This window comes from Carassius auratus, chromosome 38, assembly GCF_003368295.1.
Source record: "Carassius auratus strain Wakin chromosome 38, ASM336829v1, whole genome shotgun sequence".
Classification (NCBI taxonomy): domain Eukaryota; kingdom Metazoa; phylum Chordata; class Actinopteri; order Cypriniformes; family Cyprinidae; genus Carassius; species Carassius auratus.
In genome coordinates, this window is record NC_039280.1 from 22,420,749 (window position 1) to 22,492,837 (window position 72,089).

The window sequence follows — 72,089 nt, forward strand, 5'->3', positions numbered from 1 at the left end:
GCAACTTCTATAGTACGTTTTTTTTTTTTTTTTAGGTCCTTCATCTATATATCTTGACCTTTTAAAGGTTTGTCAAAAGTATGCCGGGTAATGGTGTTTTTGTGGGGTTTTTTTTTTTTTTTTCAAAAACTGCTTGTTCTAAGGATGCATTTGGCTCAAAACCAAAACGGCTTTTTTTTTTTTTTTTTTTACTGCATTTTTAATGAAGCTTTATTTGAAAAGCAAAGTTAAAACCACTTAAACTGGACCAAAAATATTTTCAAGGTGTGCTCATTCAAAGTTTCAGTCCTCATTGTGCTGGTTTAATAGGTCTCGTGTTACAAGTTCAATGACTTGGGTAAGGTTGCTTTCTGGCCAATCGGTGATCAGCAGGGTTTGTCACCTTTTTGGAAGGGTATGGCTCGCTTGGAAAATCAGCCACTGTGATACCCTTTATCTTACTATAGGATAGACTGGGGCACAGATCTGATTTGTCTAATGCCTATAATGAATGACCAAATCTAATTGGTTGTTGCAGTCCCAGGAATTTTTCTTGTTTCCAGTGCCTTTTGGTCTACGGGGCTCTGGAAGTGGCCAGGGAAGTGGCCAGGGAAGCGGTGAGGGAAGTGGCCAGGGAAGTGGAAGCGGAAGTGGAAGCGGGGGTGCTGGAGGTGATGGCAGCTCCCCTTTTGACATTACCATCAGGACTTACTTTCCAGAAACCTGGATCTGGCAGCTTTCTCAAGTGGGGTAAATCTTGTTTCAGCAAATTAACTCCTAAGGCCCCATCCACACGAACTGGTATTTTCAAAACTGCCTTTTTTTTTCACAAATGCAGTATCCAGTCACTGAAATGTAACCTTAAACTACTGTTTCAGAAACTCCAGTTTCACTGGTTACACAACACTGCAACTGGAAACTTTTGGCTTGTGACATTGGAGTGCTCCGTTATTTCCTGGCAACATGAGGCAGTCTTGAATTGACCAATGTGCCTTTATGGCTAGGTTTATATTGGCACCTGTTGGTTTGGCATGCTCCTGGCAGTGCCTTTCAGTGTTTTTGCATTTTCATGTGGACAAGGTGTGGAGGATTTATTTTTTTTAAACAGAGCATAAACCCATGTAATAGAAGTACCTATGTATATGTGGACTAGGTCTAAAGCAGATGTCAAACTGTTCCTGTAGGGCCACAGCCCCATGATCTAAAGTCCCTTTGGCTCAATTTATTTCCCTCTTCTGCCCCCTCATTTGTTTCTTCTGATCTGCTTTTTCAGAAACTCTGGTTCCACACAAGTTGCTCTGAAGGTTCCTGATACTATCACCACCTGGGAGACTGAGGTGTTCTGCCTGTCCTCCAGAGGTTTCGGTTTGGCTCCTCCAGTTCAGCTGACTGTCTTTCAGCCCTTCTTCCTGGAGCTCTCCCTGCCTTACTCCATCATCCGTGGAGAGTCTTTTGAGCTGAAGGCTACGGTGTTCAACTATCTGTCCAAGTGCATCATGGTCTGAATCAATTTATTAGTTTAATGGGTGTTTGTGGGGGGGATTTTTATTTTTTCTGTTAGATGCGCAAGCTGATCGTGTCACCTTGCGTTCACCGCATGTATGTAGCCGATTTTAACGCTGTTAGAATTGGCAATGTAGAATACAGGGACGCCTTTTTTTTTTTTTTTTTTTTTTTTTTTTTTTTTTTTTCTCTCTCTCTCAAATGAAGCAATATGTACAATGATTTCAATGAGTCTTAGTTTGTACCTTATCAGCTGACAATACTACATCTAAACTTCAGTGGACCACTGTCCCTGACCAGCCTAAACCAGCCAAGTTGCTAGTGCCAAAACTCCATCCCAGAAAATGAAGCAGGTCTATCACACCCTAAATGGATCTGTAGAGGAAAATACTGTTGTCTATACTTAATGTGCACTTATGTGACTCACTTGCCAGTTCACTCCCTTCAGGTTACAGTGATGCCAGCTTCTTCCTTGGACTTCAGTCTTCAACCTCTTAATGAGCCATACTCATCCTGTCTCTGTGCCAATGGGAGAAAAACCTTTAAATGGATCCTCTCTGCTTCTGTTCTAGGTCTGTTTCGCACATTCTCTTCCTAAACGGAAGTGTTTATGCATGTTTTACTAACTGGTCTGTACAATAGGATCTGTAAATGTGACTGTCAGTGCTCAAGCAGAACAATCCCAGGTTCAATGTGGCACTGAAGTTGTGACTGTGCCAGAAAGAGGACGCATTGACTCGGTTACTCGAAGTCTTTTTGTTCTGGTAAGTTAATCCGCTTTCTGGAGTTTGATCACAGAGCTCATGCGGTTTCACTGATGTGGTGTTCAACTGCTTTTTATAGCCTGAGGGAGTTGAAAGGATCTTCACCCAGAGTTGGTTATTGTGTCCAAAGGGTTTGTTTGAACTCAGACGTTCTAAATGCATTCGCCCTGACCAGTAAACCGTAACCTAGCACTCTGTGCTGATCTATTCTGTTTGGTCCACAGGAAGTGCCCTTTCAGAAGATTCATCTCTGACGTTTCCAACAAATGTGATACAGGGATCAACCAAATGCTCAGTTTCAGTCCTTGGTAGAGGGTTTAATTAAGGGGAAATGGACATTTTGAGGTGTTTAGCAAAATGTTGGTTTCTGATGGCTTTTGGTTTGACCCAGTTTTCTTCCTCTCTTAGGGGATATTATGGGTCGTGCACTAAAGAATCTTAATGGGTTGCTACAGATGCCATCTGGCTGTGGAGAACAGAATATGATTGTTCTTGCCCCCAATATTTACATCCTACAATACCTTGAAGCCACTGCACAGCTCACACCAACCATCCGACAGAGTGCCATTGGTTACCTTCAGAGCGGTACAGATAACCAAATCCTAAAAGTACTACTCATTGGCCTGACTCTTGATCAAATGTGTTTATTTTTATTTTTCTCAGGATACCAGGGACAACTGAATTACAGGCACAGTGATGGTTCATACAGCACTTTTGGTTACGATGCATCCAATACATGGTAGGTTTTCTTGCTTATCTTTTTGAGCGTCATTTGAATTGGGTTGTAATGTGACTTTTCATGTCTAGGTTGACCGCGTTCGTCATGAGGTCTTTTGGCCTAGCAAGGCATTTCATCTTCATTGATCCCAATGTCCTCCAGAGCGCACAGGATTGGTTGATTAGCAAGCAGGGTTCAGATGGCTGTTTCATGCAAGAGGGGACACTTTACCACTATGACATGAAGGTGCCCATTTCTTTAAATGTGCCCTAACTGGTGTAAGACTGATCCTAACAGTTATGCTGCTCCATTGTAGGGTGGTGTTGGTGATAACGTGACCATGACCGGCTACGTTGTTGCATCACTGATTGAAATGGGTGTTCTTGTCACGGTAAAAACATGCCTACCAGTAGTTCTAAAGCTTGCAGATGACCTTCCAGTTCCTCAGTAGTCTAAAAGTATGCTTTGCTTTCAGGATCCCATCATTACCAATGCTCTATCTTGCTTGAGGCCTGTTGTTGGGAACCTGGGAAACATTTATGCCACTGCTCTGCTTGCTTACGCCTTCAGTCTGGCTGGAGAGACGAGCACTCGAACACAGCTTTTAAGTTCCTTGGACAATGCTTCCATTTCTGAGGGTGAGCTTCACTAGTCTATTTAAGATGTTCTTTGGGGTCTTTGGCACCAACTTTGTCCTCTGTCTTGTCCCCAAGGCAATAAGCTTCACTGGTCTCAGACTTCATCTGGAGATACTCTGGCAGTGGAAATCAGCTCCTATGTGCTGCTGGCCATTCTCTCTGTACAGCCCCTCACGACCGCTGATTTGGGCTATGCTAATCGCATTGTCAACTGGCTTGTGACCCAGCAGAATCCTTATGGAGGCTTTTCCTCCACCCAGGTGACGGACTACCACACATGAGCCCAAACATCCTATCTGAGTGGAGTTTTTAATCTGGAGCTTTATTTTTAGGACACTGTGGTGGCTCTTCATGCTTTGTCTCTGCTTGCCAAACAAGTGTTCAGCTTGGAAGGCTCCAGCACTGTTACCGTACAGTCATTGTCTGTAGCAGGAGAGGTTCATAACTTCAACGTGAATGGGGACAACAGGCTGCTGTATCAGGAGAAGCCACTGAAGAACGTTCCTGGCAGATATAGTGTTGGTGCGCAGGGGTCCACCTGTGTGTCTGTGCAGGTCTGTACCTTCTTCTGCTTAACTTCTACCTCCATGCTTGTCCCAGTTCTCCTTATGTTTGGTACTCTCAGGTTGCATGTTTCTACAACATTCCGACACCAATTAAAGTTTCCAGAACACTTAGTGTTGCAGCGGAGGTGGCAAGAGACTGCAAAGTGCAAGGAGCCGATCTCATGTTGACAATTACTGTGACGTAAGAACAGCTTTTGACTTTTTCCTGTCAGACTCTTAATGCATCTTTACACAGCTGAACTAAGGCTGCTCTGTGCCTGTTCAATTCTGTAACCTTCACATTAAAGCCTGTCTGAATGTAGTTCTGTCCAACCTCTACCCCTAATATCAAAGCTTTCAATAGTGGTATAATGGCATTTATGCAGACATGACTAAGCAACATTAGGCCATTTTTGTAGATGCACTCTATCGCTAAACTGATCTCTACTTCATTTAGGTACAATGGTGCAAAGCCAACTACTAACATGGTTATTGTGGACCTTAAACTCCTGTCAGGTTTCACAGCAGATACGTCACTGGTTCGTATGTTTTGAGGTGACTTAAAGTCCTAAGATGCTTTAAGCTGCTTAAGATGTTAATGGACTTTTCCCTCTCAGCTTGGATCTCCACCAAATTCATTTGCTCCACTAGTGCAGCGTGTTGATGCTGGAGATGACCATGTGCTTGTGTATCTGAAAGAGGTGAGCTGTGTACTGTTTGTTCTTGCGGTCTCCATGTGTGCCGTGTATTTGCTTATGTACTTTTGCTTTATCCTTTCTGATTTTCAGGTTCCCAAGGGTGTCCCCATGACCTACAGGGTACAGCTGAAACAGGTTCTTGCAGTTCAGAATCTCAAGCCTGCGGTTGTTGAGGTTTATGACTACTATCAACCAAGTATGCATTCAGTGGCTCATGCTTTTGGCTGAATTCCCTGTTGAACATGTGCCAAACTGACTTCCTGTTTCACTTTCAGGTGATGTGTTTGAGACCACATATATGCCTCCCTGTTCATGATCTTGCTCTTGTCTATTGGAAGCATGAATTAAACAACTAAAACTTAGTCATTGTCTCTTGTTGAACATCTGGCATGTTTTGAAGCAGCATCTCAACCTTGCACAGTTTCTTCTAGCCCTGTGGTCAATGCAGTGGCCTGGCCAAGGTGCCAGCAGGAGCACTTGTCTATTTTTCCAGTTGACAAAGCTTAATATATGGTTTCCTTTGGCCACAAGTAATCACTTGACCGTAAATAGTATTGCATATGCTTGCCCTAACAAAACTGTGCTTTAGTAAAACCAAAACAATTGGTGAGCTCACTCCACGGTGTCCGTGAACAACTACTTCAACGTGCCCCCTAAAATGAAATCAAAATTTCTGCATGCTTTACAGATATGGGATATAGCTATAGAAAACTTGACATGTCTATTCTTAAATGAAGTAACTTACAAAAACCACATTCTGTAGAAAGGAGTAATCTGCATGAAACCAATATGTCCAGTATCCCAGTCTAAACCACTCTAATTACATCATGCACATATGTGCCAATAGCCCTATTACAAATCTCCACTTGAAGCATGACATTTTTAAACTCTTACGTCACCATAAACAAAACAATCTGTTTGTCTTGGATACTTTTGTTTCTGGAAGATGCTGAGAGGAAAACGGGGTTTGTAGAGTCATGGGGGGGGGGAGGGGGGGGACATGGAAAAGTCTTGGAATTCTAAAATGACAATTTCCAGGCTTGGAAAAATTTTGGAAAGACTAACGGAAAAGTAATGGAAAATTTTTCACAATCTCTGTATATTTGATTTATAGTGGATCAATATTGGTTAAGATTTACAATGGCTAACATTTGCACGATCATCACGTAACGTTCTCTGTGTGGGGTAACACCCATTTCAGCTAACATTAATATTGTGTAGCAATGCCTAGGCAGCACTGTCTAGCCAAGCCAAAGGTGCTAAGCACCAGTCTGCAGCTGCATGCTCGACAGCTTCCAACCCAATTGCTGGCTTTTTCACCCATGCGACTGACATGACACCTGCTCCCAGCTGCAGTGCTTCCCTCTTATCCAATGTAAAACAAGGGACCATTTTGAGTGCTGTATCCAGAAAGGAAACCCTAACTGCAGAGGTACTGTGGGAGTTTTAAAGGTGGCTAATTCACATTACTCCCACAGGCAGGGGATTCGCACCCGTGGGGGATGTGGGTGTTTTTAACAACCACACTTTTCCCGGTGAGAGGGTTCAACACCAGCACGTTTTCTGCAATTTTGCACAAACACCTTACTACATTCGCTCCTCCGTTTCTCTCAAACATGACACCAGCTTTGAGTGTGACCGGCTGATGATTGGCTGTTCTGTCTTAAGTCCCGCCTCTCTTGGAGTGTTATCGGTCAGCTCGTGCTGAGGAGGCGGGAAGTTATGGTTATTTACGTCTCCCTTTTCCAGGTTCTTTGGGTGTTTTATGCTTTCGAGGTTTTTAAATAAGCTTGATATGTGTTTGGGAAGATGTTCTGTTATCGTTTTGTTGACATGAGTTGACATTGAGTTTTCAATATTATATATATATATTTTTTTTTTTTAGACTAATGCTAATTGTTATTATTGGGACATTGTTCAGCAGCTAGCTAAATTTGGTTATGTGGCATGCAATGTATAACATAACTGTGAAGAAGGGAATTGACGAGGAGGGGGGGACAAACTGCCATTGTTAAGCAGTTTATTAATGGGTTCATTGCCAGTGCAACTGATTTTGATATTTTGAGCATTGTTTGTTGATTAGCTGAATACTTTTGTGGATACCTGTTGTGTTTGTAACGTTATCTATTGAGGAGAAAAAAGTGAGAAATCGTGACATTGTTTGGATACCTGTTGAAGAACTATGAAAGAAAGTGTATATTTTAATGTTTAAAAACAGTAAATTGTTACATTTTATTTATACCACCAGAGAAAATGCTTTAGGTGGGTTTTTTTTTCAGCCAAACGCTGCAAGCTGGAAATCTGGCACTGTGCCGGAGAACTTTAAGCCCTGCATTTTGTACCCCTGTCACTGTATTCATTGTTTTTATTGTTTATAAACAAACCACATCCACATTTCCCGCACTTTTGAAAAGCTTGCTATGCCCCTGGCCACAAGTCTTGTGAAGACAAGCCAGTTTTTTTTTCAGACTAAGCTCCCAGACATCAACGCAGTTAAGAATTGTTCCGTTAGAAAACAGTAAGTATCTGGCAGCACAGTTCCCAGCAAGTTACTGTTAAAATAACAGCGTCTTGCTGTTCTTGAAATTTACAGTTTGTTGCTGTATTTCCAAAAACAGTATAAAGCAGTTTTATACATTAACAGTAAATTACTGTCAAAAACATTAACTTTTTTTTCACTTCTAACTGTAAACTACAAATGTTATATTGAGAAATGGACTTCTAATAAAAAAGGTGGAATTATTTTTCTGGATATTTCTCTGATTTCATGAATTACCCCTTTGAAGTCTTGCTATAAAACCATGTTTTAATACAATGTACAAACACTTTTGAAACATTAAAAATTCAACACAATGCAGTGTAACTTCAAATTTGTTTTATTAAAACTTAAAATTGAAAAACAAAAGCCACTGTAAATCACAAAAAATTCTCAAAATTAGTGGCTGATGCAAGTGGATTGACTAAAACTTAAGCCACTGAATAAACAAAACCTTTACATAACTTAGAAAAAACAATGAGTGTCTCAGCGAACTGCTGAGTGAATAAGATTTACTAAATTGTTAGCGAATAAGAGTTACTGAATGAAGAAAGAATTCAATGACGAATTAACTCAATTTAGGTATTCAAGAATGAACACCTGAAAAAATTGTGTTACTAACACAATAAAAGCATGTTTTTGTCATGTGTGAAGTGTGTGTGTGTATGTGGATGAGTGAGTTCACTTATATGTAGTCCCACTCAAAGTCCATTAGTTTCTTAAGTAGACTGGCAACCCAAGTGTTTTTTAATTTTTTTTTTTTTTTTTTTTTGTGGCCCACCTTTCCTGTCCGCTTTGATAGGACCTGTCCACCCTTGGTGCCTTTTTTAGGATTTATTCCAGTGAAGTACCTGCAAAACAAATGCATGCAGTCAGAATTAGTGTGGGTAAAATTTTACATATTGAAAATGCGAATAGAAATTATAATATGAATCTAAGAGTCTAACCTCTGAATGAATTCCAACGTGGATGCAGCCTCTGCTTGGTACTCCACATTGAAATTGTAGAAAGTCGAAAACACAGCAGCAAGTCCAGACAGACAACTTGGCTGGATGCCCTTACAGATTATTTGCCCCTCTGTCACGGTTGGTAAACCGTGATCTCTGAACTAATCAATCCATTTATGAATGCAGCTTCCTGGTTTTTCACCTAAAACATTCCAAAGAAAAAACTATGTCAGACAGTCACATAACACTAATTTTCTACTGCCAGATTTCAAATAAATGCAAGGGAAACTGAAATAATTTGACCTAGTCACAGAGCCCTGTTCTTTTAACATAAAATGCATTTCAAAATGCTGATTGTGGACTGGTCTGGACAGACACTGAAGTCAACATGTGCATTATACTGTCTATTGTGAAATAGTTGCTGCAATTTTAATGATTTATTTACCTCAATATTTTTGCTCAATACAGTTGAAGGGTTAAAAAAAGATGTTATTAAATTAATTAGCCACCCTCACTTTCAAAGTTTCATTTTCAAAACACAATTTTTTTTTTTTTTATATATTGTCATCACTTCTGTTCCACCATTGAAAGTCCAGTCAAATCCAGGAAAAAGGGAAACTCAAACATGCTAGCCTGACAGACCAGAACAAACCTCACATCAAGCAAGCATGTTTTATTGTATGTCTTATTTGCTCTATGCTTGCTCAAAGATGAATGTTTATACATGAACAAACTAATACAATTCATACATTTACAAAAACTTTATGAAACTTTTTGAAGCATCTTTTTCTTTTTCTTTTTTTTTTTTTTTTTTTACTTTCAATTGATTAACAAAAATGCTAATTGTATTAATATATTCATTTCGTTTGAATAAAAGTCTTAAGGGCTTGGAATGACATGAGAGTGGGTAAAAGATGGCAGAATATTTATTTTGTGTGATCTGTCCCTTTCAGTGTTGTACAAAAGCATTTATCATGTTTTTTTGAAATACAGAAAAAAGAAAAAAAAAAAGAAAATCCTTAGTGGCTTATGTAATAAAATACTATACATTCAACTAGTTCTATACATGCCAAAGAGTATCAGTCGAAGAGTTGCAGGTAGTCCAAGTGTCCTTTCTACATCAGCTGCAGTGGAAGATGCCTAAGACACAGTAACCATGATGAGGACACAGAGACAAAATAAACTAACAATAATGACTTGTATGCATTTATTTTTTAAATCAGGAAAGAGCATGTATATTTCAGTTGGTAGGACAGTAATACCATGATAGAAAAAAAGCAACAACAATCTTACTGCTTTCTTGAATCAGCGATGGTGGGTGATGTTAATATGTTTATTTGCTGTCGCTGGAAACACAAAAGGTTGTTTCCATAAGTTGTTAAACTTCTGCTTTTTCAACCCCATTTATTCCATCTCGACGGTATATCTCCTCCATATACATGCTCTCCTCCATAGGAGATATACTGGTACTTCTGCTCTACGCTTTCTGTCTCCAATGGTGGGAGATCAGGCTGGAATCTGGTGCAGTCATATGTATCAATAGGCCCTCTCTTTAGTCAATCACAAGATGAATGGGTTTTGGCGAAAGCTGGTGGTGCCGTTCAGATTTTCAATTCGGTTTAACCATTTCCTAGTACCTGACCATTGTCACAGAGATCAGCAAAACTTTGAGGATACTGGTGGATGATATTTCGGCAGACTGTGACACATTGTCCACGTGTTGGGTTAAGCTCATATTTCCTCATCTCATCTGCCAAAACTCTTGACCATTTGTCAGCGTGCTACTGGTGAAGGTCTATTGCCATCAGCCACTGCTGAACGAATGTCCATAGGCATTGCAGTCCAAGGAATCTGAAATGTCTCTGGCCATGCTTTTTTTATTTGGGAGGATGGACCGCAGTCTTCTGAGCTGCTAGATTCTTGATTTGAGAGTCCACTTGATGCACTGGAGCAAGGGAGGACTGAAGTCAAGCTGACTGATGGTGTAGGGAAAGTAAGAATTTGTAGGTCCAAAGTGACCATCTATGTTTTTAAAATCAGAAAAGCAGAGGCAACTAACATATGAGTATAACCAAGTTTTAAATTATAATAAAAAAACATTGGTTGCCTCAAAGGCCTGTAAATAAATCAATGGCACTCAGAAAGTACATCGGGTGTTGTGGGAAGTGTTCCCGGTTCAACTAATTTAAGCAGCCTAAAAATCATTTAATTGATTTGGATATTAAAAGCATATTAGTATGTTATGTGTTGCCAGGTTAAAGAGATGGGTCTTTAATCTAGATTTAAACTGCAAGAGTGTGTCTGCCTCCCGAACAATGTTAGGTAAGTTATTCCTGAGTTTAAGGTGCCAAATAAGAAAAGGATCTGCTGCCCGCCATTGATTTTGATATTCTAGGTATTATCAAACGTTTGAGAACGTAGCGGACGTGGAGGTTTATAATGTAACAGGAGCTCATTCAAATACTGAGGTGCTAAACCATTCAGGGCTTTATAAGTAATAAGCAATATTTTTGATAGGGAGCCAGTGCAGTGTTGACAGGACCGGGCTAATATGGTCATACTTCCTGGTTCTAGTAAGAACTCTTGCTGCTGCATTTTGGACTAGCTGTAGTTTGTTTACTAAGCACATCAACAACCACCCAATAAAGCATTACAATAATCTAACCTTGAGGTCATAAATGCATGAATTAACATTTCTGCATTTGACATTGAGAGCATAGGCCATAATTTAAATATATTTTTGAGATGGAAAATGCAGTTTTACAAATGCTTGAAACGTGGCTTTCTAAGAAAAGATTGCGATCAAATAGCACACCTAGGTTCCTAACTGATGACGAAGAATTGACAGAGCGGCCGTCAAGTCTTAGACAGTGTTCTAGGTTATTACTATGGAAGTAAAATAATGACAAATGTCTTTGAAACAAAAAAGCATGCTGAATAGCACTAACTGAAAAGAATATGCATTGCATTAACAGTACTTGCATTATAATGCCTTGTATTTCCAGGGCTTGCATTTTTAGGTCCTGAAATTTAACATAGATGTTTGTTTAAGCTGTGAATATTTCAATTTAAAATATTTCACACACCTTTTCATAATTAAAAAATCAATAATTCATATTCACGTTCCAGAATTCACTTCCAAAAAATTCAATCGGTTTAATAATACTCTGTATAATATTCGACAGTCAAATTTCTGTCCATTTTATTTCACTTTCCAAATTCGCTTCCACAAATTCAGTGGTTAAAATTCGGCAGATAATTCGCCCTTTCACATCCGGGAGCTGCAGGAATAGCAGTAGAGCACAGGGGCATGATCTCCATCTCCTGTCAGTCGCTCACCAGCAGGTGGTGCAAGCGGCTTCTGATGAAGACCAAAGCAACAGGTGGATTAAGTAATACAGTTACAAAAACTTATCTGCATAAATGGAGCAGGCGCTAAGCAGAAGTTTTGATTATTGGGGCATGTGGAAAAGCTGATTGTGTGAATGTGAATGTTTATTTCGAAATCTTTGCCTTAACCATAGACTGTATAAAGGCTGTTACCCATAGCCTATTAAGCAAAATTCTCTACCCTAAAGGAGATTATAATGGGATTTTACCCAACACTGAAGTACAGAACTAACATTACATCTGAGGAAAACATATATTTCTTTCGGTTGTTTAGTTTCCATCACTTTGTGTCATGGCTTGTGTGTCGCTGTGCTGTCCCCTCACGTCACACTCCAGGATTCCCCAATTACGAGTAACGCTTCTCAATCAATTAATACTATGATATAAGACCTCAGATCTCAGATTACACTTTATTGATGATTATGTAAACTATATAGACAGTTAAGCAGATGTAAAATATGAACGAACGCTCAAGGTTTCATGCGGTTTCCTTCAGAAATCTGTTAAAGAAAAGAAAACTGATTAACGTGGCTCAGCGCACTAACAGCGATTACATTTACATTTATTCACTTAGCAGAGGCTTTTATCCGAAGCGACTTAAACTCACATCTTACTGATGAAGCAAATTATATACAGACAGATGAGGATATTTAACGCAAGGATAATTAAACTCCGTGTTAAACTTTAACGTTAAAAAATTAACATCTTTTATTGCCTCAAATATATTAAATTCGGCATCTAATTAATACAATATATTACTGTATATTATGTACATTTCAGCAGATGAGCCCAGAAATGAACCCCACAAACCAAAAAGTTTCATCAAATCATTTTTTTTTTCGTAAAAAGAAAACCAAGCGCAGTAGTTTCATGTTTGATATTTGCTGTCCATTCCATAGACAGTAAAAGAAATTGACACAGCGACCCCATTGGAACTCAATTGAGACAAGTGAAGCCCGTTTAAAGCGTTTTTTTAGCACTTCCGTTTCTGACGCGCAGACTCAAACGAAGCTTGACGACGTCAGCAACCTGTCTGAAAGATGTAGATCTTCTAGTAGCTGTGCGTGCAAACTGCCATCGTTAATCTTGCAGAGACTAAATGAATGGGAGGTCAATGGGATGCTAACACAAGTGAAATTCTGCTACAAGATGGCGGCACCCGGCTGACTTCAACTTCCGGTCGACTTCCTTGCCGCCTGGTCTATTCGCCTAAGCTGCTTTAGGGACCATCTGCAAATTTACCTCAAAATGAAACGTAGTACAATATTAAATTCAAATGAATCAGTTTACACTAAATTAATAATTTACTCAAACTGACTAAATATATGTGGCCAATAACTTATTTCTCTTTGTATGCACACTACACAAATATTGTTTAAGAAAAAATTAGTAAGTCAGTCTTGTATCTAGCAATGTACAACAACTGTTGGAACATGAAAAACCATTTCCAGGGATCTTTAATATGTAAATAATTGTATACTGTAAATATATGAAGGGAAGTATTGGCAAAATCTCACCTGTAGATAATCACTATGAGAAATACAAGATTTAGAATTTGACAGTACGTTATTTAAAAATTTTATTAAAACACATTGGACCTTTTAACCCAGTCAGTGGAATTGTCGGATGGTCCCTTGGGTCCATGCTCTCTCCATTAGTGATGGCCGATTCGTGAACGAATCGTTCAATTTTACCGTTTCTTCTTAGTGAACCGGTTGAACCAGTTCACCAAATCGAACTGAATCGTTTGAAACGGTTCACGTCTCCAATAAGCATTAATCCACAAATGACTTAAGCTGTTGACTTTTTTAACGTTTTAATCGTTTCTGTCGGACGTGTCCGATTTGAGAACAGATGAGCTGATTCTCGTTCTCGAGTCAAGAACCGGTTGCTTCGGTTTTCGGATCAACAGTACACTCAACCGAGAATCGTTTCTGTCGGACGCGTCTGAATTGAGAACCGATGAACTGATGATACTGCGCATGCGTGTAATTTTTAAGTATTTTGTTAAACATCAGAAAGTGTGATAAAATAACTTTTTTTTTATTTTTTTATTTTTTATTTATTTATTTATTTTATTTTTATTTATTTTTTTAGTTGAATGTTTCAAATCTGTATATTGTATACAATGTATAGGCCAAATTGGTTTTCAGGGAAGTTGGACAATAATTAAGACTCTAAAGACTCTTATGTTTAATAGGAATGAGGGATGATTTATGAGATATCTGTACTGTATTTATAGTTAATGAAGACACATTCACAAATTGAGTTTGTAGTAAACAGAACATGAACACGAGTAGAGCAGCTGATGAAACTGAACTGCAGCACGTGCCGGTAAGAGCGATTCTCGTTCTCGAGTCAAGAACCGGTTGCATCGGTTTTCGGATCATCAGTACACTTAACCGAGAATCGTTTCTGTCGGTCCCGTCTGAATTGAGAACCGATGAATAGATTATACTGCGCATGCGTGATTCAGCGTGAAGCCAACTGACTCACAGCATGTCTTAACCGAAGTGAATGAAATAAATTTAGTAGCAGAGCTACTGCAAGCGATTTTTAGTGCTGCAAATCCATTTATCCTTTGCTGAAATTTTCGCGTCTTCATGGAGAGAGCAGGTCATGCTTAGCAAAGGCAGACGCCTCATGAGCGCAACTGCCCAAACGCTTTGGAAAGAAGGAGAAAGTGTGTGCCTAGCGTTTCCCATGCATTTTTAAGTGCGATATGTGAAAGGCCCCTTACTCGTCATTGGGGAATCCTCGAGTGTGAATCAGCTTTTCCACATGCCCCGATAATCAAAACTTCTGCTTAGCGCCTGCTCCATTTATGCAGATAAGTTTTTGTAACTGTATAACTTAATCCACCTGTTGCTTTGGTCTTTATCAGAAGCTGCTTGCACCACCTGCTGGTGAGCAACTGACAGGAGATGGAGATCATGCCCCTGTGCTCTACTGCTATTCCTGCAGCTCCCAGATGTGAAAGGGAGAATTATCTGCCGAATTTTAACCACTGAATTTGTGGAAGCGAATTTGGAAAGTGAAATAAAATGGACCGAAATTTGCCTGTCGAATATTATACATCGTATTTTTAAACCGATTAAATATTTTGGAAGTGAATTCTCGAACGTGAATATGAATTATTGATTTTTTTAATTATGAAAAGGTGTGTGAAATATTTTATATTGAAATATTCACAGCTTAAACGAACAACTATGTTGAATTTCAGGACCTAAAAATGCAATCCTTGGAAAGACAAGGCATTAAAATGCAAGTACTGTTATTATTTTTCAGTTAGTGCTATTCAGCATGCTTTTTTGTTTCAAAGACATATGTCATTATTTTACTTCCATATATTACATGCAGAGTTTTTAGGTCCTATAATTAACACCTCAGAATTTAGCAATAAGAAATTAGTCATCATCCAGTTTTTTATATTGACTATGCATTCCATTAGTTTTTCAAATTTGTGTGTTTCACCGGGCCCCGAGGAAATATAGAGCTGAGTATCATCAGCACAACAGTTAAAGCTAACACCATGTTTCCTGATGATATTTCCCAAGGGTAACATATAAAGCGTGAAGAGTAGAGGCCCTAGTACTGCCTTGAGGTACTCCGTACTGCACTTGTGATCGATATGATACCTCTTCATTCACTGCTATGAACTGATGGCGGTCATATAAGTATGATTTAAACCATGCTAATGCACTTCTCATTAATGCCAACAAAGTGTTCAAGTCTATGCAAAAGAATGTTGTGGTCAATCATGTCAAACGCAGCACTAAGATCCAATAGAACTAATAGAGAGATACAACCACGATCAGATGATAAGAGCAGGTCATTTGTAACTCTAAGGAGAGCAGTCTCAGTACTATGATACGGTCTAAATCCTGACTGGAAATCCTCACACATACCATTTTTCCCTAAGAAGGAATATAATTGTGAGGATTCCACCTTTTCTAGTATCTAGATTTGTCTATAATTAACTAGTTATTTGGGGTCAAGTTGTGTTTTTTTGATAAGAGGCTTAACAGCCAGTTTGGAGGTTTTGGGGACATATCCTAATGACAATGAGGAATTAATAATAGTCAGAAGAGGATCTATGACTTCTGGAAGCACCTCTTTTAGGAGCTTAGATTTTTTTAGGGTCTAACATACATTTGGTTGGTTTAGAAGATTTAACAAGTTTATACAATTCTTCCTCTCCTATGGTAGAGAATGAGTGGAACTGTTCCTCAGAGGGTCTATAGTGCATTGCCTGATGCGATACTGTAGCTGACGACTAAATGGTTACAATTTTATCTCTAATAGTATCGATTAGAGTTCGACCGATTAGAGTTCTTGACTCGAGAACGAATTAATCTTTCGTTCATTATCTGGCTCAGCTCGGTGTTCATCTTCAGTTCTTTCTTCACAGCAGTTCAGACAGTGTACTGTTTGAGTAAATTAATTACTCCAGGATATTGGTTTATTTTAACTCAGAGGGAGTTTCAGCCACATTTAAAAAGTTAACAGTTTAAGTCATTTTTGGATTGATGCTTATTGAACCAGACATCACTACACTGCAGTGCAGTGAACGCGCTCACAACAGACTCAGAAGAGAAGATAATGCTGAATAAAGCTGTAGTTTTTGTTATTTTTAGACCAAAATGTATTTTTGATGCTTCAACAAATACTAACTGACGCTCTAATGTCACTTGGACTACTTTGATTATGTTTTTATTTACCTTTCTGGACATGGACAGTATACTGTACATACATTTTCAAATGTACATAAATCTAAAATCTCTTAAACTGTGTTCTCAAGATGAACCAAAGTCTTAACGGGTTTGGAATGACATGAGGATGAGTCATTAATCTGAAATATTAATCTGAAGTGAAATTTAACATAAGATTTATAAAACGACGAAAAGCAGTTATGCTTACTGTTTGAATTTACAAGAAACTTAAGTTAACGTTTAGCTCCGTCCCGTTCTGAAGGTCGTTCGTTGGTCTGGTAGTAGGTTTTTATAAAGTGTCCTCAACGTAGAAATAAATAAAGGATGGGGGTAGTTATATCTTCACTCTTTTGTAATAAACATAATTATTCTTCCGTCTTCGTAGTTGTCTGTGCCATCACGTTTTTTTTTTTTTTTTTGCCATCACGTTTATGTCACTCATGTAACATCACTTTAACGCCCCTTGTGGAAAGCACACGTTTAAAATACAATACAGCTTGTATTTATTTCAGTTTAAATCTATTTGTTAAATAATTATTGAATACGATACTATATTATTTAAATCTAATTACTATTTAAATATATTAAACTTTAATATAATCTATTTAACTGTATTTATAGATCTAATTCAGATATAAACTGCGGTCAATGCTCCAATGAAAAATACCACTCAAATGAATAATCCATATAAGATTTTATGGTAACACTTTAAAATAATGGTCCGTTGTTAATAAGTAACTACGCAAGAAGTAATAGGTAGTACTACATTAACACTTAACTTAATACTATTAACTAATATAGAAGCAAGATTAACTGAGCAGTAAGTAATAGCTCATTTAGGACATAGGTAGTTCCTTATTAGGTATTTGATAATTACTAAAGAAAAATATCGTCATTGAGAGCTACTTTGGAACTATGGCCAACTAATAGTATTAAGTTAAGTCTTGGGGAAGTCGTGGCCTAATGGTTAGAGGGTTGGACTCCCAATCGAAGGGTTATGAGTTCTAGTCTCGGGCCGGACGGAATTGTGGGTGGGGGTAGTGCATGAACAGCTCTCTCTCCACCTTCAATACCATGACTTAGGTGCCCTTGAGCAAGGCATCGAACCCCCAACTGCTCCCCGGGCGCCGCAGCATAAATGGCTGCCCACTGCTCCGGGTGTGTGCTCACGGTGTGTGTTCACTGCTCTGTGTGTGTGCATTTCGGATGGGTTAAATGCAGAGCACAAATTCTGAGTATGGGTCACCATACTTGGCTGAATGTCACTTCACTTTCACTTTTTTAATGAAGAATAACCAATTAATTACTTATCACAACAGCTACGTCTATAAAGTGAACAAATAGCTTATTTAGGGAAACGTGTGTGTGTGTGTATATATATATATATATATATATATATATATATATATATATATATATATAGCATATCCATATGATATATTTTATGAGCTCCATTAAGTTCAATGTCTCCAACTCTAATAACTTTAACGTTAGTGATATTATGCTGGGGAGGGCTTCTCTTTAGGATGTGACAATAAATAATGATGTTCTCTTGTCAAAACATATTTGCATCCTTCATGAAAACATTGACTGCATTTACAGTGTTAAGCACAAAACAACATCTTCCAGATTACAATGTCTGGTAGAATATCACTGGTTCCTCACAGAAATATATGGCTATACAGTATGTGTCAGATAATTTTATTGTAAATTACTTGTGAAATTTACAATAATGCCCAGACAGAAAGATCATCTTTAGGCTTGATACTTTATCAAGATTCATTTGAAGTTGTTAATCCCTTGGGGTCAGTAAAGAAAAAAACACAAAATACTAGCTATGTATCTCACACTGGCAGACCTATTGTCACACAACTGTTCAAGTATTGACCAGATGCAAATGGTTTTTCTTTGTAGAGAACAAGATTTCAAGTATTTTGGTCAGGAATTAGTCATGGTATGCTCGATGATGATGATGGACAACAATGCAAAGGAATCACACAACATTGGAGGTTTTCTTGAAAATTTCTGTGGCAGTAGGTACTTCTGTCGATATTGTGTAATTGAAAAAGATGTGTTTCACACAGATCCTTTATCCAAGGCTAACACTCGGACACCAGAGTCATACCAAGAGCATGTTCAGAACCTTGAGGAACATTCTGTTCATAGTAGAGGTATTAAATTTGACTCCTTATTCAACAGCCTGTCTACGTTTCATGTATGTCAACCTGGGTTGCCTCCATGTCTTTGGCATGATTTGTTTGAAGGTGTTGTTGCCTCTGATCTTGCATTGTGTATCAACCATCTCGTCACTGCTGACAGTTCACTTACACTGAATTAAATCGGATGATTGATCAGTTCTGATATTTAGGTAATGATGCAAATGACAAACCTTGTGAGGTGAGGCCAAGAAGTGATAGACTGAGTGGCCATGCTATGCAGAACTGGTGCTTACTGAGACTATTACCAGTGTTGATCAGAGAGAAGATTACATCTCCTTCTGACAATGAGATATGGCAACTGGTATTACAACTAAGAGAAATTGTGGAACTGATTTGTGCACCAGCAATTTCTGCAGACCAGATAGGCTATTTAAGGATCCTTATTGAAGAATATCTGCATTCTAAAAAACAAGCCTTTCCCCATCATCAGCTCAAACCTAAGCATCATTACATGAGCCATTATCCAGAGCTCATCATTCAGTTTGGTCCACTTATTCATTTGAGGTTCAAAAGCAAGCACTCATATTTTAAACAGTGCTCAAGAAAACTGCGTAACTTTAAAAATGTGTGCTCAAGCCTTGCAAAAAGACACCAGCTTTTACAAGCATATCTTAGTGCTGGCAATCTCTTCCCACCATCAATTGTAATAGAAAAGGCAACTGATTTTTTTCCATGTGACTACAGTGATGGCATCAGGGAATCGGTAGCAAATTATCTTTTTGGCCATGAATAAACTTTTGATTGGTCATGAAGTAACTGTAAAAGGAACCAAAAAAAAAAAAAAAAACCCCAAAAAACATGTTTGTTGTTATCAGTAACGATGAGGATGGGCTTGAAGTTGGTAAGATTAATATGATACTGGTAACACTTTAGAATAAGGTTCCATTAGTTAATGTTAGTTAATGTATTAATTAACATGAACAAACAATGAATAATACATTTATTACTTTATTTATTCATTTTCGTTAATGTTAGTTAATGAAAATACAGTTATTCATTGTTAGTTTATGGTAATTCACAGTGCATTGACTAATGTTAACAAGCACAACTTTTGATTTAAATAATGCATTAGTAAATGTTGAAATTAACAACTAAGACTTATAAATGCTGTAGAATGATTGTTCTTGCTTAGTTCATGTTAACGAAAGTAGTTAACTAACATTAACTAATGGAACCTTATTCTAAAGTGTTACCATGATACTCAATCATAAAAACTCGCTGCATCACACCAATCAAGAGCTGTTACTACTGTATTATTGCTGTATTACTATTATTACCCTCTACCTCAGTATGCAATTCATGACATGGCACTAACTGTTCTTCACCATTCTTTTCCCTCTTTGTAGTGCAATGAGCATTGTGATTGAAGATCTGAGAGGTATCATCCTCAGAAATTTGCCAATAATTTCCTAAGACACTCTACAGGCATTGATAGACAAGCTTTAAACTCTGGTCTGGAATCTACACAAGACCTGAACTATGTGAATCAAGAAGATATTGCTGACTGCCGGCCATTCAATTACGGAAGCTTCTGGAAGTATTAAAAAAGGTAATAAGGATTTAAATTTTACAGTTTTGCAATATAGAGTTAATTCTTTAGCAGTAGCTCTGACTGGCCTTTAACGGAGTAGTTCACTTTCAGAACAAATATTTACAGATAATGTACTTACTCCATTGTCTTCCAAGATGTTCATGCCTTTCTTTCTTCAGTCGCAAAGAAATTGTTTTTTTGAAGAAAACATTTCAGATATTAGCTCCATATAGTGGATTTTAATGGTGCTCGCCAATTTGAACGCCTAAAATTCAGTTTCAATATAGCTTCAAAGGGCTCTAAACGATCCCAGCCGAGGAATAAGGGTCTTATCTAGCAAAACGATGGGTTATTTTAAAAAAAATAATAATAATAAAATACTTTTTAACCTCAAATACTCGTCTTGTCCAGCTCTGCCATGCGCTTGCGTGTTTTGTGTAATCCCGGTCAATACAGTTAGGCTATGTCAAAGAACTCCCATCTCATTTTCTCCTACCACTTCAAAATAGTTCTACATCTCTGCAGAATTACTGATACCACTATTTAAAAAGTGAATGTGCAAACAAGGTCAAACACCCTTTACAAAAAAGATGTAAAAACACCGATGTAGCACAATTTTGAAGTTGGAGGAGAAAATGAGATGGCAGTTCTTCGACCTACCCTAACTGTATTGACCAGGATTACACTCCAGGATCATTTCACTATATAAAACCCTTATTCCTCGGCTGGGATCGTTTAGAGCCCTTTGAAGCTGCATTGAAACTGCATTTTGGACATTCAAACTTGATGGCACCATTGAAGTCCACTATATATATATATATATATTCTTCAAAAAAAAATTAAGAAAAAAACTTAAGAAAGAAAGGTGCTGTTGGATGACAACTGTGATGGGTATTGAAGAGAGGGGACTCAAATGCGAGGGCAAAATGACAGTCTTTAATCCAACAAAGGAAAGCCACAGGAAAATCCAACAAAGGAGTACAAAGATGAAAACTAAGGAAGACCCGAAGGCTGGGTTAAACTAACACAGGAAACCTCCGTGGCTGGAACTACCAGAAGGCTGGCGAGGTGGAGGCTTTGACTGGGCTCAGGGGAGAGCCGGGGATCGGTGCTCGCAGTGCGGGGCGGTAGCGGCGTAGAACAGCAGGTAAGGTTCTGTGGGGTATAAAGGGTGAGCACAGAGAGGTACAGGTAGCGATAGTAGACAACTAACTTCACCCCGACTAGACAGGACAGGACGGGACCATGACAAACTGCTAACAAGGACGCCAAAGGCAACGGCTTCATTCGGAAGTAACAATCTGACAATGAGACACGGGAACGAGAGGGTAGAAGTAGCCCCAATAACAAGGCAAGATGAGAACCAGGTGGAGGGGGAATTATCTTAATGAGAAGTGAAGACAGCTGTGACACATAAGCGCAGAGCGAGGGAGACAGGAGGGGAAAAACCAGCAGGGGGAGACAGAGGGAGAAGAAGAGAGAGATAGAGACAGGATCATGACAAGACCATGACAGTACCCTCTCCTCAAAGAGCGCCTCCAGGCGCTCCAGCGGGGAAATGCTGGCGAGACCGGAGGAAATCATCAATGAGCGAGGGGTCCAGGATATCCTTAGGGGAGACCCAACTCCTCTCCTCAGGACCATACCCCTGCCAATCGACTAAGTATTGGTAACCACGACCCCGACGCCGCCTATCTATGATCCTGCGGACGGTGTAGACCGGGGAGTCTTCGATACGAACGGCAGAGAAGGACGTGGGAGGGGGGGAGCGAGAGGTCGGTTTAATGCAGGAGACGTGAAACACCGGGTGAACACGACGAAGATTATGCGGCAACCGGAGTTTGACGGCGACAGGGTTAACGATCTTGATAATGCGGAACGGCCCGATGAAGCGGGGAGCCAGTTTACGGGAGTCAGACTGGAGGGGTAAATTAGATGTAGAAAGCCAAACCCTCTGACCCGCGGCATAGCGAGGACTCTTGACACGCGATTTATTGGCAGCCACGCACATGCGTCTCTTAGAACGACAAAGTGCGGATCTCACCCTCTTCCAGGTTCGTTTACAGCGACTGATAAAGGTCTGAACGGACGGGCAGTGAGAATCGGTCTCTTGGGACGAAAATAAGGGCGGTTGATAGCCGAGGCAACATTGAAAGGGAGAGATACCAGAGGCCGAGGAGGGGAGGGAATTATGAGCATACTCAGCCCAGGAAAGCTGTTCGACCCAAGATGAGGGATTGCGAAAGGCTAGACTGCGGAGCATGCGGGCAACAATCTGATTGGCTCGCTCGGCCTGGCCGTTAGTCTGTGGGTGAAAACCCGAGGAAAGGCTAGCAGTGGCCCCTATGAGACGGCAAAATTCTTTCCAGAACTGCGAGGCGAATTGCGGACCCCTATCGGACACGACATCGGTGGGCAACCCGTGATACTTAAACACATTATCAATCATAATCTGGGCCGTTTCCTTCGCAGAGGGCAGTTTGATAAGAGGAATGAAGTGCGCCGATTTTGAGAAGCGGTCGACTACCGTCAGGATGACAGTCTTGCCGGCTGAGGGCGGAAGACCGGTGATAAAGTCGAGAGCTATATGGGACCACGGGCGAGAGGGAACAGGTAGCGGTCGGAGAAGACCAGCGGGCGGAGAGTTGCCTGCTTTGGTTTGGGCACAGACAGAGCAGGCAGCGATAAAGCGGCGCGCATCACGTTCTAAAGAGGGCCACCAGAAACGCTGGCGGATAAATGCGACAGTGCCTCGAGCACCGGGATGAACCGCTAGTCTAGAAGAATGGGCCCATAGAAGAACCGCTAATCATGTGGGAATGGGGACAAAAAGGCTGCCCCTAGGGCAGTTACGGGGAGTAGCGACGTGAGAGAGAGCGCGTTTAACCTGTCTCTCGATCCCCCAGACCGTAGCCCCCACCACCCGACCGGAAGGGATAATTTCCTCTCGGGGGGTGCGGCCGATCGAGGGATCGAAGAGTCGAGACAACGCATCTGGTTTACCGTTCTTAGAGCCCGGACGGTATGATATGACAAAATCAAAACGCGTAAAGAAAAGGGCCCAGCGAGCCTGACGCGAGTTCAATCTCTTGGCGGAGCGAATGTATTCTAAATTGCGATGATCCGTTAAAACAATAAAAGGGACAGAGGATCCCTCTAACCACTGCCGCCACTCACCCAACGCCAGGCGGATGGCGAGGAGCTCTCGATTCCCGACATCATAATTACGTTCAGCGGGGGAAAGGCGGTGGGAGAAGTACGCGCAAGGGTGTATCTTATTATCCGACGCTGACCGCTGGGAAAGAACGGCTCCCACCCCCACCTCGGAGGCATCGACCTCAACGATAAACTGTCTTGAGCTATCTGGGGTGCGGAGGATGGGTGCGGACGTAAAAAAGGTCTTTAGCCGGTCAAACGCCTCCTGCGCAGAACCGGACCAACTGAAACGAGACTTAACCGAAGTGAGGGCAGTGAGTGGCGCGGCCACCTGACTGAAGTTGCGTATAAAGCGGCGATAAAAATTAGCAAAACCGAGAAAGCGCTGTAGCGAGACACGAGACTCAGGGACGGGCCAATCGAGCACGGCCTGGACCTTGGTAGGGTCCATCTTGATCCCCTCTGCCGAGATAACGGAGCCTAAAAACGTTATAGACGAAGCATGAAAGGAGCACTTCTCGGCCTTAACAAAGAGTCGATTCTCAAGCAAACGTTGGAGAACGCGGCGAACGTGCTGCACATGAACCTGGAGAGAGGGCGAAAAAATCAAAATATCATCGAGATAGACAAAAACGAATAAATTGAGCATATCCCGAAGGACGTCATTGATCAGAGCCTGAAAGACAGCGGGGGCGTTAACCAATCCGAAGGGGAGGACCCTATACTCGAAGTGGCCGAGGGGCGTGTTAAAGGCGGTCTTCCACTCGTCCCCCTCCCGAATGCGTACGAGATGGTAGGCGTTACGTAGGTCGAGCTTGGTAAAGACTTTTGCCCCCTGCAGGATATCGAAGGCTGAGGACATCAGTGGCAAGGGGTAACGGTTCTTAATCGTGATGTCGTTCAGCCCCCGATAATCAATGCATGGGCGTAAAGAACCGTCTTTCTTCTTAACAAAAAAGAATCCGGCGCCGGCAGGCGACGAGGACGGAACGATTGTGCCGGCGCTGAGAGACTCAGATAAATAATTCTCTAAAGCCTCCCGTTCGGGAGCAGAAAGAGAATAGAGCCTACCCCGAGGGGGCGTGGTCCCCGGGCGGAGATCAATAGCGCAGTCATACGGACGGTGGGGCGGAAGAGACATGGCTCGAGAACGGCTGAAAACCCCTCGCAAATCGTGATACTCCTCCGGAACCCCAGTCAGATCTCCCGTCTCCTCCTGCAACACAGAAACAGAAGACACGGGGGGAACAGCCGAGGCTAAACACTTAACATGACACGACAACTTCCAAGACAAAACAGACCCCCTAGCCCAGTCAATGTGTGGATTGTGAAGTTCTAACCAAGGGTGCCCCAGTACTAAAGGGGTAAAAGGAGACTGAAAAATTAAAAAGGAAACTGTCTCTTTATGGTTGCCAGAAATGGTTAGAGTTAATGGGATAGTCTGTTTCTGTACCCTAGGTAGGGCGCTGCCATCAAGGGCAAATAAAGAGGTGGAGTCTCTTAGCGGTGTGAGCGGAATACCTTGTTGGAGCGCCCACTTCTCATCCAAAAAGTTTCCCTCGGCCCCAGAGTCGATCAAGGCCGCACAGGAGGCTGACGACCCCGCCCACTGGAGATGCGCTGGAAGTATCGTGCAGGAAGTGGAAGGGATGGACTTAGTGGTAGCGCTCGCCAGTAACCCTCCTCCTACTGGCGAGCGTTGGCTTTTACAGGACACGAAAACACAAAGTGAGAGGCACTAGCACAGTACATGCAGAGGCGGTTAGAGATCCTCCTCTGACGCTCCTTAGGCGAAATACGCAGACCACCCAGCTGCATGGGTTCCGGTTCTGAGTGGGAGGGGCTGACTCGAGGCGGCGAGAAGAGACTCTCCTCTAGGCGATGAGCACGACGGCGCTGATCAAACCGTCTCTCCACCCGGATGGCCAGGTCGATAAGGTCGTCGAGCCGGGCGGGGATTTCACGGACGAGGACCTCGTCCCGCACCTCTGGAGACAAGCCCTCCAGGAAGCGAGCAGTCAGTGCGGGCTGGTTCCACCCACAGGTGGTAGCGAGGGTCCGGAACTCAACGGAGAAATCCGGCACGGATCGTCTTCCCTGCCGGAGTGTGGAAAGTCGACGGGACGCCTCCTCTCCGTAGGCGGAACGGTCGAAGACCCGGATCATCTCCTCCTTGAAGCGCTCAAAGGTTGAGGTGCACTCTGCCTCCGTCTCCCAGTTGGCCGTTCCCCATTCGCGAGCCCGCCCATGGAGGAGTGAAAGAACGAAAGCCACCTTGGCCCTCTCCTTAGCATATGTAACGGGCTGGAGCGAGAATACCACCTCACACTGGGTAAGGAAAGCGCGGCACTGAGTTGGCTCACCCGAATAGACCGGAGGATTGTTTATCCGAGGCTCCGTCTGACCCGGAGGAGAATAAGAGGCGGAAGGCTGGAGACGCAGGTTGTGGACCTGGCTGGACAGCTCGGACATTTGGGCAGCCAAAGAACCGACGGCGTGTCGGGTAGCGGAGATGTCTTCCTCATGCCTCCCGAGGAGGACGCCCTGGTGCTCAACGGCGGTCTGGAACGGACTGCCACTCGCTGAGTCCATCGTGGTCAGATTGTTCTGTGATGGGTATTGAAGAGAGGGGACTCAAATGCGAGGGCAAAATGACAGTCTTTAATCCAACAAAGGAAAGCCACAGGAAAATCCAACAAAGGAGTACAAAGATGAAAACTAAGGAAGACCCGAAGGCTGGGTTAAACTAACACAGGAAACCTCCGTGGCTGGAACTACCAGAAGGCTGGCGAGGTGGAGGCTTTGACTGGGCTCAGGGGAGAGCCGGGGATCGGTGCTCGCAGTGCGGGGCGGTAGCGGCGTAGAACAGCAGGTAAGGTTCTGTGGGGTATAAAGGGTGAGCACAGAGAGGTACAGGTAGCGATAGTAGACAACTAACTTCACCCCGACTAGACAGGACAGGACGGGACCATGACAAACTGCTAACAAGGACGCCAAAGGCAACGGCTTCATTCGGAAGTAACAATCTGACAATGAGACACGGGAACGAGAGGGTAGAAGTAGCCCCAATAACAAGGCAAGATGAGAACCAGGTGGAGGGGGAATTATCTTAATGAGAAGTGAAGACAGCTGTGACACATAAGCGCAGAGCGAGGGAGACAGGAGGGGAAAAACCAGCAGGGGGAGACAGAGGGAGAAGAAGAGAGAGATAGAGACAGGATCATGACAAGACCATGACAACAACAGGGTAAGTGCATTTTCTGAAAATATTTGTTCTGAAAGTGAACCACTCCTTTTAAGCTTCTAAGTACAGGAAACGTATTTCTTACTTGTTTTTCAAGTATATTTGATTATTTCCAGGATTTCCTGCATATTTTCCAGTTGTCTTTGTACTAATGGATACTGATAGTTGTAAATGTACAATGTACAAATGCCTTTGAGGCGACAAATGTTTTTTTTCTTCTTCTTTTTTATTATAATTTAAAACTTGGTTAATCTCATATGTTAGTTGCCTCTGCTTTTCTTATTTTATAGACATAGATGGTCACTTTGGACCTACAAATTCTTATTTCCCCTACACCATCAGTCAGCTTGCCTTCAGTCCTCCCTTGCTCCAGTGCATCAAGTAGACTCTCAAATCAAGAATCTAGCAGCTCAGAAGACTGCGGTCCTCCCTCCCAAATAAAAAAGCATGGCCACACAGAAAGCAACAGTATTTAAAAATACTTCGGCAAGTCAAGAGCTAAACAAAAAGTCCTGTTATGTTACAAAATACTGTACCTTTTAGATACTTTATACTAACACCACAAAATGTAAAACATATACATCTTATTGTACCTTATTTTCATCCTAAGATAATGAATGTCAAATAAGACATTGAAAAATGTCTCTTGAGCACTCAAATTTTTCTTACATTTTCATCAGTTATTTCCTTGCAGGAGAATATCCAAAAAAATTTTTTTTTTCCACTGAAAGTCAGAGTTGAGCAGTAACTAGTAATTTTATTATTGTAATAATATTAATTTTGCAGTAGCTAACTAATTACTAATAATATTTCAGTAATAATTTTACATTTACCATCCATAAAACAGATCTGTTTTTATCCTGGGTATTCTAGACCAAGATGGCGGCGTGATCACATCGCAAGGCTCAGCGTCTTACCAGATTTCGTAAATTAGTGTTAATCTACCTGGTTATTTCATTAGTGTTTGCGTGATTCAGTTATGCGAACTACAGCTATACTAAACAGTCACTTTTGGACATCAACAAACGGTGTTCCAACATAGTTTTAGATCATCCTTTCGACTTCAGCAAACTCCCGCCGGAGCTACTGAGATCACAGCGGACAAGCTGATCACTCATACCGACAGGAAGTTCTCAGCGTCGGCGTCGAGACCGTAAACAAAGACGGGGAAATCGTGGAGGGCTGCGTGCTAAGCTAAGGCGAAACCCACATCGACCAGCTCTGCCCAGCATCTTCCCTGCCAATGTACGGTCTCTGATGAACAAGATGAACGAACCAAAGATCTGGACCCTCACACAGAAATGGCTTATGGACTGTAATGTTATGTTTTTCACTGAAACATGGCTCTGCAACGATGTCCCAAGCAGCGTGGTGCATATGGATGGACGCTCTTTCTTTAGGGCTGACAGAGTAGCAGCAACCTCTGGTAAAAACAAAGGTGGTGGAGTATGCATTTATGTTAACAAATCATGGTGTAAAGACTCTGTCATTGTTGATACCTACTGTTCTACCGATCTGGAGTTTCTGATTATCAAGTGCAGGCCATTCTATCTAGCACGTGAGTTTACTTGCAATGTTGCTGCTGCAGTTTATGCACCTCCGGACGCTAATGCTAATGTGGCTATGAAAGAACTTTGTGCTGCTATTAGCAAATTACAAACCCTGCACCCGAATGGAGCCTTTATTGTTGCTGGGGACTTCAATCACTGCACTTTAAGATCTGTTCTCCCTAAATTTCATCAAAATGTCTCCTGCACTACAAGGGGACATAAAACACTGGACCACGTTTATACTAATGTGACTGATGCCTACAAATTCACACCCCTCCCCCATCTGGGTCAGTCTGACCACCTCTCTTTGTTCCTGATCCCCAAGTATACCCCGGTCATCAAATGTGTGAAACCTACAATAAGGTCTGTTAAAATCTGGCTGGAAGGTGTTGACTCCACTCTTCAACATCAATTCCAGCACACAGACTGGAGTGAGTTTGCTGCCCAGGCCACCACTAACTCTCAGATCAACATTGACAATTACACCAACTCTGTCCTGGAGCACATCAACAGAGTGACAACACACACAAAACAATACAAATTTTCCCCAATCAGAAGCCCTGGATGAACAAAGAGGTTCGCCTCCTGCTCAAAGCAAGAGATGCAGCCTTCAGGTCTGGAGACCATCTGCTTCTATTCTAGATTTTCTGACTAACAGACCTCAGTCTGTTAAGTTAGATAACCTCTCCTCCTCCACCATCACCCTGAACACTGGAGTGCCCCAAGGCTGCGTACTTAGCCCTCTCCTGTACTCCCTATTCACCCATGACTGTGTACTTGTCTCCAACACCATAATTAAATTTGCAGATGACACCACGGTGGTAGGTCTGATCAAGGATGATGATGAGTCAGCCTACAGGGATGAGGTGCAGCACCTGGCTGTGTGGTGTGCCACCAACAACCTGGAACTAAACACCCAGAAGACTAAGGAGATCATTGTGGACTTCAGGCGGACTAGGAGTCATGCACACAGACCCATCTACATCAACGGAGCTGTAGTGGAGCGTGTGTCGAGTTTCAAGTACCTTGGCATCCACATCTCAGATGACCTCACCTGTACCTAAACACCTCCACCCTGGTCAAAAAGGAACAGCAGCGCCTTTACTTCTTACGGAGCCTTAAAAAAGTTCACCTCAGTCCCAGGATCCTTGCTGAATTCTAACGCTGTACCACTGAGAGCATACTCACAAACTGCATCTCAGTATGGTACAGCAATTGCTCCGCATCTGACCGCAAAGCACTCCAGGGGGTGGTGAAAACTGCTCAAAGGATCACCGGCATCTAGTTAAATTCCATCGAGAACATTTATCAGAAGCGCTGTCTGGGTAGGGCAAGAAACATCATCAAGGATGCCTCTCACCCTAACCATGGACTTTTCACCCTCCTTCCATCCGGCAGGAGTTACAGGAGCCTACGGTCTCGAACTAATAGGCTCAGGAAGAGCTTCTTCCCCTAGGCTGTGACACTCCTAAACGCCACATCACCAATCTAACCTGCATCTACTCTTTTACTGCACTGGTCACAGTACTTTACATACATGTATTGCACTACTCATATTTTGCACAGACTGCACATGGTTATTACACTATAAACTGTCTAAAGTTGTTACTGTACAAGCACAGTAAACCATTTCTACAAAAAATATAATTGCACTACTGTTATTTTGCATATAATACATTGTTCAACAATACTTTTGCACACTCATCCAACTGTATGTATTACCACTGTTCTCACGCTCCTGCTATTCATAATGTATATATAATCCTTAATTGCTCTGTTCATAATGTCCATACAATCCCTACATTGCATTCATATTTATTTTCTGTATATACTCTGCTCAATATTGTATATAGCAACTCCACTGTACAATCTATATATCATAGCTTTACTTACTCTGCACTTTCATGTATATAAAACACTATATTCTTGCACTTCTGGTTAAATGCTAACTGCATTTCATTAGCTCTGTACTTGTACTCTGCATAATGACAATAAAGTAATAATTAATATGGGGAAGTCGTGGCCTAATGGTTAGAGTGTCGGACTCCCAATCGAAGGGTTGTGAGTTCTAGTCTCTGGCCGGACGGAATTGTGGGTGGGGGTAGTGCATGAACAGCTCTGCATGAACAGCTCTCTCTCCACCTTCAATACCACGACTGAGGTGCCCTTGAGCAAGGCACTGAACGCCCAACTGCTCCCCGGGCACCGCAGCATAAATGGCTGCCCACTGCTCCGGGTGTGTGCTCACAGTGTGTGTGTGTGTGTGTGTGTGTGTGTGTTCACTGCTCTGTGTGTGTGCATTTCGGATGGGTTAAATGCAGAGCACAAATTCTGAGTATGGGTCACCATACTTGGCTGAATGTCACTTTCACTTTTTTTTTTTAATATGTTTATTTTGAACATTTCAGTTGTAAAAAATAATAAAAAACTGCAATTTAATTATATTTTTTTTCTATGGGCTATACAAAAAAATAAAATAAAAAAGACAAAATAATAAAGCTGAATAAGCTGATCTATAGCATGTTAAATGCTGGTTGCCTGTCTATGAATTTAAACTCACAGAAGTGTTTTGACCCAAGTCCTCAGCAGCCAATGACATTGACCATTCAAACAGATTTTAACGCGTACTTCACGTGTATTTCAAGTGTATTTAACACATGAAATACATGTTAAATACGCACTGAATTTTCACGCCTAAACAACACGTATTTAACCCTTAGGGGACTAAGCCCTTTTTGGTCCGTTTTCTCTATTTTTACATTTCGGCTTATAAACCATATGTAATGAGGATGGACCACCATGTATTTGGTATCAATGGATTCAGAAGACCCTAAGCTACCATAAGCATAAGCAATATGTCTATAAAGGAAGTATGAGTGAAAAATTGTACAATAAACTAGAGAATTTCAAAGACGAAAATGAGATTTTTGTCATTTATTACTGAAAATCCTACCTCACACAACAATAGTTAAAAGTTTTTGACCCAAAAATATATTTTTCAAACTATTTGCTTGACAGAAATGGGTTAATGTTCAATCAAATGTGTAAAGAACAATTCAATAATTAACTTTATTTACAAACAGTCCTAGGCATTTTTTATTTTATTTTTGGGACTAAGCCCTTTTTGGTCTGTTTTCTCTATTTTTATATTTGGGCTTATAAATCATATGTAAAGGAGATGGAACACCCTGTGTTTGGTATCTATGGATTCAGAAGACCCTAAGCTACCATAAGCATGCATGCAATATGTTTATATAAAGGAAGTATGAGTGAAAAATTTTACAATAAACTAGAGAATTTCAAAAACGAAAATTAGATTTTTGTCATTTATTACTGAAAAACACAAAATATAGAACAGTTTTTGAACAAAGAAAATATATTTTTTCAAACTCTTTGCTTGACAGAAATGTGTTATTTTTTTATCAAATGTGTAAAGAACAATTAAATATTTTTTTTTTTTTTTTTAAACAGTCCTAGGCATGCCAGTGAGCAAAGAAAGGCCTCTCCAGGCCTTTCCAGTAATTGTTCCAGAGCTTGTTCTGCCGTAAATCTTTTACTGCTTGCCATTTTGATAAAACAATTCTGTAATAATGCTGTATCTCTCTTCAATTTATCTCTTTGTGCTCGCTAACACTCCGATCGCTTTCTGCTTTCTCCACGTGATGCTGATTCTCCGATCGCTCGAATTTAGCTTTTCGTGTTTGCTAATACTCCGATCGCTCTCTGTAACACTCCGATCGCTTTCTGCTTTCTCCACCCTGATGCTGATTCTCTGAACGCTTATTGATTACATGTCTTTTACTATAGTCCAGCCAGCTTTTACAAGGCTACAGCAGAGCTACTACAGAGTCCTCTGAATGGCTAGAAGACATAACCTTCCTCTGATTGGGTTAGAAAAAGACTCCTCCCAGCGGCAATTTTTCCATTGGCTGTTGCGTGTTGAATCTGCCTAGCACAATAGTTTTCATTGGCCTGTTTACGCAGTGGTATTGCGCAATAAGGGAAGTGTTTAATATAGAAACTGGACACCGCTGTTTTCAGCGGAATCTGAGGAAGACGGCAAAAAAAACCCGCATCTCTCTAGCATTAATAGTTTTTGAGATAACTACACATTAGTAAAAGTATGCCATTTTGGGCGGTACCGCCCAATCCGTCCCCAGAGCGTTGAATACGTGTTGTTTACGCGTGAAATACACGTATTTAAGGTGTTGTTGACGCGTTAAAATTCACGTGCTTTTGACCCTTTTGGCCTTCCATAAAGGACTGGCAAAATGCACGCATTTTCATGTGAATTACACACATTGGCACATTTTACAGTCCAAATGCTTTTGTCAAACACATGAAACCATTAAATTTAGAAAAAAATAGGTTACTTTTTCACTCATAACTTCATGAAACATGCATAGATCATGGAAAACTGCCTCTTTCACGCACACACACACACTATTGCATAATAAATGAAAGGAAAATAGAATATAAAAATATTAGAAAGGTAGTTAGATTTTTTTTTAAAGAATAGAATTAGAATAGTGACTGTTAAAGTTGAAAGGTAAAATAAAGATGGAAGAGATGGGTTTTAAGCCGATTCTTGAAGATGGCTAAGGACTCAGCTGCTCAGAGTTGGGGAGGTCATTCCACCAGGAGGGAACATTTAATTTAAAAGTCCGTAAAAGTGACTTTGTGCTTCAAAAATTATAAAGAATTATAATTATAATAAAATAATTATAAAACATAAAACTCCAAGTGCGCACATGCTGCAATATTCTCATGGTTTTGTTTTTATAATTCATGAAACATGCTCTGATTGTGGAAAATGTCATATCATTATTTACAGCAGATTCTCAAAATTTCAATGAGTCCAAAATCGAAACAATACATTACGATCTTTCATGTGTAAATAATACCTAAACCCATGAATAAGTTGGAGAGCTCTATTTAACATTTGACAGAACTTAGAATCAGACTATAGCATTTGATTCTCCTTGGTACATTCGTGGAGTTATGACTTGGTATTTTTGTGTATGGCACTCAGAAAGCAACAGTATTTAAAAATACTTCTGCGAGTCAAGAGCTAAACAAAAAGTCCTGTTTCGTTACAGAAAATACTATAACTTTTAGATACTTTATACTAACACCAACAAATGTAAAACATATACATCTTAACTTACCTTATTTACGCCCTGAGATATTGAATGTCAAATAAGACGGATATGAAAAATGTCTCTTTAGCACTCAAATTTTTCTTACATTTTTATCAGTTATTTCTCAGCAGGAGATTGTCCAAATTATTATTATTTTTTTCCACTGAAAGTCAGAGTTGAGCACTAACTAGTAATTTTCTTATTGTAATAATATTCATTTTGCTGTAACTAGCTAATTACTAGTAATATTTCAGTAATAATTTTACATTTACCATCCACAAAACAGATGTGTTGCTTAATTACTAAGCTAGTATGTCTGCTAATATGTTTATTTTGAAAATGGCATGAGTGGTAAAAAATACATTTTTTTTTTTTTTATAAAACTGCAATTTAAATATATTTTTTCTATAGGCTATACAAAAGAAAGAAAGAAAATTGTATTTCACTGTATTTAAAACGTGAAATACACGTTATATACGCGCTGATTTTTCAAGCGTGAAAAACAAGTATTTAACGCGTTGAATATGTGTTGTTTACGCGTGAAATACACGTATTTAACGTGTTGTTGACGCGTCAAAATCCACGTGTTTTTGACCCTTTTGGTCTTCCATAAAGAACTGGCGAGATGCACACATCTTCATGTGAATTACACAGATTAGACCGATGAAGCATCTCACACCAGCGACAATGACGCTGCACTCAACTCCTGCAAGTCGGTAAGTCATTCGCAACACGGCACGAGGAAACTTCACAGGGTCATGTATTGATATTCAACGTGCGGTGACAGCGCGAATCTTGCGGTGTAAAGTTTAAAATGTTTCGTTTTAATAACTGTTATCTCAAACGGTTTTAATATTTAACATGTCTGTAATTATTGATGTATATTAGTGCTATTCCACTAAATGAACAGTTTGCAGCATTGACTCCTCTAATGTAATTAAGTGAAAGGGCATCAAACCGAAGCATTGATTTTTAACTGGAAGAAAATATCAATTGGACAGTTACAGTACATTATTAGGGGTTACCTCTTCTGAATGTTTCATTAAAGCAAAAGGTGCATCATTATAAAATAATGATTGACATCCATCTTCATATATCATGTGTTACAATGCATCATACTATTTATCATTTAAATGTGATATTAAATTGTTCTGTCAGTAAATGTAAAGCATTATGTATCATGAGGCAGTATGAATATCCTCTTAATATAGCCTACTGTTATGCATGCAAGGAAAATGTTGATAGGATATAACAAGTTGTGGTGGTGCCAGGAGTGCAAAATGTTTAATAATTTAAAATACCATTTATTTTTGGTTTGAAATAAGCATCATACTCTTTTATTCTATTGTACGACCTTAAATAGTTTGAAGAGAGATAATTTTTCAAAATGGCACATTTTACAGTCCAAATGCTTTTGCTTCGCAAAGATGCATCATTTTACTACTGCTTTTTACCTTATTTTATTTTATCTATTTATATAGTTATATATTTTTATCTTTTTTTATTAACTGTTCACTGCAAAACAAGTAATCTATGATTATTCACTGGCCTTCATGTCGTTCCAAAATTTTATGACTTTCTTTCTTCAAACACGAAGATGAAACTGTGAATAATACATGCTTGATCTTTTTCCATACAATTATAATGAAAGGGAAATGATACTTTCAAGAAACTAAAAGCACCACTGAAGTTTTATAAAAGCTATTTCAGTCTTCTTAAGCCATGATAGCTTAATGTGAAAAACAAAAATCATAGTTATTAACTGATAATTTACTTAAAGCTGCCGTAGGGAACTTTTGACGCTCTAGCGGTTAATAAACAGAACTGCTTGCGTCTTGTGGAAGAACATCGTAGCCGGAACTACTTCTCTCTGTTTATGTCTATGAAGAATCACAAAGGTACTGGGTTACTCCGCCGAGGTACCCCAGAAGCAATCTAAAATAGTCTGAATATAAACACTTATTATAGGTGCACCCTAGTGATTCAGGACAAGCTAAAAACATGGTTTGGAAAATGGATTCATGGTGTACTCGCTTATTATATATACTTTTCTACATTTTGAACACTAGCAAAGTTACGGACCGCAGCTCTGATTGGTTATTTTTTAACGGGAGCGATGTATTCCTGCAAATGGCAATAGGAGCACTGGGAGGAGCCAGAGGAGCTTAATTTTTCTGTCTCATATTCTACTGTCAGGACATAATGACAGGTTTCACAATTATGTAAAAAATACATTTTTACAAAAGTTACCTACTGCAGCTTTAAGTGCTACAGTGAGTCAGTGAGTTAATGAGCTCATTCAAATGCTTCTGTGAAGAGATTTACTCTTGAATAAGACTCATTTTCAGTGACACAGGTTTTATTTTTAAAGTGAACTGCTCTTTAAACACAATGTTTCATGAATTATTTCAACACGAATATCATGTAATAATGTAAGTGTTTGTGTTTTGTGTTTCACGTGTGGCTCGTCACCTGCTGGAAATGACATCTGAAACCATTTCAAAAGACAATAACCTTCCTGTATCATGACCACTGACTGCTAGATAAAGATTTGGCGACTTACGACAGCAGAAACCCATCAGAGCTATCCGGCTCCACTCGATTCTGTGCCATGGAGGACGCAAACATCACTCACTTGGCGGCCGTGTTCGTGAACCCTCATGTCCAGGTGCCTGTTCTGGACGCTCATGACACCTACACAGACTTCTACGACATGGACTATGGCGTTCCTTCAGAGGAGATGCCGGACACCACGCAGGGCCTGGCCTACTTCGTGGCCACCATAGTCATCGGAGCCGTGCTCGTCTGCATCATGCTGGTGTGCGGCATTGGCAACTTCCTCTTCATAGCCACTCTGGCCCGATACAAGAAACTCAGGAACCTCACCAACCTGCTGATCACCAACCTAGCCATCTCCGATTTCATAGTGGCTGTGGTCTGCTGCCCTTTCTTGTTGGATTATTACGTGGTCAAGCAGCTCTCCTGGGATCATGGGAAAGTGCTGTGTGCTTCCGTCAACTACCTCAGGACTGTGTCTCTCCATGTGTCCACCAATGCCTTACTGGCCATCGCTGTAGACAGGTTGGTGTGATTTAAATGTCATTTTTTCAGTCCTGCTAGACTAGATAGTGGGAAGGAAAAGGGAAGCCCGGGGCTGGGTAATATCATTGGCTTTCCGATTCATGCATTATGCAGGGTGCTTCCTGAACAAAGCACTTCACATACTGCTCAAACAGATGATTGAGAGAAAAGATTTTCAGCTTTCCAGTTATACGGTGGGATTTAATCATCTGCTGTGCATCATGCTTGACTGCCAACAAATGAAAACAAGTGAAAAATATAGAGCTGTACTTGAGAACAAATATAAAGTCAATAAAGCTTCAACCTTAAAGAAGTCAATTAAAGCAATAAGCCTTGAGAGGCTGTTATTTATTATTTACAGTATAGTTATATTCATAATAAACAATACAAAATAAATCTTTAGCCTAACTGTTAGCTGTTTAGAGAACAATGGAACAGCCCCAAAATATAATTTCTCTCATGGTTTACTCACACTTTATTTTTCCCTAAAATCATCCTTTTTTTTTTCTTCTTCTGTTTTTGGGTCAGAAAGGAAGATTTTTCATAATACAATACTTCATAAGAACAGCATGTGTGCATATGAGATATAAAATAGTTTTGTGTCATTGGGAAACCAAAGTTGATGCTTTCATTCGCTGTATATTTTCCCTTCTGCCGAACGTTGAAATCTCATTCACACCTGCATTCATTAAATTGCACTATATGAGACATGAAGTAATATATATATAAAAATAATAATAATAATAACAACAACAGCATACAGGTTTGGAACATCATGAAAGTGAGTAAATAAGGATGAAATTTTAGTTTTTAGAAGTTTCTTTGAAGCCTGTATTTCTAATGCATTATGTGGGCAGATCTGCACAGCATCTTACAAACTGAAACAACTCTTCTCGTAAGCAGGCTTTATAATGTGGTCATAATATTTATTAGTGGTCCTTGCTTTGATTAATGTGTCATGATTATGATCTTCTTTAAAACAGCTGTTTTATATTACTAACGGGCTATGAAACATTTGTTATCAACATTTCGATTTTTAATATCCACCAAACCATAATTCATTGTTTTTGATGTGAAATGGTTACCAGTAAGTTCACAGTAAAATTTACATTACCTTCAGTTAATGAAAATAAGGAATATGGAAATAAAATGTAGTAAGAAACTGTACAGACCTTAATGTCAAGATATGAGACTTATAATACTTTTATCAATGTGATAGATGGTTGAAAATCAACATCTCTTAATTGTGATAACCACAAGTAATTTGGTCCGTCATACTATAACTCTTGTTATGATTATTCATTAAAAAGATGTTTGCATCTATTACAATGTCTTGACATTATACATTATACAACATTATACATTTTGGAATATTTCTGCTTTAAATATTTCTTTAATAATGTGAGTGAATCCTTCAGGCACTCAAGAAACGGTTTAAATTGATGTTTCTGTGTAGGCTTTCTTTATCCTTTCCATATGAAGGTATAAAATATGGCCAGAGGAAACAACAATTATGTGCTCTTTACATAAGCCTGCTAAAATAGCTTGAAATGGAATAAAATATGTGGAGACATTGACAATATTAATGATCCATTTTTATCCTGTACCCGAGGGCTACAATTTTACAAGTACATTAGGCATCCTGTACTATTTCTTCAGCAGTTAGACATCAGAAGAAGTTTTATTTTTTTAAATCTTTTGAAGTTTCCCCTGGCAAATAAGTCATTTTACACAGTTCCATTTGTTTGAACATTATTCACAGTCTTTTTTTTAATTCTGATAATGGCCATGTGAGGACCATTTATAATTAAATCTGCTTCGCCATTTGACTTGACTCTAACTGACAGTCCATAATGAAGCAAAATTCAATCATAGATGACTTACATATGAAGCTTCTGATCTGCTAATAGAAATCGTTAAATATGGCCAATGGAACACACTGAACTAGATTTGCATTTCCAGAGGGAAACGTCAGTGCTGGCAATGCAGCAGAAGAAATGTGCTGAAGTATTAGGGAACTTTAGCTTTCATAAAAGACTCAAAAACACTGTCACTGTGCAGTGCAAAGGTGACAATAATGTTCAAATATATACCTGAAGTTGGCATATTTTAATGGCATCATGGCATCTTTTTTTCCTGTAATGTATATCCAGTCAAGCTTTGAGTACTTCATCCTCAAGTATCTGTCATTATTACAGTGTACAGGCCAACTTTAATTACAATGGCTGCGTTTCTAGATAACGATCGATCTTAGTGTGTAAGAGCATTTTCTGCAAGTCATTTTACAATAATTTGTTATTGTTTCACGTGCGTTTCCCAAAAATGCACTTTAAGTGCTACTTAGGAGTCGATATCCCATTGTCAAGTGCTGAAATGTCACCTTATAGAATGGCTCGTAAACACACTTGTTTATTGAAATGTTAACCCAATGCTGTGTTCCAGGCAACTCGGGTATTATATTATATGTATTACAGGTTGACCGATATATCGGGCCGATATTTGTCATTTTTTTATATATCGGCATAGGCAGATATCTGTATTTTGTATTACACATCGGCGGGAAGCCCCGTGTTATTGGTGTGGTGGAAAGTGCTGCTGCCACATGTGAAGGAACCCGAGCCAAAACATATGGAAGATTACTACTCGAGTTTCACTCTGTAAATGGGGTGGAGAAGTTGGCAGCTTTCACAAACACTGGAGCGTGATTGAGGGCTCATTTGTATTTAGGAATGTCAATAATTGATATTTTCCATGATCGATCATTGTTTAAATTAACAATCAATTATTAACCTTAATGCTGCAAAATGCGTCTGCAGCGGTATTATTATTATGTGCAAAAACCACTTGGAAAAAAAGCTTTCTCACCCAAATTAGAGGGGTTTTAGTCTGACTAAAATGCTAGTAGCAGGACTGTAAACTAAATAGATTTGATTATGATCATTTGATAAAATGAAGAGAGCGATACGTTGGAGATCATTTTACTTTGTTGACTGTTTCCCGTCAAGGAGACCACTGAATGCGCTTCTTTAAATGGTTTCGTGGTGCTCGTTGTTGTATTTTAAAATGCAATTGCAATGTTTTCAAATGACACTATAGTATTAAAAATAAAATTATCCCAATACGTGATGTATTTAGAGGTTATTGCTCAAGTCTCATTCTGCACATATCCAAATGTTTACATTCGCAATGTATCTGAATGTTAAACTATTATTTATATATATATATATATATATATATATATATATATATATATATATATATATATTTTTTTTTTTTTTTTTTTTTTTTTTTTTTTTTATTTTATGTCAACTAGATGGAAAAGATCATCCTCTTCACATGAGCAAAAAATGTCCTTGACATAACAGCAGAGTGGACTGGTATACTACGTGCTTACTACGTGTTTACCAGTGTAACCTTGTATATGTTTGGTTGACTATACTTTATTTTAATAATGAACAGACTGCGATGTAACTTTGAAATTAGAATGCACTTTAGATGTTCTATGTGTCATTTATAGCAAACACAAATGTTGCTGGTTGCTAGTGTGTTTGCAGTGTGTTGATTTTTTTGGTTAACTTTGGATACATTTTTCATTTTAATACCGTGCAGTGCACAAAATTAAAATTCGAGAGATGGTTCAAGTCAGTGATCAATAAATTAATATAAGTTTAGAAATGTTGTGCATCCACTTATTATTATTGTGACATTTTAGCATGAAAATTGAAGGGGAAAAATTCCATAAATCGGCCATAAATATTGCCAGCACATATTGGCCATCGGCTGACCCTGACCTCTAAACATCGGCATCGCCTATAGAAAAACCCATATCGGTTGATCTCTAATATGTATAATATTATACAATATACTTTATACAAAAATATATATTATAGTATATATCTGTGTAGAGACATTATTTCCGGGTCATTGGTTTTTGTACAGGTCAGTAAGTCATTGACAGATTTTCTCCTCCTGTCATGTTACGCTGCCTGGAAGGAACACGGAGCCACGGATAAGTGAAAATAAGACTTTATTACTACAACACAGGGTATATCCAACATGGATCACTGAGGAAGACACGTGTGTGTGGTTTGTAGACCCGACAAAACTGAACAGAAGGGACATATCTTTTAAAGACAATGCAAATGAGGGACTAAGGAGACACACCTGAGAACTAATCAATCAAGGGAGACAGAAATTGGTTGTCATTGGTTGGTCGGATGGATTTCTGATATGTCAGAAATTTTGGTCGCCTCTCGTGAGGTATCGCACTGTTGAAGCAGGGCTACGAACCGATTTTCCGTGTTTCCCTCACTGCGCGTGCGCGAAACCATAAACGAAACCATGGTGTGACACATCGTGTAGCGTGGACTGAAGTGATGGAGGGAAAACATGTGGAGTTATGTCAAAGAAAAAAAAAGAGGGCAGAAAATGCCTGCTTACCTCCAGTTCACGTTGGAAAATGGATAAACCATATTGGCCACGGCCTCTGAGCCACCTGCGCGTCTAGATTTGCCTACGCCTTTTTTTTGTGTTATTTTTTTATTTTATTTTTTTTATGTTTCAGCACACAGAATTGTGCATATCACCAAAGCAGTGTGTTTATCCCGGGAATGCATGTTTATTCAGAACCCGCCACAAACATCTTGGTTCTGAGGGATCCTACGTGTTGATTCGGTTGATTCCTCACGTATAGTGTAGCAGTCAAATCGCAACTCGACGATCGTACAGTGAGCGCATAAAAATCGTGAGCTTTGGCTTTACATTGCAAGCGATCTACTCGTACAGTGTGAGTTGGTACCTTGCCGAAATCGCACAGAAATCGTACACTGTATGCCTGCCTTAAGTAACGATGCTTTCGGGAAACAGGCCGTAATATTAAGATAAGTCATATGATCATTTTTACAAACTTCTAAGGCTTAAAAAAAATTGTTTTTACAAACTTTTGGGAAATGCAGCCCATGTTAGTTGACACTGTTGTTTAGATCTGTCGAATTTACATCACCTAAGTTCACCTATTTCTCCCAAAATACATGAAAATAAGTGGCCAGAAAACAGAGTAACCTTCGATTACCTGATAGGAATAAAACACGTCTTCAAATTTTAATTATTGATGCTTTCCATAGAAATCAGTGTGTACAAACTATAAATTATTATATATATTTTTTTGCTAATACTTAATTGAATGTCTTTTTAAATGTCTTAAATCTTAAAATGAATTAAATAAAGTGGTTGAACCTGGGCAGGCAGGGGGCCTGACTTACTAGTTAATTAGCATAGCCTAGGTTGGGTATCTTATTTTTTTAGGGAAGTTCACATTTGATTAAATTCGTAAATAGCCTTGACATCATAATATATTGTAATATTTTACTTTGTTTCCTGTGTTAAAAATAACTTTCCTGTGTATATATTTTTGTAATACAAATAAGTTTTTGTTTCATTAACATGGTGCTGATACACCTTAACATTTTTTTGCCTTAGCCTACTTTCGGGAACTTGCTACAGTATATTCCAATATCATTATGCCTCAGTTAGCTAGTTATAGGTTAAGAGTTGTTGTTTCGGATGTGTGTTCAATAATTTATGTTGTTAAAATTACATTCTGTTTTGTAAATGCATTGTCATCTGGTTTATTTAGCTACTTTTTAATACACCACATTAGTACGCCACTTAGTACTTTAGGACTTTAAATCTTAAAGTGCAAAGTAATACCTGACAACTGTTTTGGGTAGAGCCCGACCGATATATCGGCCGGCTGATGTTATCTGGCGATATGAGCTTATTGCATTCAAATCAGCATCGCGTTTATAACGGCCGATGAAACATGAGAAACAGAGTCTCATGCTTCACTCATGTTATGAGTGTTGCATAGATTGCCCACCAGAGGGAGGTCTGTAACTTCACAGTATGACAACAGCGCCAGAAATCCACTGCAGGAGAAAGCGATCAGCCAAGCCACGGAGATGTACCGTTTTGACAGTGAGTCTGTAGTTCATCATGTGAAATGATTTAGTTCATACACTGTATATAAAAACAGTGTGGTAGTTCTAGCTGACAGTTCTATCATCATCACTTCTAAATATTCTGTAACATCACTTACAGCCGCTAATGCATTGATATATTAGATTAGCCACAAAGCTAATACCATGTTTATCAGTGGAAGAGCGCAAACGTTAATAAGAGGTCAAACTATAACGTTAGCGTTTAACTTATTCTAAATATATCTGCAGTGTTTCCCACATAATGACCGCATAACTGTGGCAGGGGGGCGCGTGTAGTCAATGACTAGAAGTTATGTACAGCGTGCCTCGAAAAAACAACAACTGTTATGTTATTCTTGGGCTGAAACGATTCCTCGAGTAACTCTATTACAAAAAATGACAGAGCAAATTCCTCTGCCTCGAAGACTCTTTTAATTTATTTTAAATCTCACATCATGTTCTTTGGCAATGATTTTTTTTTTAATGTGCATAGCCTATCACTAAAAACATTTTTATTTTAAGTTTTAATCACACAACATTTATTCCATGTTTTATTTATTTTTTTATAGTAAATCCCCTTTGTTTACCAAAAAGTTAAGTAAAATTTTAAATAATTAAAAGATAAATTAAATTAATGTTTTATGTGTTTAATGTGCATCTCAGAAAATGCTTTATATAAACCCCAACTGAATGGCACTTAAATGCACTTAATTCATCTGTCAACTTTATTGTCATCATTTACAGTACAAGTACAGACTGAGAAACAATGGGTAATAATTATGTTTATTTTTCATGTATGCATTGCATTCTATGCATTAAAAAAAAGATTCTAAAAAAGGAAACTTAGTTGTTAATTTTAAGAGACCCAGGAGTCGTATTTTCTCCTGCATAATTAATATTGCACTTTAATTAAGCAAAAACACATTTTATCCGATTACTCGATTAATCGATGGAATTTTTGGTAGAATACTCGATTACTAAAATATTCGATAGCTACAGCCCTATGTTATTCTAACGCTAATAGCTTCCTTTTTAGCAGGCCCCTTAAATGCTAGATATTAACTTGTTTGAAGGTGGTTCTTCTCAAAAGTGACAGCGGTGTGTTCATGACACTAACGTTAACCATTCAACTTCGAGTAGGTGTGTCAGAAATGATTAACCAGAGGCGACATGTAAATAAATGTGAGCTGAACAAGTGATTTTTTTTTTATTTTTTATTTTTTTACAGATTGTTTCAAAGCAGCTTTACAGACATAACAGGAAAATGTTGTAATAATATTGTTAAATATAAGTAGGTAATAGGTATTACCTATTGCTTGACAAATAAAAAATATATATATATTTCTCATTTTTGCCTATGTAGGAGATGCCTGTTTATTATGATTATATGATTGATTATATGATAAAATGATTATATGATTCTAATGATGACATGAGTAATGATACATGGTGAAAATATTAATTCATCATTATTAATAAGAAAGTAAAAGTGTTAAATGTTTAAAACCAGACTGTTTTTTGATCATTATACCTTTGTTGTCATTATACAAAAATACTTTTGATGTGCAATTGTTTAGTCATTGAGACTGTAATCTAAGGCTTTTTTAACATAATCCCTTCTGGAAAATGGTTTATACAGCCCACATACATAGAACAGGCAGATATTTTGCTATTGAATGTTGTGTAAGTGCAGTTTATAGGAAATGGGTCTAATATCCAGTTTATTTTCAAAATCAAAATATCGGCTTATAAATCGGCCCCCAAAAAATCCATATCGGTCGGGCTCTAGTTTTGGGTTTGCTACTGTTACAATTTAAAAATCTATAAGGATAAAAAAATATCAGGGAGACATTGGTATGATGTAAGCAGCACAGCTGCAGCAAATAAAATCGATTATGGGTGTGCAAATAATCAAGCACTGACCATAATCAGTAGTATTGGCGGTACTGAGGGGTCCCCATGTAAAACTCTGCTTAGTGCCCCATAAAGGCTTGCGTCAGCCCTGCTCATAATGATGAGATCAGTGTGTAGTTGGCTCAAGAACAGCTACAATCAGATAAGTCTTGATTGCAATTAAATCATTCAGTGTGAAATGAGGACTGGTCAAAAAGTTTTTTTTTGGAAAGAATCAGCTCTTGAATCAGACATCATTCTTGTGTATTTAGAGGGGGTGGTGAATTTTTAGGTTCAAACTATGTACCTAAACAACTGGGTACAGCATGCCAAATTCTGTTATGACATTTTGTGCAGGCTGATGGGTACCTGATCTGTATTCAGAAATAATGTGCTAAAATGCCGGTAAAGCAAAATGACTATGAACATTATAAACACCATACACACACACACACACACACACACATTGGCTATCTATAAACAGTTATAGTTTCTTTCTCTCAACAACAAATCCTCTAAAGTTAAGGCTATGTGTTTAGGCTTTAAAAACATCAATCCAAAAAACAAATAAACTTTAGGTGAAACTGATGCCTACCTCGATTTGTACGAATCCAAAGTTTCCATATTCGTGACGTATCTGGATACTAAAATATTATTTATTATGTAGTGGTCTTTGTACATCATTCGTGTAGTAGACTTGGTAAGGTTACAGTTAGAATAAGTTTACATTTAGTCATTTAACAGAATTTTATCCAAAGCGACCTACAAATGAGGACAATGGAAGCAATCAAAAACAACAAAAGTGCAATGATATATAAGTGCTATAACAAGTCTCAGTTAGCTTAAATGCTGTACATGTAGCAAGCGCTTTTAAATAATATAATAAATAAAAAGAAGGTATGAGGTGTATTCTTTTTGGCTAATGAAAAATTAATCTTGCTGCCACGTTCTGGATTAATTGTAAATGTTTGATAGAACTGGTTGGAATACCTGCAAAGAGAGCATTGCAATAGTCCAGGCTGGACAGAACAAGGAGTTGTGCAGCATGTTCCGAAAGAAAGGGCTTGATCTTTTTGATGTTGAATAAAGCAATTCTGCAGGAATGGACAGTTTTAGCAATTTGGACTGAGATAGTCAACTGATCATCAAACATAACTCAAAGGTTTCTGACTGTTTTTGAAGTAATTATGGTTGATGTGCCTAACTTGATAGTGAAATTGTGATGAAATGATGGGTTTGCTGGAAACACAAGCAGTTCTGTCTTGGCAAGGTTGAGTTGAAGCTGATGGCCATTCATCCAGCAAGAAATGTCTGTTAGACAAGCTGAGATGGGAGTAGCTACCGTCAGATCATCAGGATGGAATGAGAGGTAGAGTTGAGTGTCATCATAGCAGTGACATGAAAAGCCATGTTTCGGAAATGACAGAACCTAATGATGCCATGTAGACAGAGAAGAGAAGAGGTCCAAGAACTGAGCCCTGAGGCACCCCAGTAGTTAGATATTGTGACTTGGACACCTCACCTCTCCAAGATACTTTTAAGGACCTATCTGATAAGTAAGAATCAAACCATTAGAGTGTGGTTCCTGAGATGCCCTTTGCCAGTAGGGTTGATAGGAGGATTTGGTGGTTAACTGTGTCAAAAGCAGCTTGACAGATCAAGCAGGATAAGTATCAAGCAGTCTTGGGGCTTCAACAACTGAGAGCAAGGCAGTCTCAGTTGAATGTCCACTTCTGAAGTCAGATTGGTTGCTGTCAAGGAGGTTGTTCTGTGTGAGATATGCAGAAAGTTGGTTAAACACAACTCGCAATGAAAGGAAGAAGGGAAAATTATATGTAGTTCTCTAAAAGAGATGGGTTAAGGGTGCGTTTCTTCAGTAGTGCAGTTATATGAGCCTGTGTAAATGATGAGGGAAAAACACCAGTGTGGAGGGATGTGTTAATGATGTGATTGAGTTAACATAAGTTGACATGCACTTGCAAAGTTACTTATAGTCAGTAGAATATCTGTTTGGAGACCATGACAAAAGTCTACTTAACATGTAAACATGTAGGTACAACATTACTTAATGATGTTTTATTAACAAGGTTCGGAAGGAGTGTGTCAGATACTTAACCTAATCAACACCGGTGGACCACAATCAAGTAATCAATAGTATAAATACCGCTGACTTACCTCTATCCATTGACGGTTTATCAGCATTCGGTTTGCACCTTTTGCCATTACATGTCAGACTCAGCTTCATCCATTAAACGACGAGATCTATACTGTGGATTTTTTGGTTCTCCAGCCGATATGCCGGCCCAAGGGTCATTCCTTCTCTGACAGACACCACCAGGATTAGTTGCGGCCACAGCTGTTCTGCTCGGCCAGCCACGTGAACGCTCTGAGCTCCCGTTGAGCATCGGCTCGAACCCTATCAATTGGGCGCCCCTAACCACATAGTCCAGTACCTGCAGCCAGTAGGGTCTACCCTTCCAATGCTTAAGTCGCTCCCACTGGAGTACATAGACTCTTCCGGCCTGCCAACCAGCTGACTTCACAGAAAAATAAATTGCTGTTTTTGGGGGGTGTTCTTAATCTGGCGGCTGTCCTTTTGTTCAATTGCTTTTTGGGGGGTACTCTAGGTTCGGGCCATTCCCGAGCTTGCAGCCCTTCCCCGGACAACATGCCAAATACGCATACCATACCTCAGCTAATTATATGTAAGCGTGAACTTGTGAAATTGTTTTTAAGTAACAAGATTCGGGAGAAGCACGTCAGATACTTAGCCTAATCAACACCGGTGGACCACAATCAAGTAATCAATACCATAGTATAAATACCACTGACTTACCTCTATCCATTGACGGTTTATCAGCATCCCTCCTCCACTCCATCTCCTCACTTCGAGTTCACTTACAACTAGATGGGGAAGAGGTGGGGTACTCTAGGTTCGGGCAATTCCTGAGCTTGGAGCCCTTCCCCGGAAAGCGGGTCAAATACGCATACCATAACTCAGCTAATTATATGTAAGCTAGAACTCATGAATTGTCAACAGAATGTTCAAAACGAAATGTTACCTGTTTTTCTTTTCGTGAACTTTGGATTGCATAACTATGAACTTAAAATCAGCACCTAATCTGTTGAATCCTTCTTACACTATACTCGGATAAACTCTAATGCATTGTCATTGCAACTTCCTTGTGATGAGTTCACAGCTGAGTGGGAATTTCACTGGATGCGTTAGTGTCACATTTGAATGCTGTACTACTTGAATTCCTGATTGGTTGTTTGCACATTTCAAATTTAAAATGGAACAATAAAATAACGTTATTAATGACCATTTTAAAATTTTAATTATGTTTGGAACTATACAATTTTATTTTATTTCTGTTTCTGATTCTGTTCCTATCAAAAATGTAGTTCCTTGAATCAGTTTAGAACACTGGTAAAAAGTCAAACATACTCCATTACTCTCTACCACCGCTATTAGGTATATGACACTGACACCTGTAATTATCTAAACTTGCATATCATGACAATGACAGTGAATGTATGAGAATGTGCATGGTGCGGCACTAAACCAGTGCAGACTGTACAGGACTGTTTAAAATGCAGGTCTTTATGCAATTTGTCTTGTAGAGAATAGATCTTGAACAGAATCCCACTAATCATTGTCATTGTGTTTAGGTACATGGCCATTGTTCATCCCTTGAGGCCCAGAATGAAGCACCAGACTGCATACTTCCTCATAACAGGGGTGTGGATTGTCCCCGTGCTCATTTCCATTCCCTCCGCGTATTTCGCTTCCATGACCAAAGTCCCCCACGGAGCCAACCACAGCAAGACCTTCTGCGCCCAGATCTGGACGGTGGACCAGCAGCTGTATTACCGCTCTTACTTCTTGTTCATCTTCGCCGTGGAGTTCGTGGGACCTGTGTTCATCATGTCCCTGTGCTATCTGCACATCTCCAGAGAGCTCTGGTTCAAGAGCATGCCTGGTTTCCAAACAGAGCAGATCCGCAAACGCCTGCACTGCCGCAGGAAGACAGTCATGGTGCTAATCGGCATTCTCACGGCGTACATCCTCTGCTGGGCTCCGTACTATGGCTTCACCATCCTGCGTGATTTCCACCCCACGCTCATTTCCCGCGATAGGAACTCTCTGGTGGCGTTCTACATCATTGAGTGCATCGCCATGAGCAATAGCATGATCAACACGTTCTGCTTCGTCAGTGTAAAGAACAACACTGTCAAATATTTAAAGAGGATTGTTCTCCTCCGCTGGAAATCCACCTACACTTCCAGGAAGAATGCAGACGAGACAGACATCGATCCCCACCTCACTGAATGTAGAAAGGGAGCCGAGCTGACCCATATTACAGATGATTAAAGAGTACTGATGATGCTGCTTCTGGGCATTGTTCTGCAGATTAATATCACGTGACTGATGTTAATGTTTAGCACAAATTATCATTTCAGTTGTTTTGCATGAGTGTATTAACTACTTGTAACAATACAACCTTCGTAATCATCGGGAAGAAGGAGGCGGGAACCGGCGGACAATCAACTGAAACTTTAATAATCGAAATAAACACAAAACAGCGCTACAGCCCCTCGTGGACAACTGTTGCGCACAAATAAAAAGCAAGCACAAAATAAAGTCCAGGCCTGGTCCTCTCTCGTCCGTCACTGTCGTCACTCCAGTTTTATACCCCTCCATTTCCTCCGTGGGACTCGAGACTGGTGGGTCGAGCAGGTGTCGCTCATTCCCCAATCACTCCACCGGCCTCACTCCTGTACCCAAGTCTATCGGCCCCGCCCCACTCATCACACTACTCATCCCTTAAAACTTTGAGAATGACAAAGCAATGGTACAATATAGAACTACTTCCTTACAGTCACTGATTATGAATGCTTTTCTTTGTAAGATATTAGGTACAATTATTTAAGCATGTGTTCAGAGACTCAACAACATTCATGTTGCTTTGTGAGAGTAGCTCGGTATGCTGACCTTTTAATTGCAAATCTATGTTGTTAAAGCCTTTTCTGATGGAGGTTTTATTCTGGATTATGGGTAGTGTATTAATCTAAATTAAAGTTTACACATTTTCATATGGTATTGTTAAAAGTCAGTTTCTCTGTGAAGAAAATGAGTGGAATTTTTACTTCAGAACACCTTTGATTTTTCTGCAGATTTTGTAGAAATATATTTATGACCTCATTGAACAACCATATATTAAGTTACTGTTACATAATATAGATTATAAAAAAGATTCCTTTTTATTGAAAAATGAGGTCCTTTATTAGTCAATGTTTTATATGTGAAAGTTTCTTTTTCCTTGGTAAAAAAAAAAAAAAAATGGTTATTTGCTGTCTTTTGTATTGGTTAATAAAATATCTGCATGTATTCTAGCCCACTAAAGTAAAACCTGAGAATAAAACCTTGTGTCATGTACAGTCCTTGAATTTTAGAGAAATAATTTAAGGAACGATATCGACCAGTTTAGAGGTAATGTGGAGATGTTCGATCTCACATTACCTGCGAGTTATATTTCTGTTTGCTCTTTAAAGCAGGGTCTATTTATCTAAGGTCCAAGGACAGTTCATACATAATTTACAGATTCTGTCGAAACTCAAACTCATAACTTGAAATTTTATATCATGATAAGACTTGTGGTCATGTACCCGTGTAATAATGGCTCTTGATGTCTAAATCTGAATCAAATCTATTTAATAATTACTTTGCAATGTAGTAGTAAATTTTAATGCAACCTCCAGAAAACAATTGTATATTTGGTCATTTGTATTTATTTATTTTGTATATATAGTAGATCATCTATCACCTGTTCTCTTGGGTATGTTATAGTCCAGTCAAGTAAAGCAAACCCCTCTAGAACATCTTCATTATCATAAAATGCTTGAACTAAATAGCCTTAAAATGTTTATGCCATTTCACTTCTGTGCAAAGACTAATTTGATCAATAGGATAAATGGTTATCTTTTACCTGCCTAATAACATGTAAACAGCAAGGAAATTACTCTAAATTTTGATTTAATTAGCCAGTTTGGAGATAAGTAAATGCCTTTATTAAAGAGCCAGGATGTAGATTGCCTGGTAACCTTCAACTGCATATAGCTGAAGCCTATTCACACCAAGAAAAATAACTATACAGTAACTGTAACTTACAATAATACCTTTATTAACATTGAAACTAGCATATAAAAATGTTCTACTCTATTCTATTCTATTCTATTCATTATTATTCATATATTTATGGAACATTGGTTACTTTTAGCATATTGCTGTTGGTTCCATTTTTTAACAGCAGTAAACCATTTAAAGCCATTCAATATTGTGATTTTGCTACAGTTAAGGAGGTAGTCACTCCACTTATCATCATTCAGAACAGTAATCCCATTGTAAAAAAAAAAAAAAAAAACCTTGCTTGTCATGGCTTATTGCTTTATAAAATCACTTCTGCTCTAGACAAAAGTATGACTGCTTAACAGACATTATCATTATTTTTACCAATATATTTTAATCTAACAAGGAATGAACTGTCTGGCAGTGAATGTGCTGATTAATTTAGATATGTTAATTTTGTGTTCTTAGTCTTATGGAATTTGCAGCTCGTTATGCTAGTCTTGTCTGAGATAACTGCTTAAAACCCACGGATGATCATTTGTAACTGACGTAAGCAGCTCTTACTGCTGTTGTTATTATTTTGTGCTTTTAGTCAATCTGCTAATTAACACAAATATATGGCTGATTCTAGTGTTTTGGGGAGATGCTTGCAAGCAGATCTAACTGGCGTGATTCAGTCATGCACTGACTCACACAGAAACACAATGACAGGGGTCACAGAAAGCTGCAAATAACATGAATTATGTATGAGTCTTGTCTTAATTATCTTACCTGCTCTTCCTAGATCCACTGCCTGAGTAAGTTCCCACTGAAGAAAGTTCACTGCGCTCACAGGGCGATGAGAAGCATGGGTGAATTTTATATGGAATATGACAGTCAGGGTTTGGAACTAAAAGAAAATCCTAAAAAGTCTTGACAGACCTATAATTTAAGTAAACATGATTGTTAAAGGGGGGGGGGGGGGTGAAATGCTATTTCATGCATACTGAGTTTTTTACACTGTTAAAGAGTTGGATTCCCATGCTAAACATGGACAAAGTTTCAAAAATTAAGTTGTACGTTTGAAGAAGTATTTCTGTTCCAAAAATACTCCTTCCGGTTTGTCACAAGTTCCGGAAAGTTTTTTTTGAGTATGGCTCTGTGTGACGTTAGATGGAGCGGAATTTCCTTATATGGGTCCTGAGGCACTTCTGCTGGAAGAGCGCGCGCTCCAGTATAGCAGAGCAATGAGAGCACAACAGACTTCACTGATCAGAGCGAGAGTGTCGCGAAATGTCACAAAAGAAGTGTGTTTTTGGTTGCCAGGGCAAGACAACCCTGCACAGATTACCAAAAGAGAGACAGCATTAATGGACCAGTGGATGGAGTTTATTTTTACAGACCATCAACGGAGTTGTGCAAGTGTTTTTGTTTGTTCCCTGCATTTCGAAGATGCTTGTTTTACAAACAAGGTCCAGTTTGACGACGGATTTGCACATCGTTTATTTCTTAAGGATAATGCAGTCCCAATGAAAAAGGGTCACGATCGTGTGTTGGAACCACATGCGGTGAGTAAAACTGCTTCAAATATCTCTGTGTTGTTAACTTAGCTATCGGCGCGTAAGCACATCAAGTAAACAACATGCGATGTTATCTTCAAACTGCACTTTCCACATGTAACGTTACAGCTTAGAAAAAAAAAGAGACGACAAAGTGGAACTTAGTCATTTTCCAAAACCGCTAAGCAAATATATACAGTTTCAGTACATACCACATAGAGACTGATTGCTGATGCTGCTCTTGTTCAATTTCAGCCTCTGGATCTGATTCTGGATCATAAATATACACTGAATCTGACTGTTAGCCATGGTTTGTTTTGGTTGGTTTTGTCCTCACGGTGTCACAGCTTCCAGACGCGCTCAATGCAAAAGCCTACTGGTGCTCATGATTCTTTAGCTCCGCCCACACGTCACGCCTCCAGTCGGTCGTGTTTTTCCGGGAAAAATCGGTGCAGACTATCTTTCTCTTAGGAATATAATAAAACTAAAGACTTTTTGGAGTTATGAAGGATGCAGTACTACTCTATAGGCACTCAAGATTAACAGGATATTGAGTGAAAACGAGCATTTCACCCCCCCTTTGTGGGTCATTCTACAGAAACGTCCACATTTGGTATGGCAAGATCACTTAAAATTAATTTCTTTTTCTAACATTTAAACTTAGACCACATTATTAGATTACCCTTTGACTTTATGAGTACACATAAATTACAGCTTAATGATTTTCTATTTTTTGTGTGCATGTATTTAAAGACCGCATACAGCATTTTTTTGTCACTGGTGTTACCTTACTTCTTTAGCGATATTAAAGGTATTTATGAAATATTTTTTAATAGTTTTTTCAGCACATGCAGTCAGAGGTACAGAAAAGTAATGATGATCTAACTAATATGGTGATTATGTTTTATTTATTTTAATCAGGTTTGTTAAAAGTGTGACTGAATGATGTTAGTTCAATTGCACAACCATGTATTTGCTATAACAATGAAAATATTTGAAAAAAAAGGTTTTAAACAAGCAATAATACAATCCTTCAAAGCTTAACTCTTAAGTGCAGCAGAATTCAATGAATTTAAAATGATCATCATGCCACATGACAGATTTTATTTAATGTGAAAGAAAAAAAAAAAACACAGTAACACCAGTGACACAACAAATCACTAGTGACATACATAACATACAAATGACTCATTTCATAAGAACTGAAAAAAAAAAAAAAAAAACTTTTGTATTTGTGTTTCAGTGCTCCCAAAACAGCAAAGTGATATTTCAAGGTTTTTCTGACATGGGTGTTGACTCGCTGACCTTGAAGAACTGTTTGTGTTTTAACTTCTGGGCTGTCAAGATTTGCACGCTGCAGTCGTATGTTACGTTTCTTCACCTTTTCATATATCCATTTCCAACCTATGATCTTGTCTTTCAGTTTCTCTATTTCCCTTTGTTTCCTTTGTGCATCTCTCCTACGTTGTCTCCTCCCTTGTTGTAGTTGTCTGTAAAGCAAAATATTTTCTTGAAAAAAAGTTCTCACTCATTTAACCCTAGCTTGAGTGTGTGTGTGAGAGATAGATAGTGTGTGTGTGTGTGTGAGAGAGAGAGTGTGTATATGTGTGAGAGTGTGTGTGTGTGTGTGTGTGTGTGAGAGAGAATGAGCGAGAGAGAGTGTGTTTGTGTGTGTGTGTGTGTGTGTGTGTGAGAGAGAGAGAGAAAGAGAGTGTGTGTTTGTGTGAGAGAGAGAGTGAGTGAGTGTGTGTGAGAGAGTGAGTATGAGTGTGTGTGAGAGTGTGTGTGTGTGTGAGAGAGAGAGAGAGAGAGTGTGTGTTTGTGTGTGAGTGTGTATGTGGAGGTACTGTATGCTATGCACTTTTATATCTGTTTCACTATTTATTTCTGTATTTGTAACAGTTCAGTTTGTACCTTGAAACGCTGGGTGATCTATCTGGTGATGACTGGGGGGGGGGGGGTGCAATGCTCCTGCTCTGACTCTTTGCCTGCTGACGGACCCCCGATGCCTTTCGCTCATATCTCTTCTCCCTTTCACTCAAATCACTTACTCTCTTTCTTTTTTGTGTGTCAATGTCACGGACATAGCTCTGTTTCCTTTTCTGCAAATACTCTGCGTTCAGGATCAGCATCCCTACGCTTTCTGTATAGTCGGTGTTTCTCAGCTGCGCTCAGTTTAGCCATACCCTCAATTTAGAAATACCTGACCAAAGGAGGATTAACAATGACAAAGAAAAGTTAGAATCACAATTTTAGTGCTATTTTATAAAAAATAACTAAATGAATAGCTTTGAACAAAGTTTATCTATAAAAGGGAGTCACTGGTGTTACTGATCTTCACTGGTGTTACCCATAAGGAAGGTGACACCAGTGACAATTTTCATGAAAACTGCATTTTACAAAATGGCTGCTGCAAGGTATCAAACCACATGTTGTCAATCATGGCATACTCACTAAATTTAGTATATTAATCCATTTGTATTCTAGTTTTTTACAATGCCCAAACAATAAAAGAGGTCATACCAGTGACTTCATCTAAAAGCTTCATATGAAATCATGAGATAAATGAGAGGATTTCTGATAATTGAAAAGAGACAGTGGACTTACCATGGGCTTCTCTTAATAGATCTTCAGGAAATTGGAAGAAGGAAGTCGAGTGATGTCATCAGTGTGATTGTTATTTCAAAATAAGAGCTTTTTTGTTAAACGGTAACACCAGTGACACAACTCCAGGGGACCACTACTTTCATTATATATTTTATAATATTTATTGAGCATTTTGTTTCTTAATGTAATTTACATCATATATTTGATAGTTATGGACACATGGTTGCATTTTCCCTCTGTACATGACTATGGGGACGAGCACTTCTGTGGTGCTTGGAATTCTAATTAATTAATAAAAATCAAATATTGCCACATTGATGGCTCAAGAAAGTGCAATTGTTCAAATAACATATTGTTTCATTTTAAAATATAAAAACCTAAAGTGTTTTTCAAGTGTAATATTTCTGTAAAGGCTAGGGACAGAAAAATGGACATTTCCGTAGAATGACCCTCAAGCAAAACTTAATTGCTGGATTCCAGATGAATAACTTCACTAAACATAATTCTAAGAAGAGATTCTTCAAATCACTGTTACCATGGAAATGGCAAAAGAGCTTAACAGCGACCTGGTCACAAATTAAGTAATTGTTCCCATTTGCTGTATGGCCCCATACTGTAGCTTCAGGGGCCATTTTCACAATGTTTTCAGCCAAAACTTTTTGTGTTTTTTGCCTGTTTGTAAGTTTTTGAAAATGCCAAAGTTATCATTTTCATGTAAAAAACAAAACATGAATCTTTGAAAACTGTGATGTCATGCGTAGTAGGTGTTAGGTATGTAGACATATGTGTCATAATGTGTCGATTTTAAAAAGAAAGCATGAACAAACATTCACAACGATGGTGGAGTAAATGGTACTGGTGTTGCTGCTCAAGAGTCTGCTAGCACTTCAGCAATTGGAACAGTAGAGAAACATCATATACATCATATAATCGTCACTTCCCTACAGGTACTGTTTACAAACATGGCGACAGCGACAACTACTGGCATGGCATATTTAATACAGCGTTTTTGGCCGTTTTCACGAGTGTAAACGTGAATAATTTAAAAAACTGTCATTTATACGTAAAACTTTGTATCTCTCTATATGCAAATAAGAATGTTATAATAAAAGGAATATACAGTGGGAAATGTCAGCTTATAAATACACAGCATAATTTGTTAACCTGTAACCTGATCTACTTAGATCTACTTAGCTTTTCCACCCATGGTTGTGTAGGTTTGTGCTTTACCTGATCCAGAACGTGGATCCAGAATGTTTTGATGCTGGACTGCCAATGGAAACACATTCTCCAATTTGTCTGACATCACAATTTTACTTGTGCAATTATTAAATCAAAATGTGTTTTATTTAAATAAATAAAAATGTATTATTATTATTATTATTATTATTATTATTATTATTCTATAAAGTTAATACTATTTTAAGGATGTATTCTTACTATTAACTAGTTGCGTATTAGTATGCATGTTACTAGCATATTGGCTGTTTATTAGTACTTATAAAGCACATATTCCTTATTCTGCATGACCATATTTTAGATCCCTTAATTAGATTAGATTAGATTCAACTTTATTGCCATTGCACATGTAAGGTACAGGGCAATGAAATGCAGTTAGCATCTAACCAGAAGTGCAATAAGCATATAATATGCAGTGTCTACTATATGTTACAAATGTACAATAACTATACGGATAAGGCAGTATTATGGACATAATTTACAGATTTTAAATACTATCAGCATGGTATACAGATAGGTGTACTATGAACATACTATACAGATGGACTATGTAAAAGTGTATGTACACTATAGGCAGAAACTATGAACATACAGTATGGACATAATTTACACTAGTGCAATGGACAGTAAAGTGCATAGAAAATATTTCAGTGTGCAAATTCAGTGTTTCTATATGAACAGACAGTAGTGTTAACTGTTTTTTGCTTGTTTGTAAATAAATCAGATTTAGTGATGAGTAGGGGTGAGGAGACTGTGTGTGAGGTGTTTGGGTGTGGGGGGCGGGGGTGTCCATCATTAAGTTTGCAGATGACATCACCGTGATTGGCCACCCCATACCTACATTTCACAACTAAATTACTAACTCTAACCCCTTTGCTGTCACCCCCTATTTTCAGCATGGAGGTGATATACATATTAGACTTCTAGTTGAAAGTCCGTGTTACATCACATGAACGATATAAATTAGTTTCTGTCTTTCGTTCTGAAAGGCCCTAATTTACACATACATTTATGCACTTTACACTTATGCACTTTACACACAAATGATATACCCAAAATAAAAAGGTTGAGTTTTTCTAATGAGTTTTTCTGATTAGATAAACAATTAAAATATGTTCACAAAGTTGACACTTAAAAGGGATTGTTCACCCAAAAAGGAAAATTATGTAATTAATAAGTCACCCTAATGTCCTTCCAAACCCGTGAGACCTCCGTTTATCTTCTGAACACAGTTTAAGATATTTTAGATTTAGTCTGAGAGCTCTCAGTCCCTCCATTGAAGCTGTGTGTACGGTATACTGGCCATGTCCAGAAAGGTAAGAAAAACATCATCAAAGTAGTCCATGTGACATCAGAGGGTCCGTTAGAATTTTTTGAAGCATCGAAAATACATTTTGGTCCAAAATGTAAAAAAAAAAATTGGTCTTTATTCAGCATTGTCTCCCCTCCCGCGTCTGTTTTGAGTGCGTTCACAAGACTGCAGTGACGCTGCTGACGTACGACACTGCTGACGTGTTCTCTTTGTTATTGGGCGCACCAGAAAACACGTCAGCAGCGTCATACGTCAACAGTCACAGCAGTCGCAAATTTATGTTATTTCCTAAACCCAAACAAAACAGAGCAAAATGTCTCAAGGCATTCACCTCAATCCCAGTGGAGAAAAACATTTGTTATCTGGTTTTCATACTCACATTAAGTTACAATTTTCATCTGCTCAAGCAGAACATTAATGCCATCTTGTGACATCTTGTAAAACTAGCTAATGTTAAAGTTAGAGATCTCATACAAACCTAAATAGTGGACTACAGTGTAGGGCAAAAACACATAAACAAAGGTCTACATTTCACTGACTCTTCATATTAAACTGGTCACATATAAATTAGTTTAAAAGTACCCTGCAGTACATGAACAGTGTTGATCAGGGATGTTGTTATCTGTGATCATGACGAAACGTAACACAAGGCTTCTCTCACTTACATTGTGATCTGTAAACTTGATTACTTCTCTGTCAATTCTTTGTCATCAGTAAGGAACCTACACTGTAAAAAATGTACTGTAGAATTTACAGGATTTTACTGGCAAAAAAGTTGTCAATAAAATCCTGTAAAAATGATGTTAATTGTTGTAAAATAGATTACAGGACACTACTGCAAAGACAATTTAAATTAATTCCTGTATGTGAAATGCACTGGCAAAAAAAGTTGCCAATAAAATCCTGTAAATACCCCTAAATATAATATGATGTTGTAATAATTTAACAATGAAACTGCTTTATAGAATAATTTTATATATAAAATACTGATATAAATGCATTGTCACGAGCTCTATCTTAATACATTTACAAATGAATAAAAACCAAGTGAATGAAGTTGCAAATAAGTATTTTTTAAAACTGGCAGAAAGACATTGCAAGGCTTTTACTGGTAAAATAAAATGTACTGTCTTTCAACAGTTAAAATCCTATCATAAAAATAACATTGCATCACAAAATAACTACAAATACCTGTTAAAAAACTAAGCCATATTCAGAGTAGAACATTAACTTTCTATAAAAATTAAGGTTTTACTTAAAAGTTTACCTCACCCCAAAATGAAAATCTTGTCATTAATCACTTACCCCCATGTCGTTCCAAACCCGTAAAAGCTTCATTCGTCTTCAGAACACAATTTAAGATATTTTTTAGATGCAACCAGGAGGATTGTGACCGTCCCACTGACTGCCAAGTAAATACAACTGTCAAGGCCCAGAAAAGTATGAAAGACATTGTCCAAGAATAGTCCATCAGGGGTACAACCGTAACGTTATGAAGCGACGACAATACTTTTTGTATGCAAAGAAAACAAAAATAACGATATATAAAGTTGTTCTTTTTGTTTTCTCTGCATTCAAAAATTATTCTCGTAGCTTCGTAAAATTACAGTTGAACCACTTATGGCAGACGGACTAATCTGACAATGCTTTTCATACTTTTCTGGGCTTAGACATTGTTAATGGTTTGGCAGTCAGTGGGACAGACTCAAGCCTCCCGGTTCTCATTAAAAATATCTTAAATTGTGTTCCGAAGACGAACAAAGGTTTTTTGGGTTCGGAACGACATTAATAACTGTTAATCACATTAACAGTGATTAATGACTAAATTTTCATTATGGGGTGGAGTAACCCATTAAACTAAATAAGTAACCTTTTTCGCAAATGAAATTACTTAAGTAAAAATTGTTACCTTTAAAACAATTCAAGTGTCCAAAAGATGCCTGCTCCCTGGAAGCCAGACTGAAGTTGTAATAAGACTCCAAATCCAGCTACAAAGTTGAGGAATGAATTCACAACCATCTGACCCTCAAATAGTCAAAAGCCACTGATCTGAAATGAATAAATATTAGCAATAATGTAACTTACAATGCAGCATGTAATCCAAATTACAAGTTTATCAAATGATTTAAAGAATTAATACATTACCTAATAAAATCAGCCTCAGAGTCTTGAAGCATCAAACATTTCTCCACATCAGCTGCTATTCTTTGCACCAACAAAGAAATAAAGAAAATAATCTTGTGATTTCTTTAAAGCATTTACATAAATGAGACCAAAATTACCACCCAAAAAGGCATATATTTTAGAATAAACAAACTACTATAAATGATCTAAATTACAAAACTGTGCAAAATTACAACTGTGTAATGACATTAATGATTTATATACATTTAAAAAAATACAATTAATAAATGTTGGAAAAATGCAAAGCTACTTATTAAATGTGAAACTAAACCGGCATTATGTGGCAGCGAATAACTTAATGAGTGAATCAACTTACTGAACCGATCCGTTCAAAAAGATGAATCATTTCGCAAAAACACAGCTGAGTTTTGATTTGAGAATGGGCAAAATAGTTTTGCTTTGGTCTTTGTTTGGAACTATTTTCGTTGGTGAAACAGAACATTGTTTATTGAACTATGTATTTGCAATCGTGATACTCAGCAAAACAGCTCACTTGTTATACTACTTATAACATATTGTAACAATGTTCTTTCGTGGGAAGGAGGAGGCAGGAACCGGTGGACAATCAAATTAGCTTTAATAATAAAATAAAGACAAAACAGCGTGGCAGTCCCTCACGGATGATTGCCGCATACAAACAAAAACCAAACACAACTAAAAGCCAGGCCTGGTCCTCTCTTGTCCTTCGCTGTCGTCACTCCTCTTTTATATCCTTCCATCTCCTCCTTGGGACTCGAGACCGGTGAGTGTCGCAGGTGTTGTTCATTTCCAATCACTCCACCGGCCTCGCTCCATTCCCACGGCTCTCGGCCCCGCCCCACTCGTCACACATATGTTATAAATAAACTCAAAAGTTGAACATTTACCTCATGTATTTTCCGTGAGTTTATGTGTGCCATTAAGCTTGTTTAGATGTTGAATGAAACATTAATATAATCAGAATCAGTCTCACGTTTCTATGCTTCCTGAGTGTAGCGCTGTTTTACTCCTTTATTACAAAAACAGCGCCCTGAGTTAGAATCACTTACTGTGTTTCTCTCTAGCAAAGGCCACAGGCCGTAAACCAGTAGAATGCCCCTGATACAAAACCGTGCCTAACCCTTGCAAACACGCATCAACATGCAAGATATGCTGCTTATTTGGATCTGCAAAGGCCAGAAAGGGTGCACTGGTCAGTCTGTTAATGATTTGGTCGGTGCAGGATGAAGTCCAGCGTTCACCAAATAATTCTGAATCCTTCAGATAATTACCCAACTTCTTTGGGTCTAACTTCCCTTCCTTGGGGGCATAGCCCTTGGTGAGGTCAGTAAGTGGCTTTACAATTTTAGCATAATCTGCAATAAATCAACGGTAATATCCGCAGAATCCAAAGAATGATCTAAGCAACTTAAGGTCCACAGGCTGAGGCCAGGTGGTGACAGCCTTAATCTTTTCAGGATCAGCTGCAATGCTTTCTATGGACACTATGTGCCCTACATATTTCACTTTGGCTTGACCAAACTGACATATGTCTGGTGAAATTTGCAGACCGGCTTCCTTCAATCGGTCTATAACCTTAAGAAGCCTGTTCTCTTGCAACGTTCTTCCAAAGACTATGAGATCATCGAGGTACACAAGAACTTGAAGTAGATTCATGTCTCCCACAACTTTCTCCATCAATCTTTGGAACATTGCAGGGGCCCCAGTAACGCCCTGAGGCATCCTCTTAAACTGGTAAAACCCCAAAGGACATATGAAAGCAGTTTTCTCTTTGTCTTCTGGGGCCATTGCTATTTGGTAATAGCCACTGCGGAGATCTAAAACCGAAAACCACTGACTCCCAGATAAACAGTCCAATGCATCCTCAATACGTGGAGTAGTGTATTGATCAGGAATTGTCCGTCTGTTCAACGTGCGGTAATCTATGCACATTCTGATGCTTCCGTTCTTTTTTCGAGCAATAACGATGGGAGAAGCATATGGGCTTCGGGATTCTTTTATAATCCCGGCAGTTAGGAGTTCCTGTATGTGTCTCCTAACATCCTCAATATCCGCCGGAGCTAATCTCCTCGACCGTTCACGGAAAGGTCTTGAATCTGACAGTCGAATAGGATGCTCAACCACTTTTGCTAGACCGACATCCCACTCATGGAGTGAGAATACCCCTGCTCGTTGTGACAGCTTTTGCCTCAGCCTTTCTTTCCAGTTCTCAGGCATGGGAGAATCACCGAAATTAATGAGATCTGGATCAAATTGCTCGGAAGCAACATCAGCCTCAGCAACTGGATTGACTGGGTCAATCGAATACAAATATCTGACAACTGTACCCACAGGAACAACTGTGGTTCGTTTGGACTCATTGTGAATCAGAACAGGGAAATGATTTACACTTACCTTGCTACTAGGAACAACCATTGGCTGAATCAACACCCCTAATGTTAAGGTCACAGAGGTTGAAGCTTCCACCATCAGAACCTGATTTTCCATCTGCTCAGTTAACTCCACTTTACAAATAGCACAACAGTCTCCTACAGCAGACAAAGTCAATGGACCTGGACCCTCCCCATATCACGCTACCTACATGATCTTCACTGCTGTCTGGTGTAAGCTGGGTGGCCTTTAAAGATGGAAGCTTGGTAACTGACTCTTCTGCATCCACAGCAATGCCCAAGAACTGGGCAAGATCCACACCTGCCCGGTCTCGGCAAAGCTGAATAGATTGGCATTAGAACCCAAGATAACAGGGGTCTGGTCAGGGTCCCGGGCATATCAATGCCAAGACTGAAATGGTCTCTTGAGATCCAGTGACCTTTTCAGGAAACTCCAAATCAACCACCACATAGCCTAAATATGGGTAAGTTTACTCGCTTAAACCCCAAATGGCTAACCCAGTAACTGGATGAATTGTGAGGTCAGGCAGATACTGCCTATACCAGTCTTCCACTGCCTATACCAATGATGGTAACCTGTGAACCACTATCCAGTAAGATAACAGTAAAACTCATCTACCTTTGTGGAAGGTTTGAGGTATTTTACCATTGTGGGCATTGTCCTTGACTCTTCAACAGATAAAGCAGGTATGGCGGTACGCAAAACTCTGGTTTTGGCTTTTTGCTGCAATCTATGTACCTGTTTCTTAAGACTTGCCATCTCAGAATCTAAACACCCACTTGATATAACAGTCTGTGGAGTAGTTTCACCTGTGTCGACCACCAGGGTACAATGACTGGTAGCCATTGCTGACAGCAAAGCTTTCAGTTCTTTGTCTTCTTTTTTCAAGGTTTGTAAATCACTCTGTTGACTTTCAATCTCAGTTCTAGCATTAATTTTAGTCACTGCTGTGCTCAGTTTAACCCGAGAGGCTTCGTATTCCTCCTCTGTCTGAATTTCTCTTAGCAGTTCCAAGAAGGTAGGGGGATTTTCCCTCCTTTCCCTCAGTTTCAAGTGTACCAACATCATATCTGAGGCAACAGCCCCTCGGATGAGCTGCTCGACTCGCGTTCGATTTGCTCTATCTGCAGGTAAACCACCACGCTGCACCACTTTGGTCAAAGAATGCTCTAAACATCTTAGAAAATCAGATAATTTTTCACCTGACTTTTGTTGCAATGAACGAAAGGTGAAATAAAGTTCCTCACCCGACTCAGCAGTACCAAAAACACTCTCAATCGCCTCTTTTCTGGCGAAACCTCTGTGTCTGCAGTTCATACAGCCTTTACCACAGCCAAAGCTGGACCTCTTAAACTTTCCATTATTCGTCGCCGTTTCTCTTTTGAGGAGCAATCACTTTCCTCGACCATCAAATGAGCCTGCTCAAGCCAGTGCCAGTGCAAGCACGGATGATAGCTTCAGGAGAGCTGGCGCATGGATCTAATAATGGCTCACCACGGGCTCCATTTTCCCTATCTGGCGATACAGAGTCCCTTCTCTCACTTGTGGTGGCCTCCTCTGAATTTCCTACTACCATAATAATGGGCCATGTTCCTGTGCCTCCTATGGTTAAAATCTCAGGGGGGACTTGGGATCGAGCTACTTTCTCTTTGCACTCGCACAATACAGTTAAGCAACTTAACATAGGATTGTACATTCTTCCGCGTACTCTCACACGTCCCAAAATTTTTATTGTTTCCAGATTTTCCTCAATCTGGGAAATCTCTATTTCCTCCGGAACAATCACCATCAACGCATGAGATACATCTAGTGCCTCACCCCGGCACCACCCTCTGAGCTCAGTCACAAGCTCAGGATAGATGCTTTTAAATGCCATCTTCAATGCAATGCTACTTGTTTCTTTTATTTTGGGACACAATGATACTTTGGGAAACAAAAGGGATCCCAGCGGTGCCTCCAATTTATGTAGTGCTGTTTTACTCCTTTATTACAAAAACAGCGCCCTGAGTTCGAATCACTTACTGTGTTTCTCTCTTATCTTAATTCACCCCTAAGTTTTCCATACCTAAGTCTTTACTTTTTCGCCTGCACTTAACCTACTAACACCAGTACTTTTCCTTTTCTTGTCTTTTTCATTTAATAAAAAAAAAAAAAATTATATATACCTGGCTATGCGTTCTATACTAGACTAACTGAGACTTGTCATGGCACTTGTATTCTGTTGTTGTTCTCTTGTTGACCTGACTGCTTCTATTGTTCTCATTTGTAAGTCGCTTTGGATAAAAGCGTCTGCTAAATGATTAAATGTAAATCTAAATATAAATATATTATATATCTTTTTTTTAAATATATACTGCTATATATTTATATATAGTTATTTGTTCACCAAACAACAACCAAAAAAATGTAACAAACAATTTGTTAATAACCTTAAATGTGCTTTACACTACGTATTTCACAGTAACTCAAAAGATGATCAAGCATTAGTAGGTTTAAACAACCACTCAAAGGCACTTTTTTTAATCAATGCTCTGTATTGTCTGTCAGATATAGCACAACAAAATAAAAATAAAATACAACCAAATATACTGAAATGTATTAACACTCACAAGATGATTAAAATAAATAAAAAATAAAAATAAATCCTCTTTAAAGTTGACACACTTTAAAGATCACCAAAAAAAAAAAAAAAAATCTTTACCCCCGTTGCAAGCTTGTATTCGTTGGGGCCCATAAATGAAATCCAGTTGTTCCCAAAAAACTAATGAAAAGGAGTCAAAATGATACCTCAATCGGCTGTAAATCTCTCCGTTCGGTGACGAGAGCAAGACGTAACTGAAGGCGGTGGAATGATGCGTTCAAACGAACTCGGAAAAACTCAGCGATAACGTTGACTCACGATGTAATGACGCGTTGAATCCCTCGTGGCCGGAGGAACTCTGAACGTTTCCTGGTAGCTCAGAGCGCTATCCGGTTTTTCTGTCCAATGTCACCAATCTTCCTTGAACTGAGGATTTGCAGCCTCCATAAACACTCTGCCTTTGCGTCATCTGATTTAGTCAACGACACAGAGCGATCCAGCAGACACAGGCCGAGTTTTCCACTCGAACTCACAGGGAGGTGATATACATATTAGATTTCTAGTTGAAAGTCCGTGTTACATCACATGAACGATATAAATTAGTTTCTGTCTTTCGTTCTGAAAGGCCCTAATTTACACGTACAATTACAACTCACACACCTCTTTCCGTTTTCCTCTTGCTCCGCCCCCTCCCCTCTGACCCGGTCCATCATTCGTCACCGACAAGGTAAGAAAATCACATTAACTTTCAACAAAAAATACAATGGTTTTCTTTTAACATGTCAAGATTTTAACTTATAAAACAAAATATAAATTTTTAAGAAATTACAACAAAAAAAATATTTATATTTTTACCCTTGGTTACACTGAGTTTTTTTTTTCTGTGTTTTTTTTTTAAGGGTAACTAAGCCCCTGGTCAGAGCCTGACTCCACCCACTGGCAATATTTGAAAAATGCTGAAAAGTGGGCAGAGCACAGCGGAGATAGAGGGGATGAACCGAGGGCGGGGCTGAGTGGGTGCGGCGTGAACCTGAGACCCGCAGTGACGGATTAATTGACAGCAGCTGTCAGAGTCGCTAAAATGGAGAGTGACTGTAGTGACGCAAGTAGCTTTGCAACAGAGCGTTCATTTGACGTAGAGGACTTTTCTCCCCCACCTTCACCTGAAGTGGAGGATTTTGAGGTGTCTGTGGCCAGAGCCATATAAAACCATATAAAAGCATCGCTTTTCAGTGTGATCTGTGTCGAGAAGCCCATTTCCACCTACATTAGAAGGTAGAAGCAATCCCGCATTAAATGCTGTTTGCACACTCTAGCTCTAGGCGGGAACTCGCGGTCTTCCAGGCCAAGTGCAAAACTATGCAGTCCAGCAGTGCTGTTGCAACCAGCAACACTACACATACGTACCATCCTGACCACTGTACTAAATACAGATAAATCTACGCCAACTTGAAGCTTTCCTAACTGATCCAATACTATGCTACTAACTAACTATGCTTCTAACAATACTAATGTTACACTAACAACTATGCTAATTAACTACATAGGCTACACTAAATAATCTAACTATATAAATGCTATGCTAAATAGATGCTATAATAGTCTATCTTGGTCGTTTTCAATACTTACAATTCCAGCTCCTGACCCACTATAGTAATTTTGATGGAACAAGATGGTTTTATACTGCCAAGGGTGTGGTAGCTCGTATCAAGCGGCGTGGTGAGCTGGAAACTGCTTACATCACCTGCCATCGCTTACGTCACTTGCCACCGCAAACATCCAATAGGAAAAATCAACTGCAGTAGCCACCGTTCAACCTGAAGAGGGCAGCACTCAGACGTTTTTACACCATATATTGTAGAATTAAAACACTTTATGCTCAAATTTTAAAAAAGTAAAAAAAAAAAAAAAAAAAAAAAAAAAAACTTGAATCAATGAACAGCACTAATAAAGCCCCATTCTTACAAATCATTAACAACAAAAAGTTGGTATAGGGTTTAGTTACTCTTTAATAAGGCTTATTTGTCCAGTCGGGCATATAAAGATGTCTTTCACTTATTATAGTAAGGCGTCACGTCAATATGGGACAGTTAAACACATATAAACAAATGAAATTTCACATATTTTGCTGTTTGTCAGTTATTTCGACAGATAGTAGTTACTATGACATTTGTTCGCATTGGGCTTCATGATAAAAGTTAGGTAAACACTACTTTAAATGCTCTCAATAAGAAAATTTTACTTCCAAAAAACGAAAATTTGGCCTAACTATGCTATGATAACAATTTCCAGTTTACTGCATAGAAGTTACCAAAGCCACTTGTCTAAATGTCAGGATAGGTGGCTATTGTGACATGATATCGCTTATACATTAACTTAAAATATAATATAAAAGTGAAGTGAAGTGAAGTGACATTCAGCCAAGTATGGTGACCCATACTCAGAATTTGTGCTCTGCATTTAACCCATCCGAAATGCACACACACAGAGCAGTGAACACACACACACACACTGTGAGCACACACCCAGAGCAGTGGGCAGCCATTTATGCTGCGGCGCCCGGGGAGCAGTTGGGGGTTCGATGCCTTGCTCAAGGGCACCTAAGTCGTGGTATTGAAGGTGGAGAGAGAGCTGTTCATGCACTCCCCCCACCCACAATTCCGTCCGGCCCGAGACTAGAACCTACAACCCTTCGATTGGGAGTCCAACCCTCTAACCATTAGGCCACGACTTCCCCTAAAAGGATATATTTCTTAAGTATAATTAAAGGGGGGTGAAATGCTATTTCATGCATACTGAGTTTTTTACACTGTTAAAGAGTTGGATTCCCATGCTAAACATGGACAAAGTTTCAAAAATTAAGTTGTACGTTTGAAGGAGTATTTTTGTTCCCAAAATACTCCTTCCGGTTTGTCACAAGTTTCGGAAAGTTTTTTTCGAGTATGGCTCTGTGTGACGTTAGATGGAGCGGAATTTCCTTATGGGTCCTAGGGCACTTCTGCCAGAAGAGCGCGCTCCCGTATAGCGAGGCTGAGCACAGACATTTCACTGATCAGAGCGATTCTCTGATCAGAGCGATTCTCTGATCAGAGCGATTCTCTGATCAGAGCGAGAGCGTCGCGAAAAGTCACAAAAGAAGTGTGTTTTTGGTTGCCAGGGCAAGACAACCCTGCACAGATTACCAAAAAAAAACAGCATTAAGGGACCAGTGGATGGAGTTAATTTTTACAGAGCATCAACGGAGTTGTGCAAGTGTTTTTGTTTGTTCCCTGCAGTTCGAAAATGCTTGTTTTACAAACAAGGCTCAGTTTGACGAAGGATTTGCGTCTCGTTTATTTCTTAAGGATGATGCAATCCCAACGAAAAAGGGTCACGATCGTGTGTTGGAACCGCAGGCGGTGAGTAAAACTGCTTAAAATATCTCTGCCTCCTTGTTAGTGCGTCCCCTCTCATGCCGGAGACCCGGGTTCGAGCCCCGCTCGGAGCGAGTCGTTGCTGCTGCTGCTCTCGTTCAGTTTCAGCCTCTGGATCTGATTCTGGATCATAAAAAAACGGCTGAATCTGACTGTAAGCCATGGTTTGTTTTGGATGATGGTTTTTCCCTCACGGTAATGTCACAGTTTCCACATGCTCTCAACGCAAAATCCTACTGGCGCTCGTGATTCTTTAGCTCCGCCCACACGTCACACCTCCAGCCGGTCGTGTTTTTCCGGGAAAAATCGGTACAGACTATCTTTCTCTTATGAATATAATAAAACTAAAGACTTTTTGGAGTTATGAAGGATGCAGTACTACTCTATAGGTACTCAAGATTAACAGGATATTGATTGAAAACGAGCATTTCACCCCCCCCTTACCAGGAATTATGAATAAGTCCTCTAATCTTCAATCGTTCTCGGGCTGCTCCAGTCGGCTGGGTTTCTGATTTGAATGATTTGCGCACAATCCCATAATGCCACACCACAATAAGTTAGTGTAAAAAAGCAGTAACTACAGTGACAACACCTGTTTTTTGTAAATTAATTACAGATGACATGGAAAAATACTGTTAACACAGTGGTAAAACTGAAGTTATGCTCATTGGATCCTATTATCAAATTTCTAAAGCTGGTTGTCTGTCTCTGACTCTTGACAGCTAGGTTTTGTAAATCCTGAGTCGAATAAGGAACCTTGGAGTTATTTTTGATTAAAATCTGTCTTTTGTCCAGAGCACTGTCAAACCCTCTTTTTTCCACCTCAGAAATATTGCAAGATTGTGTCCTATGTTAACTTTTACAATCGCGGAAATGCTAAGAAATTCCTTTTTCGTCTTGTGGTTAGACAACTGTAATGCTCTTTTAGCTGAAGTTTCAAAATGTACACTGAATAAATTTAGCCACTAGGATTTTAACCGGGACTAGGATTGGCACTCATATTTCTCCAGTGTTAGAATCTTTTCATTCGCCCCCAATAAGGTTTAGAGTGCCTTTCAAAATGATGAGGCTTACTTTAAAAGCATTACATGGACTGGCTCCATATTACCTTACAGAATTGTTACATCCATACACTCCTAGTCGTTGATTACGTTATGGGTGATAAGGCTTTCTCTTGCTATGCTCTTGTCCTTTGGAATTCTATGCCTCTTGAACTTAGGGACACTCAGAATTATGATGTTTTTAAGGTTCAATTTAAGAATATTAGGGACGTGAGAGCTGTCGGTCAACAAATAGGAAAACAAAGATATTGGCATTGCTTGATAAAGTAACAAAAACAAATAAAACTAAAATGTAGTGTGTTACTGTACTATGTACTTGAAAAAAGTCCTCTGATATAATTATTTGTCAGTTGTTAATCGAGAGGCATTGCAGAAGAGGAAAAAAGAAAAAGAAGATTGCCATTAGTTGAACATATATATTTAGACAGAGCATTGGGATTATTTGTTTATGTGTAGATTAGTATATCCATGTGTTAATATGTGTTAACAAGTGGGTCTGTCATATAAATACTGTATATGTTAGCAGTCACTGATTATTTGATATTTTATTACGTTATTTGATATTATGAGTTAATAGAGTCATAGGGGGATGTTGCAGCCATGGTAGAGTTGTCCTTGGATGTAGAGTTTGTCCACAATATTTTTTGTTTGTTGTTCAATGTATTTTCATGAAGGGTTAAAGAATTGTGTGGCATTTAATTATTCCACGTCCAAAATGATCATTTAGTCCATAGTTTGTGTCTTTCAAGTTTTTTTTGTCTTTTTTTTTCTTATTTTTTTTGTCTTTTTTTTTTACCATGCTTTTGATGAGATTGACAAGTAATGTTCCAGTTTAGCAATGATTAGTTGGGTGTTTTGTTCGAATGAGATCCAAGATTATTGATGTATGTTCGGGGACACTGGAGAAAATTAGGTTGCAAGCTTATTTATGATTAGCTTTTAGTTTCAGGTGAACTATTTCTTTCGAGGCATTCGATAGAAGATTCCTAGCTGTGCTAGTTCACTTTATTGTTCATTTTAAAGTGGACAAAGCTGAGGTGTTGTGCTGTTTTCTACAGGCCTTGTTGACTCTGAGTGTGCCTGGAATGCAAAAGCGTTTCAATTGAATGCAAATAGCACAGTGTTTGTGAAGAAACAACAAATCTGTAAATTGTGGCATTTTAGCGACACACTTAATAATGTGTTGTTCCACATTGTAAAATGATGCAGCTTTCATAAGGTAACACTGTGTCCTATTTGGTTTGTTGTTGCTGCTTCTACTGTTTGTGAACATTACAGTTTTATTACTACTAAGTGCACAAGCAAAATCAGACAACCGCTGGACAATGATAAGGACAATGATATGCAAACATGCTGCATTTACTAAGCCAACAGGCATATAAAGAGAGACTGAGTTAATAAATAAAAATATTATCCCATGTAATGCACTTTCCCACTTGGTTATTGTCTAAGCAGCACGAAAATGGCATGCAATAGCATTTTAATCTATCTATAAGTAACTTTGCATCTACATGCCAACTAGCAGTCATTAGAGTCATTAAGCGGCCTGCTGAATATCTGCTTACATTTTATTTTGATGCATGGATTCTCAATCCCAGAAAAGTTTCCATGCCCAAAGCAACTCTAAAAGGAATGAAAATCAGCCAAGATTTGCCCCATCCAATCACAGTTCACAGTTGTGTTAATGAACTTTTAAATATACATTTTAATTTTATTTATTCTGTGTTTGAAATCTTATTTGGATGATTTTTGCTAGTTCATAGTTCATATAATGAGATGGCAGATGCCGAAATGTTTGAGTTTGTGTAGTCTGTACATTCACACAGAAACATGCAGAACATGCAGACTTATTACTGACTAATAATAAGTTGTCACATTTATTATTATTATTATTTTATTTTTATTTTTGTATATATCTTGCTTCACAGCAGGGAGGCTCCTGGTTCGAGTCCCAACTAAATCAGGTGCTCTGTGATTGTATGTAATTGCAATTTAATTTCTTAAAAGTTTCCTGTTGCTAAGACTGGTATTACCAGCACAGGTGGAGTATGAGCCAAATTAGTATAATTTCTTCCTGACAGTGAAATACATTGATACTGGTAATCGGCTGAGTGGACAGAGTGATTTCAGACAACTGTGACAGAAGTGCTTTTCTAACACAGTTGGAATCACGTACTGACAGGGACTCTTCAGCTTTAAGTTCAAAGTACAGCAAATGGTCTTTGTTATGGTACATGTTCAGTGTTGCATTTAAACAGCTTTGCAGCACATTGCTGAATATATTTATTTGTTTTTATGTTGTTTGTGCTTGAGAAGAGTGGTGCATTCATTGCACAGATGGTCTCCATGAGTTTCAAAACTTCCTGTCTAAAGTACATTCACACTTATCAGAAAACACTGGCAGCCATGAAATCAGACAGGCACTCAGCTGTCGGCTTTTATTTATGCATTACTCTACAGTCTTTTCAAATAAACTCAATGGCTGGAGACAGATATGCAGAGTTTTCATATCGGCAACTTACAAATACATCCTAGTCAGGCATATAAGAGCATTGCTATAGTGTTCTCACAATTCAGAGATAATTTCTTACTTGTGTTGCTTAGTTTCTAATTGTAATCTTATTCCACAAAAAACGGTGCCATATTTGACATGCTGCAACTCTTTTGTAAGATTTATTTCAGTTCTTTGTCCTCCTGGAAAATATCCAGAAATCTTCTCACTAGAGTCACTTTACTGAATACGCTTATATTTCTTAAGCTGATTCATGTTAATCTCTCTTGATGAAAGAATTGTGTGCTTTTCTGCAAGTAAGCTAAAATTAAATTCAGAAGATCTGCAGAACATTCATTAAAACTGTGAAAACTGAGCTTGAAACAGCATATTGTCACTAACCACTATTGAGACGGAGGGTTTAGTGCAAGTGAGTAGTTTATTTACAAGTGTTTCAGTGACAAGGTGTTGTTGAGAGGTGAACTTCCAGAGCTCTGTAGATAATCATATGGAGAGGAGTACAGGTGAAAAGTACTCTGGTGATTGGGATCGTGCTTGATGAGAGTCAGGGGCGGGTGATGATTGGTGTGGCTGTGACGATATATTCCTGACATTACCCCCCCTCTAGGGCGGCTCCTGATGCCCTAATGCGACGACGAGGGCGACCACTGCCTCTGGGTGTGGGACGATCAGGACGTTGTCGATGGAACTCTTCAAGTAGAATGGGATCTTAGAAAATCTTAGAACATCTTGTTCTAAGATCTACGGAGGAGGGGGTTTCTGAGGTTCTGGGGCATCTGTAGTGGAGGGAGAGATGGGCTTTAGGAATGATATATAGAATGAGGGGGTGAATGCGATACCTGGGTGGTAGTTGGAGCCTGTAGGTGACCTCATTGATCTGCCTCTCGACCGTGAACGGACCAATGTAGTGGGGACTCAG

At 39.1% G+C, this 72,089-nt stretch overlaps 2 protein-coding genes across 2 annotated transcripts in view; both read left to right on the forward strand.

Annotated features, from left to right (window-relative positions):
* LOC113057409 (alpha-2-macroglobulin-like protein 1) overlaps nucleotides 1-5,207 on the forward strand; it is an 8,770-nt gene extending 3,563 nt beyond the window's left edge. Inside the window, exons 16-34 of the mRNA XM_026224788.1 lie at nucleotides 1-12; nucleotides 543-729; nucleotides 1,253-1,478; nucleotides 1,931-2,054; nucleotides 2,125-2,246; nucleotides 2,326-2,377; nucleotides 2,471-2,554; nucleotides 2,655-2,831; nucleotides 2,910-2,985; nucleotides 3,054-3,210; nucleotides 3,281-3,355; nucleotides 3,440-3,602; nucleotides 3,678-3,862; nucleotides 3,935-4,156; nucleotides 4,228-4,349; nucleotides 4,605-4,686; nucleotides 4,765-4,848; nucleotides 4,936-5,041; nucleotides 5,121-5,207. The exon at nucleotides 1-12 is cut by the window's left edge and continues 79 nt beyond it. Coding sequence (XP_026080573.1) covers nucleotides 1-12; nucleotides 543-729; nucleotides 1,253-1,478; nucleotides 1,931-2,054; nucleotides 2,125-2,246; nucleotides 2,326-2,377; nucleotides 2,471-2,554; nucleotides 2,655-2,831; nucleotides 2,910-2,985; nucleotides 3,054-3,210; nucleotides 3,281-3,355; nucleotides 3,440-3,602; nucleotides 3,678-3,862; nucleotides 3,935-4,156; nucleotides 4,228-4,349; nucleotides 4,605-4,686; nucleotides 4,765-4,848; nucleotides 4,936-5,041; nucleotides 5,121-5,161 — 2,297 coding nt within the window. The 3' untranslated portion in view covers nucleotides 5,162-5,207. The remainder of the gene's footprint in view (nucleotides 13-542; nucleotides 730-1,252; nucleotides 1,479-1,930; nucleotides 2,055-2,124; nucleotides 2,247-2,325; nucleotides 2,378-2,470; nucleotides 2,555-2,654; nucleotides 2,832-2,909; nucleotides 2,986-3,053; nucleotides 3,211-3,280; nucleotides 3,356-3,439; nucleotides 3,603-3,677; nucleotides 3,863-3,934; nucleotides 4,157-4,227; nucleotides 4,350-4,604; nucleotides 4,687-4,764; nucleotides 4,849-4,935; nucleotides 5,042-5,120) is intronic.
* Nucleotides 5,208-33,933: 28,726 nt separating this feature from the next.
* On the forward strand, nucleotides 33,934-48,909 carry LOC113057555 (prokineticin receptor 2-like). Its single transcript, XM_026224976.1, has 3 exons — nucleotides 33,934-33,987; nucleotides 35,778-36,352; nucleotides 47,896-48,909. The coding sequence occupies exons 2-3, from the start codon at nucleotides 35,883-35,885 to the stop codon at nucleotides 48,596-48,598; spliced, it is 1,173 nt and encodes a 390-aa protein (XP_026080761.1). The 5' UTR covers nucleotides 33,934-33,987; nucleotides 35,778-35,882; the 3' UTR covers nucleotides 48,599-48,909.
* The last annotated feature ends 23,180 nt before the right edge of the window (nucleotides 48,910-72,089 follow it).

Coding starts and splice junctions, on each gene's coding strand:
- LOC113057555 (XM_026224976.1), top strand. CDS start 35,883: ATGGAGGACGCAAACATCACTCACTTGGCGGCCGTGTTCGTGAACCCT. Junction 36,353..47,895: donor CTGGCCATCGCTGTAGACAG/GTTGGTGTGATT, acceptor CATTGTGTTTAG/GTACATGGCCATTGTTCATC.